Genomic DNA, 72,089 nt, shown 5'->3' on the forward strand with positions numbered 1-72,089 from the left:
GATTACACGTCCATTAATGAACCTGAGTGGATGCTCTCAGACTGAGAGCTTTACTTCCATTTGCACTACTAAAAAAGTTTCACCGAGTTGTAAGTTTTTTTTTTTTTTTTTTTTTTTTTTTGGAGTTGGAGTTGGAGAACAGGCTTGATATAGCATTGTTGAGTTGGTGAGTGATGGTGACTGGCACTCCTGTGAACCTCTTTGGCAGCGGTAGACTCATTTACGGCTGCTCCTTCTCTTTTTCTCTCTCTTTGATACTATTCTGCTGAATAGATGTGTGCAGTTGTGAGGAATTCATCACTGTCCTGTTCACGCTCACAAATGTGAGTCGCACACACAATGAAACAAACATACTTGTTTTCTCGAGCTTAGTAATGCTTTTAACACACTTTGTTCCATATTCTCCATCAAAATGTTTTAAATAACCACAGATCCATTAAACCAATGCAAATCATTGCAAATGAGCATTACAAACCGCTGTAATAAATATAATTCACACTTTCAATGCTGTTAAGAACCACATCCGTTATTTGAAAGTGAGAAATGTTAGATTTGTCTGATAAACCTATAAGGAAAGTAATAAAAAATAAAATGTTCTTATATTTCCACTTACGTATTTGGTATTTATACTTAGATATATTATTATTTATTCTACTTTTAACTTCTAGATAACAAGGTCAATTTTGACTGATTTTAAACTGTTTAGACTAGAATTTAATTGAAAAATAAATCAAAACAGCTGATTTTTACATTTGACTTCCTGAGGTTTATGATCAGCATTTTTTGAATGTGCAGCAATACTGACCATGTGTTGTAAATAAAACAGAAACAACTTTGTGTAACTTACTGTGAAAAGTGGCTCTTCCTTACATAAGTTTTACCATGACAAGTCACACCCAATCAATTAATTTTTCAATAAAATTAAATATTCAGCCATACAAGCCATATCAGGACATCATGGTCCTCTACATATAACTGGTTATCTTAAATTTCAACGATTTTATGTAGTCTTATGAAAGTGCCAGTTTTTTTCTTCCACTAATGCTTTTTAAATATAGACTCCATTTACACTTGACAAGTGGGCTGCCATTAAATCATTTTAAGCAAAGTTTCAGATGTAAAAGTTCTCTGTTTTATTCACTCACTCTGACAAATTGTCTTTTAAGGGGACTGAAAATAAATGCTGCAGTGGAGTGGTCTGTGGGGATGATTGATATATGTTTTTGGTACATTACTGAAGTAGTCGTCCACACCCACCATCAACAATTAATTGTGCTGCTGGGAGGTTGCACCATTGCATTAAAACAGAACCAAAAATCCTGACCTGTGTATTCAGTCAGACTATTGAGCCAGACTGGATTGTATTCCCATTTGGTCTGCTATGTCATTGTGTCTGGCTTCTGTACAATGTTAGCTCATTAAGAGGGTCAGAGGTGAATAAGTGATGAATAGATTGTTCATCAATCCAGTCAACAAGAGTGACCTCCAGTTCTTCTGGCTTACAATGCTCTTTAATATACATTTTAATATTTTATACAGTACAAGCTGCATTTTTATTGCTCTAAACCAACCCTAAAATAATATAAAAACAATAAATAAAATAATATATTGGTTTAGAGCAATAACACATGCAGCTTGTACTGTATAAAAACTATTATGCCTATGGAATATCCTCATGAAATGTGTGTGTGTGTGTGTGTGTGTGTGTGTGTGAGAGAGAGAGAGAGAGAGAGAGAGAGAGAGAGAGAGAGAGAGAGAGATACCCTACGTTATGGGGACAGAATGTCCCCATAAAGATAGCTATCTTTTTGCAATCCTTGTCCTTGTGGGGATTTTTTTTTTTTTTTTTTTGTCCCCTTGACAAAATCATACTAAATTAGGGTAATGGGATAATACAGTTTGTACAGTATAAAAATCATGTGTGTGTGTACAATTTAAGCATCAATATAAAACATAAAAAGTGCATTTCATGGTGCCATTTTAATTGGTACTTTTCACTTTTTGAGCGAATGTCCTATTTATTTATAAGCTTACACATAATCCCACTTGTGTTTTTTTTTTTTTTTTTTTTTTTTTAAGAAGCCATAATTTCTGAGCAGAGACTGCTGACTATATTTAGACCAGATAATTTACTAGCTGTACTTCTATAACTTCTAAGTTCAGTTTACTTTTGACTTTATGTGAAGGACGTTCTTCAGCTTGACTTTGTCTTGATGAGGTCGTCGGTGCTTTAGTATGATGAAGTTGTCGGTGCTGACTTTGTTAAGGTTTTACCAAAAAAAAAAAAAAAAAAAGAAAACGCTGTGTACTGAGGCAGCAAACCATATGAGATTTTTATTTTTTATTTTTTGTCCCTCATCAGGGTTATTTTTTTTTTTCTCTTTTTTTTTTTCTCTCCTTGACCCTACAATGCTGGAGTGGACATAGAATAAAGGCAAGAGGAAATGATCTTGCATGCTAACCTATGTATATGTGAATGGAAAACAAGTTATGCTATTTTTGGTCGTTGAGTGTTGATGAACGCCAGCAAGCTCTTTACATACTGTGAAAATGGTTTGCTTGCTCCATCTATGACTGGGAACAGCAGTTTCAGTAGCAAGCTATGATTGTGAGCCAGAGTGGCAGGTGTCTAGGGGTTGGAAGACACATATATACACACACACACACACACACACACACACACACATAGGAACACAAGTTCCCTACTGGCTGTTGTTATGCGCTGGTAAGAGCTCAGGTAATGGTGTGGCATTGCTGATGTAATTTGCTGTAACAGATGCCAAACAGAGTTGCTGGTGTGAGCTGTCGCGTTGACGCTGTTATTGTTATGACTGCAGCCATTTTGACTCTCAGGTGTGTTTTAAAGCTGGCAACAGTTGATGAGAGGAGGCAAGATGAATCAAAGCACACAAATATTTTTTGTGTGTGTGTTTGTGTGAACTCAACCCAGTCCTGTCGAAACATATAGACTCTTGTGCAAACATGCTTCCGCACACAAGTATACTGGGATGAGGACATCCCGACACAACATATTAAACTCACGCTGCGCTTTTGACCTTAAATAAAACCACATCTCCGCCTTCACAAATGTCCAGCCTGTCTTTTTATAAAAAAAACAAAAAAAAAAACCTACAACCCACACCCTCTGCTCTATAAAACCTGATTAGTCAAGTTTACGTAAATAACTCATGAAAATGGTTTGCAGTGACCCATTTAGAATGACATTGTGTTGCATTTTATTTGCGTGGGCTGGGCTTATTTACTCAAGTAAATTACGTCAGGAGTGGCCGTTGACAGCACTGTCTGCAAAACAAGTTCTTGGCTGAACTTGGGTGATGGGCTCAAAGTAGTAGGAAGATGCTTTCTCTTTTGCTGTTTCTCACTCACTACAGCTTGCTTTCATCAAACTGTGAGATGTTCTCACCCAGCCTGAATGTAACTAGACTAAAACTTCTGTTCATTTCGGACAGACTGGCTCCATAGTCTTTGGTGTTTGAAGACTTGTTGTGTAAGTGCAATGAAAAACATGGTGGGAAACGTGTGGGCCAATTATCATCCAACCCTGAGTCAGATGTTCCAACTTAATGTCAGACTTACAGAATCACAGAGTGGTGATCTATCACGTCTTAGCATACGCACATACGCTCCCTCTGTCAAGAAGTATGGCAGTGATGCTAATTTTGATAGTCTTAATCACTGTATCACTACAGAATTTCTTCTGGTTTTTCACATTTTTAAGTAAATCATTCACATTGTTTTTCAATATTTGCACACACACACACACACACACACACACATATTGACGTATGTAAGTCATTTAGAAGTCTATATACTATTTGGTTTATTCCAACATTGTTGAACATAAGATACTCACTTTCCTACAGTCCAGTTATTGAAGTCTAATTAATAATAATAATAATAATAATAATAATAATAATAATAATAATAATAATAAAGAAAGAAAGAAAGAAAATGCTGGCTCTAGCATTTTTTTTCTGAGTCATTGGAGAATGTGGATGCAAAATATGAAATTTGTCCGGCACAATGTCCAGCAGATGTGCTGATTTCCTAGAGGAACATCCCAGAGATACTGTAGAGATCTTTTAGCCTGGCAAATCTTTGCTGCTCTAGAGAGGGTTTCCTGGAAGTTACTAGGCTGCTGGTTTAGGTGGTGCTGTCTTAATGATGTCCTTAGGGAAATCCTCTACCTGATACCCACCCAACGCCATGTGACCTACTGTTCATAATGCAAGATACTGCCAGCTGATCCCTCTCTACACTTACACACACACGCTGATGCAACAAATCGCAAGCATTTACTTCAGCCGCACAAGCATGATTATGCACCAATCTGGTCATTCAGTAATGTATATACACACAAACATACGTGCATAAATACATATTTGTATCTATAATGATGCTGATCAAGTGTGACAATATTCTGATTTGATGTTTTAAATTGTACATCATTCTAGGCATCATTAAATATTTAAAGGTCTAATATTAACTCATATGTTAATTCTTTACGCTCAATCTATAGGTCTCTCTCAGTTAACAAATTAGCAAATCTGCAAAATTGATGATGCCCCCGGGCGGTGTCAACCAGTGGCGCATGACTTTGAGCCAATGAGCTGAACCTGCAGCACACACAGCAAAATCAGCCAATCGATCCGCTCATCACAAATGAGGAACATAATCTACAATGACCAGACTTCTGAAATTGAATCCAGGGACATTACTTACGCTAGAGAGAACAAATGTTTTAGTTGTTGTGTTTGGATATCCTTATCCCTGTGTGAAAGTATCTACATAATGGTAAATGAAATCACACTCATAACATATATATATATATATATATATATATATATATATATATATATATATTGAATATTATTTTTCAAGACCATACTGATATCTTCTCAATCATTTTGACATTTTGAACTGCTAGAATGCTGAGGAAGAACAGTTTAAAAATTCTACTTTCATAACTTTTGTCATCCTAAGAACAAACAGAGAAGTGCAACAATAATATATACTGTAAGTGATGATAATATGATGTGAGGTTTGCCTAAAGAAGCCTGTGCTATATAGATAGCATTATGTTTCATATAAAACAAACATGTAATTGCAAGATCAGCCCCAGTTGGGCAAAAGCCAAAAAAGAAAAAAAGAAAAATTGTGGACTAACACCAGAAAACAGGTCTGGTCACCCCTAATGACTTTGTATTTGGTTAATTGCTGCCAGGCATTTCATCAGTTTGCATAGTTGATATACATGTGGCACTAAATTTACATTTCACCTTTAAAAATTGAATAGGACATTCCCCCAACCTCAAATTATATGTGGTCAATCTAAATTTGGCCAGATTTACCCACAGACACACACACACACACACCAATTCACATCGCATGTAGACCCTAGTCTGCTTTCTAACTTGCTGTCTGTTACATCACACTGTTAAAAGAGTGGGCAGAGACAGGCTTTAAGTGTGATTACAGCAAGTATGAGATTGAACCTGTTGACTAATTAGAGCTATAAAAGGTTACAGACAGAGAGAGAGAAAGAGAAAAAAAAAAAGGTCAGGCAATTAAAACTCCCCATCAGGCGACCGCAACTCTTTCTGCTCAACTTCACTCTCAGCTACTCCTTAATCCTCAGTTTGGCACAGCCGCACGTTTGCAGAGATGCAGAGATCTTTCTCAAATAAACTGTAAGTATAATCTGCAGCAAACATCCAAGTACTCCAATTTGCTCAAAGACGCAAAGGGCGTTGCGTTCAGGAAACTTCTGAACCCTCTGACTGCAATGACCTGCAGAAATGTCAGCTTTGCAGTTATGAAGATCAGACACTGTTACCTAAGTTTCCTGCTTCTCAAATGTTTCTCCTGAGAGAGAGAAAGAGAGAGAGAGAGAGAGAGAGAGAAAGAGAGAAATCTTTCTGGAGTTTAGATCCCTGAAATATAACAAGCTGTGCTAATATTTGCGACATGCATTCAATATGAACTCATTACTCTTACTATGTGTCAATAATGTCATTTAAAAAAAAAAAAAAAGAAAAAAAAGCAATTTAAGGAGAAAGATCCGTGATATAGTAGATATTTTCAACCGAGATATCCATTACTTTTTCAAAGCTTTTAAAGTGCAGTCTTTGGACAAAACTGTTTGTTCTTCAAAGTGTATCTGTGTGGGGACGAGGTAAACTGGAAGCCACACCTGCGAGGAGCTCTGTGTGTTGTGTCGTTAGCTGTGTAATTAGCATCTTGTCTGCATGTGAACGCTGCGTGAGATTGTGGTCCTGTGTCTATTTTCTGAGTGATTGAGTTACTGGCATTTGAAAGTAAATGCATTTCACCTTGAATGATAAATGCATGTGAGCTAGTAGCTCTAAATTACTGATTTGTCCTATTACACCCCAGTACTGCAAAATGCAGTTAGGAAATGTTGCAATGTTTGATTCTATATTGTTTAAAAAGATAAAAGTTCTTAAAATTAAAGTGACAAGTGAAGTTTTTTTTTTTTTTTTTTTAATATAATTTCCAAATAATGACACTGAAAATAGAGCCCAACTTTGCATTGCACAACATTCTTTATGGCCAAGATTCTTTAAAATGAGTCAAAACAAACATTAAAATAAGTTAAACACAACCAATACCTCCATTACATCTTTTTTTATGTGATGAATGTGGTAAACTGGTTTTATTGAAGTCAAAAATATTTTTTTTTTAAATTAATATTAAAATGAATACGGTTGTTGGAGTTCTGTTTGACTCTAATATCATACTCTTATCAGCCAATCAGATTTGATTTAGTTGTATATTATTTTTCATTCCTATAGAGTCATCCTTGATATTAATGCATAGGTGAGCTACTGGGGATCTCAAGACTGCTCTCTAGACATACCCTGAGGCTGTATGTTTTTGGAGTTATGGGGGCAAATAAATGCCCAGTTATCTGAGCTATCTGCGATGGGTAAAACCCCCAAATGACCTCAGGGCTGATCCAGAGATGGATGGAAGGTTCTAGAAAGCATTAGTTATTCTACACCGGTTGAAGGTGCCAGGACCCGACCACTTTACTCACAGAGGTAATGATGCGTGTTGTTTGCCCATGACTCCTGCCTGCCTCCTGCGATAAGAAAGCAGAAATGTCAAAGAGCCCAGCACACCTGAAAAAAAAGAAAGAAAAAAAAAAAAAACAGAGAGGAGAGAGGGAAGAGAGACACGAAATGAAGGAGGGAGTGAGAAAGGTGAGGATGGATGGACGTGCTCGTTTCCGTTTAGCCCAAGATCTGTCAGCGCACCCTCACATGGAGAAACTCCAAAGGCAAAGAAGGAGAGATTTATTAGGTAAGAATGAGTTCAAAACAAAATGATGCGTGACTTTATAGAAAAAGCCTTAAAAATGAGATTTGAAAGGGATAGTTCACCCATAAATGAAAAAGTGCCGTCATTTACTTGTGCTCATGTAATTCCAAAACCATTCATCTTTTCTTTTTTTTTTCTTTTTTATGAAATTTTAGATCTTTGTACCACTGAGGTGAAATTGTGAACCAGATCAGTCTGCTTTGTTAATTAATCATTCAGACCGGATTAGTAAAAATCAACCCAAAAAAAAAAAAAAAAACACCATTTGTTCACAAATCGGGATATGTTGTTACTCTCACAAACTCCTATGAAGAGACCAAAGACAGCTAGTGTCATGGGACGTGGGTTTAGTAAATCACACGATGAGGGCATAAACATGAATAGTATTTTAATTATAACTTCCAAAACAAAGGGCTGGAGAATTCAGCATCAACACACATGTTCCAGTGAAAACAACATCAGTCCGAGACAAAGAAACTCAGGAGAACTCAGGCCAGGGCTTAAATGGAGAGGAGACAAAAGGGATAATGAAACATAACAAGTGAACAGAATAAACGATGATTAACTAATAACGAGAACAGGAACTAAACCAAATAAGGGCAAACAGGAACTAAACTGGATAATACAAGCTAGAGTGGTTGTTGTTTTTTTCAGAGAATATCATTAAAATTTGTCTTTTCTGTTTCTCACACAAAGCTATTTTATAGCTAGTAATAAAGCATTGAAACTCATATGTACTCCTTTAAGAAGCTTATAAAGCTCCAGTCACCATTCACTAAAGATTGTATGAAAATAAAGACCAGTACATTCACTCAAAAAAATGAATTTTTAGTTTTGTTCACTTTACCTGAACAATTCATGTTGAATTAATGCCATTTTGGCTATTTTTCATTTCAACATGATTGTGTCATGTTAAACTGACTTAAACCTGTCTCTCGTTGGTTTAACATAAAGTTTTCATTTTGAAAGAACATGTTTCAATCAAGTCCCTCAAAATAAGTTTTACACTTCCCATCATGCTTTGCACAGGACTGGATATGGGGAGAGAAAATGTTGAAATAAAGTGTTATTTTATGCAGTTTTTAATAAAATGTGATAATAAGGAGACTTTTTCATGTATAATGCTCTATTATGTGGGCATTTTAAAAGACTTTATATTGGTGTATTTTGTGCGAGTTACCATTGTGGTGAAGTGTGGAGCTTGTGGTTGGGTTGAGGACCTGGTTGAAAGAACGTCTAAAATACTTAATTTAAAAAAAAGCAACTTTAATGAGAGTGCTAGTGTATGATGTACACATAGTAACATCCTTAAACTGCAAATAATTAACATCATGTGTAAAGAAAAGTTATATCTTACTTGCTAATGTTTTTATAACACTTTGGCGAAACTTGCATGGACAGTGGTTCTACATGATGTAAACATATTATCTCTACTCAGATATTTCATGTAGGATGAACTAAAGCAAACTGAGTAAACTCAACTAAAGGTAGACAAGTCCTTATAACTTGATTTATTCATGTCCAAATAACATGGTACAAACATGTGGAACCACTGTCCATGATAGAATCATGTTCAGCCAAAGAGTCATTTTTTTGAGTGTTCTTCATAAGGGTTTTTTTTTTTTTTTTTTAGAAGAAATTAAGCCATATAGCCTTTGAAATGAGTTACGACTGAATTTAAATTTTGTGGTGAACTATCCCCTTAAGAAACACATTTAGAGTAAAGGAAGAGTGAAAAAATTGGAGAAATGGATGAGGTGAGAAAACAGACAGGTACATAGAAGGTGGTAAGGTAGATTAATTAATCAGCCTTTTCCCTCTGCAGTTCCGGTTCTAGACTGCCAGCAACCTTCCAACCGGGGGGGCATGTCTCTCTCGGCATGCCCACAAGAGAGGCGTCTGTGTGGGATGCAGCGCTGCCAGACCCCCTGCTCAGCCTCTTCATCATCCACTTCAACCCCTGCACAGCTCTGGCAGGAAAACTATGTAAGAAGAGATGGGAAGGAGAACTGTAGGAGGGGCAGGGAAAACAGAAAAAGAAAAATAATTACTTGAAGTCGAAATAGTGCTCGCTCACGAACTTTCTGCTTGATGATCACTTTTCCATTACAGGGCGGCATAAGCTTATACATCAAAAGCGTAAATGTTTATTCATCTGATAAATGGCTCTAAAAACAGCCTCTGTTTATCCTCAACTTCATCCCCTGAGAACTAATGTCAACATCTTTATTCTTTGCAACTGTGTTGCAGTTAGTGCTTAATAGATTGTTATGATCTGTGATCTATGGATGGACCTTCAAATGAAGCATTGTTCCATGAACAACAGGTTACTCACATCTGAGGTGTGCTGTGAGAAATAACAGGGTGCTAGGTGGGTAGTGCATAAATATACTAAATAAAATGTACACATCCCAAATTTATGGTAAATTGCTCTTATATATAATTTATTTTTGACTTACCTGTACCATTATTACTTTGTATGCTTCTTTTACTTTAAGAACGTCAATAAAAAAAAAAAAAAAAATATATATATATATATATATATATTTATTTATTTAATTATTATTATTATTATTATTATTATTATTATTATTATTATTATTATTATTATTACATTATGATAAAATAAGATAATTCACACTGGTGGAGACTGTGTGGTTGTGTCAGGACTGATACAGCATTCAGCTTATTAAAGATTAACAGAGAGCAGCACTGGAATGCCAAGCCTTGTTAATTCACCTTGAACATAATGAGTTCATGTGAAATTGCAGCCGCAAAACCCACTTTCTTTTCTTAGCCACAGCTTAATTTTTGAACAAACTCTTATTCGTGGAGGAGATAAATGCTTATATGAGCATGTAGCATGTTGTGTTGAGCTCAGTAGAAGAATAAAAACATGAACACTAAAACTCTGTGTATGACAATACTGAGCGGTAGGAGTTTCAAGGTTTGTGGATTTTCAGAGAGCCCATATTTCAAACAACAATGCATGCCCATCACTAACAAAAATGAGTACTACTTTATTATAACACCTCATCATGTAATCACAGCCACTCGGAGTCTGTGAATGACACTGAAAAGACTAAAAATACTGTTGATGATTGAGTTCACCATGTCAAGTTGGTGAAAACCATTGCGAGTATATACATTTTATAAAGAACTGTACCATACTCGCTTTTTAATCAGCTGCTGAAATGTCATATGCTTGACAGATGTATTCATAAACAGGTTTTACCCAAAATGTCCTGTTCAGGCGATAGCTTACATGAGCAACTCAGTGCTGTTAGAATGGGACAATATCATGAACAGCACCTGTAACCATAGTGACAGCGACAATTTAGCATTATCACAATAGTGTTGTCTTTCAGAATCATAAAAGAATCGAGTCTTTGCTGAGTGCAATAGTGAGAGTGGTATAGATTTCATGTGACAATTTAGTAAACAAAAACTTTGATTAAATTTCAGTTTCATTCACAGATGATTTGTGTATTTTTGCTTTGCCAACACAACTAGTTTCAGCCAAAGTAGAATCAACTGTTGCTTATATCTGTGCAACACAGCTGTGGTGTTACATTTCTGAATTGATCAATTTAGGTGAAGTGAATTGGCTCACTCATATGCAGTTACTTTAGTTTCTGAATGAATCAGTGTAGTTGAACAAATCAGTTGAGGGAATGATTCAAAGACTCACCTTTTTGGTTCATTAATGAACACATTTTATTTATTCATCTACTGGTCTAATGATGTGGCTTGAACAAAGTCACACTAACGTCTTATTTTCATATTGAATACAGTCAATTAATGAATGTATCCATATTTAGCATTCTAAACCTGACTGACAGCTGCTGCTATGTGAGCATACACTATATGTATTGTGTTTCACTTGTTTGTATGTTCCTCTCATGAGGGAGGGAGTATGCGACTAAGCTCATTCTTAACTGAAAATAGTTCAAATTAAACATGAAGGTGGATGGATAACGGATGAAACATCACAAGAGTGAGGTAAGCACTAATGTATTTGTGTTGACACTGACAGGGCTAGACAAGCACTTCAGAAATCAATTTCTCTTTACTGTTAGCAAAGAGTTTAAAAGTTTTTAACTTTTTTGATGTCTTCCTTGAATTTGTACAGAACTCGGAGTCCTCCACACTGTCAGTATTCGGTGTGAATGATGACTCATTTGTGCAGACGGTCACTTCACATGTAGGCAGCAATCACTGTCTGATGACCTCAGAATTATGAAGCACCATGAAGCACATGTGAAACCACCAAAAACTCACTGAAAATACAGACATCGACACCCATCTGTTGAGGGTTTAAAAATCACACTCCGACGTACACAACCAAAGCACTCTACTTTGATCTGCAACTAACATCATCTAGAAAATTTTTTGGTTTATTATAATAAGTCCCTGGAAGAAAATGAATGCATGCCAGAATTGCAGGGCAAACCTGAATTATGACTGCAAGAGTTTCCATAGTGGCCAAATGTGGACCTCCTGAAGCAACGGCGAATAATAAGTAGCGGTGACATTGATGGATGGCCACTCCACAAGGATAGACACACCAATTGTTCTTGTGATAATGGTTTCTCCTGAAGTGGATTAATCAGACCATCAGACTATTTTTATGTGAGTGCATACATGTCTCCATAAAAGATGGAGAATGAATATTAGACACCAATCTAACACTCAAGACTTGGCAGACTCTTAATAGAAAGAGTGGTTAAGGAGGTGTTACAGATGTTGTTGCCACTGAAACAATCACGCAAATATTTCTAAATATGTTTGCAGCCGGGCCTACCGAATATACCAGTGCAGTCAATGTTTTATCCTTAATTTATTGCACAAAGTAAAGCCACTACTCTTTCATGTTAAACTAATGGAAATTTAATTATGGATTCAGGACGAGCCTTTTCAGAAAGCATTTCAATAGTTCAGCTAATCAAGACTTCTTTAACAGTTTAAATTAACTTTTTGTTCAGGATGACCTGCTTTGACAAAACCCAGCTCACTGTAGATTATGATGTCTGTCAAGCTCCATTCGTGGTCATTCAGACTGAAGCAAGTCCTCAAGGGCAAAGACAGAATGCAGAAAGGCCCATTCTTTGTGCTATCAATCTGACCTGGCGAATTGCAGATACCAAACTTTCCAAATTTCCCTAGTGGCGTATCGTCTGAGTTTTTGATAGAGATATCAAATACGATTACTGGATCAGTTCTTGCTCCTTGGTTTGTGATCACAAAATATGAGAGCTTTAGTGGGAGCATCAACCAGATTAACTGCGAAAGCTGTGGGAGTGATGTCCAATGAGGTTTTGGGCCCCAAACCAGAATCTCTGTTTCATCTGACTTCAGAGCAGAAGTATTACCTCTGTGTCTGGGAGACACGCTTTCAGCCACAACAGACTGAGTTCTTCATCTGTTCTCACTGATATGTGGATTGATGTTCCTCGAGCGACATGAAAAGCACATGCGCAAATTTCCTACTCAAGATTCCACATTGATACCTCATAAAAAATTAAGTGCCCCGAAATTAAACCCCACACTACACCACTGAGAATCTTCATCTAGCGCGACTGGAGGCGTCACTCTAATTGTTCAAGCTGATATCTATCTGATGGGTGGTCGCTACCATGGGGCTGGCGTGGAGGCTTTTACACATGGGCTTGTGCTCAAACACAAACACACACAGAGGGACTCCAGAGTGTGCCAGTGTGATTCCAATCTCCCTCTTATCTCTGTTTGTTTTCATTTAGATCAGTATCTCAGCCACTGTGGCAGCCACTGTTATCTCCCGGGGGCTACACTGTTCTCTCCTCCTGTTCCACCATTTGGTTCTGTTCAGCTCCATCATATCCTGCTCCAGAAAAGAGTCGGTTCATGTATTCGTCATGATAGGGATGCGCCTTCTGTCAGCTTGATAAGTGGAATTGTTGTCTGTTAAAATCAGATGGCAGAGTTAGACTTTGAAGAGTCAATACAAAAGTCAAATGCTAAAATTAGAGCTCCAAAGACTCAAAGCAATCAGAGTGTTTACACTCAGATGTGTTGGTTTGTCTTCCAGTCGCTTAACTGAATAGTCTCTGTTGCTTTGTTAAAAAGCTTTGGCTTGCTTTTACACTTATGCTGCATTGAGAATGAGGCTGCGATTAATAATAAAAAGAACTAAAGAAGCTGTTTCTTTCACAGGAGACACATGAAGATCTTTTTGTATCGCAAGGAGAGAATCATACACTGAATCACTCATTATTTATTACAACCAAAAGTCAGACAAGATCTTTATGTCAGTCAGAATATTGTCACGTCACGTGGCTGTACTTTCAACTAAAAGGAGTCCAGTTATAAAAGCTTAAAAGCTCTCTCTCTCTCTCTCTCTCTCTCTCTCTCTCTCTCATTATTATTATTATGATTATTTTGTTTTGTATATTGGTTTTAAGCATCTAGTTCAAGAAACTCTTGAAATAGCCTGAAATAGTCTGAAATAGTCTGAAATATGCTTTTAGTTAATTTTCAAAAGTTGTGCATGTGTGTTTATATTATATTATGTTACGTTATGTTATATTATGGTTTTATTACAATATTTGTTGGGAAAAAAAAAAAAAAACAATAGGTCTGTACATAACCTTTTACATTGTTGCTGTTTCAAGATTTGTTTTATATTTGTTTTACAAAATCTAAGGATATATATATATATTTATTTATCTCTATCTCTTCATCTCTTCATCTGTAATAAATACAGTTATTAGAAACATAATTTTTAGTTTCTGTGTGATTAAATTATGATTCACTGTCCTACAGGCCATAGATCATTATTAAACATAATTAAAGAGAACACAATGTTCTCTGACGTTATGAATGACAGAAAAGTTCTAATTGTGTGATTTATACAGCCCTATACTTGGACTCTCCTTATCAGATACAGCCGAATAAAAAACTTGACACAGTTTCACCCTGCTAGACGCTGGCAGAAATATTGCTACCCCTTTTAGTTCGAGGACAAGTACCAGGCTGAAGATGAATGGACGCTCCCTTTGAGATTATGCTGTGAAAGGGATGTGCAGAGATGTCAATAGAGACTATCTTTAACAACTTTTAACGTGCTGCACAAATCAGTATGGCTAATGACCGGGGCAAAGACGGCAGAGCTTGGGACCTTCCATGGCAGATAAAATTTATTAACCTACTAACACAGAAATCAGTACTGCCTGATTTACTTGTTATAACATGTTATACAAAAAAATAACTGTTCACTATTTCAGGCTAAAGAGATTGACAATCGATAACGAATCATTTGTTTAAGCTTATTCCTTTAGATGAACGATGAAGCCGTTGAATCATTTTTTTCAAAATGCACTGAACTCAAAAATGAGCCACGAACAAGAAGTAATTTGATCCTCGAGTGTGCTGTATGGAGCGATTGCTATTTGAGAACTAAATCGGCTGGAAAAAGTGCACGAGGTTTAGCTCATTGTGTGAACTGTTTGAACCCAGCAGAGAAACAACGTCATAATCTTAGTTGCGAAGTCAAGTAACCAAATTTCAATGTCTACTCGACGTCTAATGTCAATGTAAATTTTATGTCAAATACAGACGTCAGGTGACTTTGATATGTTGCTTTTAGGTTGTATAATCAAAATCCAACGTAAAGTCAATGTTAAATTCACATTACATACTGACGTCAACTCCATTTTCAGGCTGCATTGGAAAAGCAGCTGACTTGCTGCCTCGCTGCTTTATCAGGCAATGACTTTGCAGGTGAAATTGATTTCTGACAGTGTTCTGAGGCACGAGTTTTGGTGAAAACTAAATTAATATTTAATTATTACAATACTGATCTCTCCCTAGATGTACTGTAACACCAAAAGTGACAAAAAGTTAGCCAGAAATATACATTTACACACAAACTGGCCACCAAACACAACTTTCAGTCTCCAACTTTATTATATTATTTTTTTTTGGCTAAACCATCAATGGAACACATGATTGTGGGATATCAAAGGCAGGAAAGGGTACATCTATGCTACCTTCAAAATTCAATCAGAAGAAGGTACCTCCGGACACAGAAAGTAAAGCAGAACTTTTTGGATTTGGATATAGCTTGATGCCCTCCCTCCCGCCTTGGAATGCTGCCTCCGAAGGCAGTATTTTAGAGCTTTTGGTTTAGAGCTGAGAACATTATTCTCAACATAAATGCAACTTCCGACGTCATGTCCAACATCAACCTGCCTTTATATTGACATAATGTGCCTGCTGGGAATGCTGAAAACTAGCTGACGATTAACAATAATTTATAATAATGTCAGCATGAGCTCAAACTTACAGCAATATCCCAAATCTGTCTCTAGGACTTTATTCCCAAAATAGATATTTTGTGCAATATAGGTTCATATGAAATTACAAGCCGTAATTTATTAAATCAATGCATAAACCATGGTCTCTTAATCTGTAGATAATGTAATTATGTAAGTACATTAAACAGGTACTTTTTTTTTTTACTTTTACTCAAGTCAAATAAAAAGTGCATTAAGTTATTTATACATTAACTCAAGTAAACACCACTAGTAAAATCAAATGGACCAAATTAATGTAGACTCCATTGCTGTCTTTCCAGGAAAGTTTGCTTGAGGTAATGTTACACCACGACAGGCACCAGGAGCAGATGGTTAAGCAAATTTGAGTATGTGTGTGTTCTCTCTTTCCCACAAATGGCCCAAATGTGACCCAGAAATGACTTGCACTTGTCAAGAGCTGAGGGTATGTGAAAGGTATCTTTTAGATGGGACTTTGTTACCGCATTTCACAGTGGGGAGGGACAACATTTCAGAAGCTGACAAACAAATAGACCCACCAACATTTGGCTGGCATCTGCTGATTTGACACGCTCCTGAAAGTGGTTGAACGAGGGCTTTCTCTCTAAAGTCTTTAGCTCAAACATTTCCACCATGTCTTCGCTGTGCTGGGGTCAGTTTTCACCACCTGTAAAAAGAAATCCAACCACTTTAATCCTTGACTGCTAGCCCCAGCCCAGCTTTCCTTTTTTTGAGGACACACCCCTTCTTTTGTTAGCGTTCTGAATGTGTTTGAGATCAGGCTACACTGGCATGAATAGAGCTGGCACTTAGTAAATTACAGAGTTTACTTTCATCATTCTCCTGAAGTATTTACTCTTCTTATCTGTGATTTTTAAACGCTTCTATCTGAGAAGGTCATGCAATTTTATGGCATAGGCCAGAATGTGTAGAAAGAGTACTGCTATGAAGAAGGAAGCAGCTGAGGTTTTTATTTCACTTACTTTTCTCTTTCTTCTCTTCTTGGTCTTGGCAAGTTTAGCTCCCAACTGGTGCAGCATATGGTGGCTGGGGTCCTAAGGAGCGAGGTGTGGCTGTTTGTGCATGTGCCAGAGCCTAATTACTCACTCATTAGTACCCAGGTGGCACCTACAGTCCACTCAAACACACACATATACAGGCTATAGACACAACTTCCTTATTTTACCAGTTAAACCCAGGGCAAGCAAATAAAACAATTTACATGGGTTTAATTGCAATATCCATCTATCTGCTACTAATAACAAGAGAAGACTATTGTTTGTATGTTTGAACATAGAAATTAAATGCTTGATGAACTTTTTTGAGCACTCATAAACATTTATATTTCATGTTTGTCACTGTGGGATACAACAGCTATATGAATAGGCAGGACATGATTGGTTTGTTTAATCTGCGGACAACATATTTGTACTATTATAAAGGTTACAAGATGAAGTGTAAGGCTGAATGTCTGAAAGAGAGAGAAGGAAAGAGAGGTGTCATCATAAACACTCCTTTCACAAATGCTCTCTGCAGTTGTGAAAAAGTGTCAACACCCCGTATATATATAAAAAAAAAAAAAAAAAGAAAAAAAAAGAAATACACAATCTGAGCTCTCAGTGAGAAAAAAAGAGCACTTTCCACCAACTTCAAAAAACATTTAGGAAGGTAACAAAAAAATAAAAATTAAAATTAAAAAAAAAATACATTGTTTGGGTGCTTCTCTATGTCAATGTGTTTCTGAAAGATAGGATGCCAATGTTGACTTCAGGTTATTTTTTTTTGCCTTCAATTCCTGGAGTGTAAAATATAGGAGAATAGACTGGACACTGTCTGTCTTTTTAGGTAATCTTTCTCCAGGCTATTGCTTCATTTTTTAATTTTTTTTTTGCCACCGCAACAAAAAATAGCAACTTATATTTTATTTTCCATTTTCTTTTTTTCTTTATTTTTCACAAAGACATGATGTCCTGGGTACATGGCCTATATTGACAACAACAAACACATAAGCCCTTTCACACTGCACGTTGGACCCGGAAAATTGCCGGAACATTGCCGGGTCACCTTCTGTGTGAACGCAAACATGTCCCGGGACTAACATTGCTGGGTTCAGTCCCGGAACGAGCACTGTGTGAACAAAAGCCAGAACTAATGGCATTAGTTGTGTCATAATGATGACTCGCGATATCGCGCAACTCTTTTACCAGGTGTTTTGATGGCTGATCAACGTTTGCGATTAAAAAAATATATGCAAACTGAAATGAAGATCAGTTAGCTACTCACTGTCTTCGCTGATGCTGAGATCCTTAGCCAGCTTACGTGAAAGTGTGCATAGCACTTTCAACTCATACATTACACGACACATCATGATGTCAAGTGTCTTTAGGGGACCTTTACGGGTTGTGTGTGAACACATGCACATATTCCGGGTAATCACTGGCAGTGTGAAAGGGGCAAAATCTAGCGACCGAGAACAATTGCCGGGACACATTACCCGTGTATTTTCCAGAATCGCAGTGTGAAAGGGGCTATAGCCTGGGCCTAAATGACTGGCCTAAGATTTACACACTTGCTTTGATGTTTATGTAAACTGCGCAGACAGTACAGTAAAGAAATAGGCCAAAGGCACTAAAGACAGATTAACGTTCATTCACTGAACTAAATAGGCTTACTGTCAAGTGGACTTACACCTCTTCACTCAGATGCTCAATGAAAGTAAAAAAAAAAAAAGTTCACTCAGAGGTTAGGACCTTATGTTTAATCGAGTCACAATTTCACTTATATTCAAATCTATAAGCCATTGTCCATAGTTAGAGAAAAGGTGTTCAAATCCATTGCCTACGAATGCACATTTGTCATTCAAAAGCCTTTTCAGAGCCTTTTTGTCATGAAGTCTCAGCGGGGCCGTGTCACTAACAGGTCTGATAGCGAGACTACAGCAGTTGAAAGGTCTAAATGTCAGAAAAGCTGTGTACACAGAGCTCAGCTCATGGGGGCTCTCTAGCCCTCATTTTCTTCCCCTTTCTCGCTTGGTCCCCCCCTCCCATCGCACTCCCGACTCTGTCGTTCTTTTGTCATCTTATCTGCTGTCCGACTCTCCTCCCGCTCCTGCGTAACAGAAAGCACACCTGGGATTTGTGGCCTCCCTGCTCTCACATTCCTGTCCTGCTCCGCTTATCTCTTTTTCGGCGCCTTGTCGCTTCAGACGCTTAGGCAGGGGCCCCAGAGGCCCCTCAGTGAACTGCCAGGGGTCCGATGAGCCTCCACCACATCTCACTGTCACCTCAGACATCAGACATCTGGCAGTGCCACACGCACACACAGCAGAGATCTTCAAAACATTCCCTACAGAGAAGCATTTTGAAGTGAGAACAGACGCGGAACACCTTGACAAACCAGCACCGAAGATGCTCTTATTTCTCTCTCTCTCTCTTCGGAGAAGAACAAAAGTTGCCCTCATAGATGTCATCAGTCAGAAAGAACAAATGGAGCGCTGACCTGTCAGAAGAGATGAGGTGTGTGCAGGAGGAAGGAAAAGAGGGGTGAGATGAAGGGAGGAAAGGTGTGAGGGAGGTGAGAGAAAAGAGTCTGACAGGGGCTGGGGCTGTTAGCATATTTATGAGGACAGATATTCTGTTCAACTTCAATCTATCTGTCAGCGGTGGCCTCTGCTTAAAGCGTCACCCAACACCCACCTTCACATCATCATTTGATGCCCACCTTCTTACATTTTACGTTTGAAACAAATAAGATCCTGTTAGAAGAAGCTATTTGTATTCAGTAAAGCTTGAAAAAGTTAACCGAACATCTTTGAGTGACTTTAAAAGTTGCTCCAAAGCACGTCTCCGGGAAATGTATGACTTGTTTGGGGAATTGTAAGTCATTTATTAGATTTCTTTAATTATTCTTATTATAACCCAGTGATTTCTGTATTTGGGTCCCTCTGTCAGCTTTCCCGTTCAGATATTAAAGCCTGCGGTTTGTGAAAGAGATTAATGTGAGTGGAGGTCAAACATAATGGAGTCAATTTTAAGGAAAATGAGATATGATCACATTGCTTTTGTCCTTTGTTTCGTGCTGCATTAAGTTTAGTTCTGTGCGACTGGCTTTAAATTGAACTTTGCTGAAATATATATATATATTACATTTTGTTCTCTCTGCAGATGATAAGTGAACCAAATGTCTTTGTCCATGTTTCCCTCCATTTTTGTGCATAACTGTTTTTGAACTGTCATTCTTAATAAAACTTAAATAGCACTTGTTTTTGAACAAATCAGTTGCACTAAATGCTCATTTGAGTGGTTGCATCCATGTGTGCAAAAATAGACTTCCAGTTGTCCTTAGCTACAAAACGAAACCAGACTGCTCTATCTTGGTTTCCCATTACATATTTCATTAGAAAATAATGTTTTGTGTATAATTAGATTAAGGCATGTGGCTTAATTGTTAAAATGTCTATTCGTATTAGTTCTGCTAAAGTTGTCTTAAAATAAAACACAGGAGTCTAAGACATAAGTATACATTTTTCCATTTATTTGTCACCTCCTGGTATTAAGGTGTTTGTGTTTATATGCTTAAGTGTGTAAATATCAATATCAGTGTGTGTGTGTGTTTGTGTGTGCATGTGTGTTTGATTTGCACTATGTGCCCCTTTCGTATTTGGTTTCAAATTTCCAAATGGATCTATTTGGCTACAGTAATACACAACCGCCATGTATTCAAATCTAGAATATTACGACCCTTTTTATTTATAGACATGAATCTCAATATCCAAAAGTAAAAGTAAAAAAAAAAAGAAAAATGTTTGGAGATAAGGCTTTTTGTCATGATAAGAACCCTGTAAAGTGGATTAGCGATGCTAATGGCTCCCTTGAGGAGCCTTAAACACTACACTGAAAAAAAAAAAAAAAAAAATTGGCGCAAATGAAGACCGCACTTTCAGAAAAAGTATATATAGATAGAATTATAGATATAGATTTATATTTATTTTGAAGTTTAAAAGAGTACAGTTAAGACTTCTCACACGTGATATACCCTACATATTGTCTGAGAGAGTAAGATTTAGGCCACAGCTGTTCTGCTCACAACGTTAAACACTTAACCCTGACAGAAAAAAAAAATAAAGAAAGAAAAAAAAAAACCTCTGTGGAATCTGACCTGGAATCTGTAGCTTTTTTTTTTTTTTTTTTTTTTCTTTTGACAAAGAGTTGGAATAGATTTCGGCAAAACACCTTATCACATACACACAGCCGCACACAGAATATAAAAACAGTCATGTCTAAAAGAACAATATTGCATTTGTAATGCACAAATGAACTTCCTGTACAATTGGCTTTTCAGTGGTGTGTGTGTGTACATAAACAACTAAAGGGCTCAGTGAATATATCTCCATTTTTGTAGTTTTTGTTGGTGGTTTTCGTCATAGTTCTCATTGTCTTTTTTTGTCTTGTTTTTTAACGATATACAGTAGTGCTGTAAACAGGCACACACAGAAGCCAAGAGGAATAGCTGTCCTCTTGTTTCTCTCCTTGTCTTCCTATCCTCCATGTATTTTAACGGTTTAGTTTTGTCCTCCGTCTCAGTCCTGCTGAGAAGCGCGTTATGTCCAGCCGCTCGGCGTTGCATCTAGCTCTGCGAGTCTGACTCTTTCATCAAGTTTGTTGAGGTCCTAGAGGCTCTGGAAGCCTTCGGGAACACACAATCATCTGACGTCTCTGGAAATAGAGTCTCAATACTTTGATGCGCTTTGCTTTTCCATCAGTTTTACTGATTGTGCAAAATCACGCCGTCTCTGGTATGTCCACTCGGAAAGAGCTAGCAAATCCTTTTCCGCGCTAAAAAGGGAAAAAGAAAGGAAGCTTATTAAAGGTGTATTTCTTTAGGCGGCAAACTACATAAAGTGTTGTGCTAAGCCATTAAAAGACCCTTGGCTGGTCCGTTCAGAAGCGGAGCTTTGATGTGGAACTATAGGCCTTAAATCATAAACTATTACTATTAAAGTTAAACGCACCACCCACACAGCCTCGGAGCGCTCTTTCTGAGACAGACGTCTGAAGGTTTCAACCAAACAAGAGAAGTCGATAATATTTCAATCAATCCCACTACCACCTTCATCCCCTCTAACACAACAAACAGTAGTAGGCAGTCTAAACCTTATAAACTTTGGCCTTTTGAGAGCGTCTGTTTCAAGCTTTTGAGCTGATGTTTGGTATGACTAGTCAAACATTGCCTCAATACGTCTACCGCCTGTGTACAAAACAATAGGGAGTTTCAGCCTTTCTTTTATCTTTGTGTGTTTTACTAGTTCATTTTAGGCTTCAATCTCTGTCATTCTCTGGTGGGTTTTTGCCTATGGTCAGATATCTGAGAATGTTTTAATGTTTGATCTAAGATGGTATTGCATTAAGATCCCCCAACTACACACAAGGGCTGTTGTAATTCCCTGCATTTATAAACAACTGAACGAATGCAGAGACCAATTTCATGTTTCACGTGCAATATTTGAAGTAATGAAATTATCAGGGTTGTGGGAAGTCTGAATTCAACTGAGAATTTTATTTTAAATGTTGGCTTGAAGGTGTATTTATCTATAGATAGATTGACAATTTAAATGCCAATTCCAATTACCAAAAATTGTGTGTTCAGAAAATTTGATTCAAATACACCCTCATGTATTAAAAGTGGGTCACTTCTTAAATTCAGATTTTTTTTTTTTACAACCCTGATAACATTGTTTGGATTTGAGTAAACGTATGAAGAAAAAGCTAATCATACACTCTTAAGAATAAAGGTCCTTCAATTCTTCAATAAAAACTATTTTGTTTACTTGGAAGGTTCTTTTGTATTTGGTTCATTGAAGATGAAAATAGTTCTTGATGCTACATTAGAAGTTCTTAAGACCAGCGTATTGATTCCTCCATTTAAAATGTGCAGGCCTCCAGGGGGCTTTAAAGCACCAATAGATGGTTTTCTAAAGAACTAGAGGATAAAAATACTTGAGGAAGTAAAAAGGGTACTTTTAAGTTCTCTCCTATATGTTTTGCTTCTGTCAGAGCATTTATTTTTAAGAGTGTACACCAGGAAACAAAAAAATGTAGAGCAAATGAAGGATAGACAGATGTTGATGGGTAGCAAAGCAGAAGTGTGAGGGCTTCGGATTTTTAGAGGAGAATTCAGCAGCACTTCACGCTAGAGGCCTTGAATTTGGAAAGTTTTTTTGGGTCAGATCAAGAGAGAGGAAAGAGCTCTCTCTTTTGAGATACTCACACAGACAGGCGGCTTTGTAAGGCATGCGAGAGTTACACAGAAGTGCATCGAACTCTTTCCTCTCTAGCGTGGAAGCATTGAGGTGGTGTTGATGGTGTTGATGTTGGTGTTGGTGCATCTGGTTGGGGTGGTGTGGCGTCTCTTTGCCAAAGGTTGAGAATGACTGATCGCCCGCCAACGTCTCGCCCTCAAATACCTCAGAGTCAGGCACAGAGTCCATGCCTGGCACGTGCAGGTTGCTGCGGTAATCTGCGCCCTGCCGTGCCTCGGTGGGCACGAAACTTGGCATCCAGCAGCGATCTGAGTGGCCGAGGGCTTTGCACTCCTCTGTGCAGTTGGAGAAGAGGTCTGCTCCTATGAGAAAGAACAGAGAGATGGGTTAGCTTGTGTTAAATTGTCCATGTGGGAGGATGACAGCGAGAATCTGCTCCCAGTTGCACTTTAAGCCTGTAAGTGCATTAAAACAAGCCAAACAAACATAAATACAATAAACCATGTGTATGCAGTGCATGTACAATATAACTCACTCTCAACATCTCCTCTCGTAGATAAAAGACCGAAACCGCCACATTCCACATTAATTCAACCAATTCAATGAGCTATCCAGCATCTTTTTTAGACTTAATCAAGCTTTATAAATATGTAAATCCAAATGAAATGTAATACATGGCATTCACTTTGAAAACATTAGAAGCTCTATGCATGAAATGTATTTGGCACTTGACGTGCTAATCATGAAAAGATTGCGTTGTGCTCTTTTTTTTTTTTTTTTTGCGACTTTTAAATTACAAATTACCCTGATCAAAGCATGTGCGGAGAACATACACAGTGAGTGGATGGAGTCAATGCTGTAATCTCTTGGTGAGGTCTCTCTTTCCCTCTCTCTTCCTATTTGACATCAAAGGTAAACTCTCTCAGACACCAAGCTTGCAGATAAACCCGATCCTCTGTTCTGTTTCCGCCTCTTCTGCCTAGCTACAGGATGAAGGGATATATTATAAAGGTCATAACCCCCTTTACTCTTTTGTTTTTTTCTCACAGTCTCAATTAAAGGAAAAAAAAAAGAATAAGGGACACAATGAAAAAAAAAATAATTAAATAAAACAGAAATTGTAATGTTTTTATGAGCTTCAAAGGAATATAAAAGAAACAAACTTTAAACTTCTAAACAGTTTAAATTACTATAAATAAAAATGTAATTTCCCATGCATTATTTGAAACAGGCTTTAAGAACCTAGCTCCGCCCCTTAAGGCCTACTCTTTCTCATAGGTTTAGCTTATGCCTGCAAAAAAACAAAAAACAAAAAAAAAAACAAAAACTTTACTCTTTTGTCTTTCTCACCTCATATAAAGAACCTAAAAATAAAAAAAAATAGTAAAAAATAAGGAAAACACAAAAAGACTACATAACACCACAAGATTCATGAAGGTTTTTTTTTTTTTTTTTTTTTTTTTTTTTTGAAAGCTAACACTATACTGAACTCTGAACTGAAAACAACCTACAACTGCAATACATCCTTGAGACACAAGAACCATTTATGTGAAATAACATGAACACTTTATTTACGTTTATTATGGGGTTTGTTTGTAATATGTATTTTTAACTATTAATAACTGTATACGTTGGCAAGTAGTGTATAGTAAGTATACAGAGGATGTTTGATGTCTAGAATGTGAGTGCGGGTGAACAGATAAAACGTATTTATGTTTTTTTTTTTTTTTTTTTTTTTTCATATATTGAGTCTTGATGTATTTTTGTACAGTGACAATAAAGTATCTAATCTAATTAATTATTTTTCAGTTTTCCAGACCTTAGGAGCTAAGCTTCAGCACCACTGGTTGGGCTTACCACATCAGGTTTAGCACAAGCCTCTTTGAAAATGCATTATAATTAGCAGCATGCAATTCAAGCAGCCCACTGCTAATATCCAATGACGTCACAAATCACAAAGCGGAGAAGCTAGCGCTACAAGAGTGTTACAGCTAAAACCATTGTGAGGGAAAATATCCTGTTAGTTTGTGCGTGACAGTTGCACGATGCCTTTTAGGCCTGCCATCTCCCCAGCAGGTGCAAGCCGTGCCATTTTGACTATGCGCATCTGAGAAGAAGAGAGAGGTGAGCATTTTTAAATCCCTTTCGGCTCCCGTGTCTAAAAACCCCATGTCTAAAACAGTCAGTAATTACAGCTGGAGGATTAATGAAGTGCCATTTTCAAAGCAGCGCTAAGCAGAGATGTTGAAGGTATGGAGCGGAGTCAGTGCTGTGTGTGGGGGGGTGGGGTGTGTTCTTTGCTAATCCTCAGACTAGCCCTTCAGACAGAAGACAGGTCAGCATACACAGACTTTGGGTTTCTGCTTTAAAAGAGGATTAGAATCCTTCTGAGCTACATGCAAACAACCTACTTAGGCCTGGGCTTGGTAAGACTCTCCTAATTACAGACCCAAGTATAACATCGACAAGTAGTTCAGACATTAAACAAACCTGAAAGCTATCTATGACCATATTCAAAGGTCTCATTTTTATAAGAGCCAGTGAGCAAAGGTTCTTTGTGTATATTTCTGACATACAAAGAAGGTGAGAGAGCGAGCAAGAGAGAGAGTTTGATATTTAGAGAGTGTGAGATAAGACACTTCCTCATTGTGTAATCGCACAGAGACATCTTGATATTTCCTGACATTTTCTGGAATTAATTGCTCTCTGTACTCATCCAGTGTGCCTTTTTTTTTAGTGGAAAAACTGGAAAAGTAATTATATTGTTGACTTGCGGTTCAATATTGCAAGAAAGATTCAAACCTGATGAAAATGTGATTCTCTGGTTGAAAAAAAGATGTGCTATTTTTACACCTTGTATTAATTTCAGTTTCAGGTAAGCCGATGCTGAATACAAATTTAAATGGGGTCCCTAATGTTTTGATATTTATTGACTTATTGTAAGAAAAGGGGTTTTAATATTTGCCAATTAAAGCAGGCACTATGCTAAATTATTCTAGAATTCAGCTCAAAACATTTTATATTTCAAACATTATATATAAGATTAAAATGAAAATGATATTTGAAAGTAATTTATAACACTACATACAATTAAAAAGTCTGCGGTTTGATTTTTAATGTTTTTGTAATAAATCTATTATGCTTATCAAAGCTTAATTTATTTGATAAAAATACACTAATATTATTATTTACAACCTAAAACAAATGTTTTATATTTTAATGTATTTAATTCTATTTCTATTCATCAGTAATCTTTGATAAACAAAAAAGGTTAAAAAGAAGAGCATTTATTTGAAATACTTATAATTATTTTCATTTATTTATTGTTTTGTAACAATGTAAAAGTATTTCTTTGTCACTTCGGATCAGTTCTGCTTAATACGACTATTCTTTTTTTATTTTTTTATTTTTTTTAGAAAAAAACAAAGAACGGTATAATAAGTGCTCAGTGAATCCACATTTGAGATGCATGTAAGCATCAGATGAAAAAGGCATTGACCACATCACCCAGAGACGGATCACAATACGATGACTAAAAAAGGGTTTCTATGCAACAAAAAGGCCAGAGGAACACAAGCAATTTCACCAAAAATGAAAAACACTTAAAATATGTCATTTTGCTCAAGTTGTTTGAAACTCTCCATAAATTTTTCATGATGCTCTACACTGTGCATGACAAAATGAGAGAAAGAGAGAGAGATAAAAACAATGATATATTAAAGAAGCTATAGCAATGGACTGTAAATGAAATGATCCACTGAAACACCCCCTTTCTTTCTATATCTGCTCTGCTGCTTTCTGAGCAGAAGCCGTGCAAAGCTTTAGATCTGATAATAACCTTCATTTGCTAATTGGTATGCATCAGGCTGAAAATAAATTACTGATCAGTGAGCTGTTTCTGAATTCTGAACATGACCCGCAACCCAAATGAGGGATTCTGTTGCAACGTGGCAGATCCTCGGGATAAAAGAAATGAAACCGGAATGAAATGATTCAGGTGTGTCATTTCATCAGAGAAGCTCTGAAATTCTCCACTATGTATTACAGATGCATCTTTATGCATTAGAGATAAATTGAGCGATGCTTAAGTTGGCCTGTTTTTAATCTAGCAGAGATGACTAGACACTGTAAGCATTTGGGTGACTAAAATTTCCTGTTTCAAAAAGCCCATAAAAACAGCAGCTGGTTAAGAAACAAAATGTCTGAAACAAATTTGAAAGGATGAAGGCAGTTTCCAGCGAATTCTCATTAGAATGAACAATGCACACTTCTGAACGCTCTCCAAGCGACGTTTCAGTTATCTTAATTAAAGAAGATAGCATGCAGCAAAACAATTCATTTTAGTGGGGACAACATGCTCCCAAATGGGGGAAAAAAGCACAACATTATAGTATTATTGTTATTATTATCATTACATTATAGAGCTGTATCTTAAAGGCAAGTGTTCTTTGATGGCCTGTGACAACAAAGGCAGATGGGCTGAGCTGACCTTATATGAGAAAAAATCTTGATTTTAATCTAATGTTTAACTGAGCAAAAATAGGCTAAATGAGAGCTGAAGCAGTCCAGCCACAGCATATGGTGCTCTGGAATAACAGCAGAGGACATATGCTCAAGCAAAGAGAAATTAATGATAATAAGATGCAACTTTTTAGTTGTATTCATTTGTGTCCAACTATGTCATAATTACATTACACAGTCAACTTCGCAATGCACTTCAAGCGAAGTGTCGTTTAGCAGCAAAGCATCGTGTCCATCGCAGCATACAGCCAAATCTCATTTCCAAAGCGCCACATGTGGTCTTATGAGGGTGTGGACAAGTAGTGTCCTCCATCAGTGGAATGTGTGCAGAGGGATTAGGGTGGAAGGGGAGTTTGGGGAGGGGGTTGCATGCAGTCAATTAATCGCTAGCTTGTCGCTCAACCTATTCGGTCTCATTCCCACAGAGTCGATGACAGACCGCCTGGACTGATCTAAATTCCATCATGTCTTTGGAGACGTGGGTGAAAGGACGATAGTGCCACTGAAGTAAATCCCTATTATGAGGAAGCATTCATAAACAATTGGATTATATTCTCCGCTAAGGCTGTAGTTCCCAAAACGTGCTCCCGGATCCACAACCAGAGGCTCGCCAGCCTAAAATATATCTTCTAGGATTCTGACAGATCTGAAAAGCCATGACATGCCTTGATCAGAACTTTTGTTCCCGGATGTGTGAGGATGAAACCCCATCAAACTATTTCAAATCTGCCATCTTTCATCCAGCATGTCTATCTCGACAGTTTATCCACATCGCTGCAAGCTCAGCCTGACTATAGCAGCTCTTCTGTTAATCAATACAAAACAAGAGAAAAATAGAAGTGGACTTGCTTAAACTTACCAGAGGAATGTCCGCGATGCATGGCATCATGGTCACTGTCTCCCTGCTCGCTGTCTCCATGGCCGCTGTCTTTAGAGCTCACGATATCTGCCTCCTGGAACGCAGAGCTGGGGGAGGAGAGAGGGTTTGAGTCAAGCAGTATACCACATGACTCTTATATAAACACAGATTTACTGCTAAGCGTTGAATACGTCTCTCAGGTTGCTTTAATCCAGATGTTCATAAACTAAAAAAAAAAGAAAAAAAAAAAAAACTTCTGAAAACTTTATGGGGGGAAATAAGTTTGTTAAGTGCTTACCTGTTAACACGCCTTGGTCGGTCTACCAAATAACTGAGCTCTGCTCTCTGGTGTTTCGTCTGCAAGAGAGGTATCGATATGAAACAGGCCCAACATCAATGTATGATAGTAATTCAATGATATTTATTAAAAAAAAAATAAAAAATACAAATAAATAACACAGGGTTAGAATTCAGGATTTGCTCACTGGGGGCATTGCAGGAACTTTATGGGCAGGCAAAATCATTAGGCTCTGCTGCTATTCAGCAGAATTCAACTATAGACGGATCTTTGTTCTTGTGAGGCTCTGCAACACCGTGACTGGCATATTTAATGACTTATAACCCAGGGAGCTTTTCACAAACATGCAAATCTAACATTTCAGTGACTCAATATGTTTAAACTCTAAAGTGGGTAATTTCACAGAATAGGCCATATAAAACAAAATAATAATTAAAAAAATATATATAATAATGTAGAACAGATTAATGTTGCTTATGTCGGTCTGCGAGCAACCAGTTTTCAACCTGTTTGTTTTCAGAGCTCACTATTCTTGAGAGGAAGATTATTTTGTGTTATTCACACTGATTGCATATTTAATTCAAAATATAAAACTGATAAATAAAATGTAAATTAACAAACTATTTCAAAATCATGACTATTCCACATAATGACGAATTATTGAAGACTATACTTTAGAGATACAGTATAGCTAAATAAAAGAGCTAGATTTGCTTTCCGATTGCCATTAATCAAAATCAAACAAAAAGTAAATAAATAAATAAATAAATAAAACGGAATCTTTAAAATTATTATTATTATTATTGTGATTTATTTATTTTTTAATTATTTGGCAAGTAATTATTTTATTTGAGTAAGTGCCCATACCTCACTGGAGAGCAGGCTGCCGTTAGAAATGATGTCCGGTTGCTGCTGGTCCGTGTAGCCGGTCACTATTGCTCCACACGGGTTGTGTTCGGTGTCGTTGCTGCGCGACGGGCTGCAGGCCTTCAGGAACATGAGGTCCGTTTTGGCGGATTCCGGGGTCAGACAGACCTGGTAGCAGTAGTTCTGACTTTGATGGAGCGAGCCGAAGCTCCCTGACTCCTCCACGGGCACCTGCGCTGCGCTCGCCACGCTCACGTTGGCTGTGTTGGTGCTCTGGACCAGCATTATGTCTGACTTGCTCAGCTTCTTCTTTTTCCGGGCGGCCCGGGCCTGACGACCGCAGCAGCCGCCTGACCCGCACGACCCGCAGCCTACCAGGCAGCAGCAGTCGCTCGCCAGGCAGGTGCTGTAAATGTTCAGCTTTTTGTCTTTTTGACAGCGCACGGCCAGCACAATCATAGCCAGAAGGAAGATGAAAGAAACGGAACCGAGAGCAATGATGAGAATGAGCGTCAAGTCCAGAGACGCGTCTTTGGCCCTGGCCGTGCCGCGTTCTCCACTGTGGCCCTCCACAAGACTGTCCACGAGCGTCACCTGCACCACCGCGCTGCACGACATAGGAGGCTGTCCGTGATCTCTTACCTCAATCAGCAGCTCATACAGCTGTTGCGGGTCTCGTTTGACTGACACCCGGCGGGCCGTGCGCAATTCCCCGGTGCGCCAGTCCATTCGGAACATCCCATTCTCGTTGCCTCTCTGTATACTGTAGGACAAGCGTGCGTTCTCCCCATCATCTGCATCCATGGCGACAATACGAGTAACTAGGTAGCCTGGCTCGGCAGAGCGCGGCAAAGGCTCCCGCGCAGTGCCATTTTTTCCAAGAGGCGCAATCACAGACGGCGCGTTATCGTTTTGATCCACTATAATGACGTTCACCGTGGCGTTGGACCACAGCTCGGGGCTGCCTGAGTCTCTGGCTTGAACCATGAAGCTGAAGTCTTTTAGTTGCTCATAATCAAAGGATCTGAGGGCGTACAGATACCCATTCTCCGAGTTGATGGACACATAGGTGACCACAGACATACCCTGGATTTCACACTCCACTATGGAGTAAGTTATATAAGCATTCTGTCCGACATCAGGATCGACTGCACTGACAGCGTATATGTAAGCACCGGGGACGTTGTTTTCAGTCACATACACATCATAAATGGGCTGCGTAAACGTTGGCGCGTTGTCGTTCTCGTCAGACACGTGCACTTTGATTGATTTGCTAGTAGCCAGAGATGGAATACCTTTATCTCTCGCAACAACGGTGACTGTGTATGCCTCTACAGTCTCTCGGTTTAGAGGACCGTCAGTCACAATAGTGTAATAATTTCTGAAAGAGGTTTTGAGTTTGAAAGGAACATCTCCGAGAATCTCCACATGCGTCTGCCCGTTGTCTTCGGAGTCTTTATCGGTGACGCTGAGCAGCGCGATGACGGTGCCAGTGGCTGCGTTCTCGCTCACCGACTCCGTGACGGTGCTGAAGATGATCTCCGGTGCGTTGTCGTTTACGTCCGTCACTTTGACCAAAACTTTACAGTGCGCAGGCACGGCATTAGGTCCCATGTCTTTCGCTTGCACGTAAATCTGATACAGGCTGCTCTCCTCAAAGTCTACCTCACCTCTGACCTCTATACGGCCAGTTCGGGCGTCGATATCGAACAGTTCCTTGACATTGCCTGAGATGTGGTTGCTGAATGAGTAAATGACCTCTCCGTTCGGGCCCTCGTCTGAGTCAGTCGCGTTCAGCTGGATGACGAGCGAGCCCACGGGCGCGTTCTCGGCCAGGTTGACCGAGTAAACTGGCTGATCAAACACGGGGACGTTATCGTTGGAGTCGAGCACTCTGACCACAAGCAGAGCTGTACCTGTCCGAGGAGGCTGGCCGCCGTCCACGGCCGTGAGGACGTAACGGTGCATCGCCTGCTGTTCCCGATCAAGTGGCTTTTCCAAAACCAGCTCTGAGAATTTGTTTCCGTCGGTCTGTGTTTGCACATCTAGGTAGAAATAGTTGTTGCTGGTAATGTCGTAAGTGCGCAATGCGTTACTACCGACATCCGGATCAAAGGCGCTCTCCAACGGGAAGCGCGTACCCGGGGTCGCGCTCTCGGATATTTCCACGGTGATGTCTGTCTCCGGGAAGCTCGGCGGGTTGTCGTTGATGTCCACCACCTCGATCTCCACGCGAAAGAGCTCGAGTGGGTTCTCCAGGAACACCTCCAGATGAAGCAAACAGCTGGCGCTCTGCTTACAGATGCGCTCCCGGTCGATTTTGTCGTTCACGAAAAGCACCCCGTTCTCCAAGTTTACTTCCAGGTACGGTGTCCGCGAGCTGGGCACAACCTGAAAGCGGCGGGATGAAAGTTTCGTGAGGTCCAGTCCCAGATCCTCTGCGATATTCCCCACAAATGTGCCATGCTCCGCTTCCTCGGGCACAGAGTAACGTATCTGCGAAACTACCCCATCCGCGAGACACAGCAGGAGCAAAAACACAAACATCTCCACTCCGGAAAGGACACTTGGAATATTTTATCTCCGCGGAGCACGCAGCAAAACCATCACCCTCTTCTCCAAGGCCAGGCGCGCAGGCGTGCGTAAGGCTTTGGTTGTAGGGCGATATTTTTCCTTAAACGGTGGCTGTCAGCCAAAAACCATTCTGTCTGCGTGATGGTTTACACAGGACCGATTTCCCAAGGCGATTCCCCCCACGAACAAGCTTTAGAGTCGCAGCGGATTTCTGGCACAAGTGAACATTACAGCATTAGACTGTCACTGACACTAAGATATATCAGCTGGCGTGTAATAAAACACAATATCATAATCCACAGAGTTAATTCAACATATGCATTTTGTATTAGAGCTGCAGTGTCTGATATCTAAAAAGTCCCGGTATATCTGGTGCGCTCCTGCGGGGTCCGCTGGCACAGTACTGAAGCGTCAACGCTTAGCTGTTCGGTTTTCCCGCAGCACCCTCCCCTCGCCAACCAATGGGAGAACCCGGCACTAGCAGAGCTGAAACTTTATTGGATTTGCAATACGTCAGTCAAGCCTCTTAGTAGCAGATGGACACGCCCCTGGTCAGAGCTGCGGGATTTCTGGTCACAATGATTGAATGGCTGATGAGTTCGTATGAGAATGAGTAAGAGACAAGAACGATCAAGTTTGATCAAGGGGGGGGTTGGGTGACATTTCATATGTTGAAATATGGGTACCTATACATAATTTCATTCATTATTATTTGTATAAGTAGGGAATTTTGTATTCTTTACCTGCACATCACTTTATTTGATGTGACAATAAAATGTATTTGATTTCATTTGAAATGTAGAATTTAAAAAAAGAGAAAAAAGTGGAAAACCACTATATTTGCATTTCACTTCGCAACAAGTGCACAACAAATGTCTCTCTGTCCCTTTAGACAAGGCATTTTTTCTTCTCTGTAAATATTTTACAATTATTATTGTACAATTTATATTGGTATGTGATGCATTTCATATTTTGACTGCACATAAACCAGGCAGACTCTCTTCTACCGTCTTCATCTTGCAATGTGTGGTGTCTTTGGAGCTTTCTCCGGTTTGGTTCCCAAGCGCGAGCCACATGCGCCTCCTAGCTGCCAACACGAATCTGTTGCGCTGCTGTCAGTCACGCGCCTGGGATTCCTCATGGCAACTCCACAGAAATGTCCAGCAGTTGCATAGTATCCCTCTTTATCAAATAAGGTACAGTTGAGCACAACTAAAATGTTGGATTAAGTAGAAAAAAAAAATAGACTGAATATTGCTCAGTCAGTATATGGGGGCGTTATATTAATGATTTGTGTGTTTGTTTTTGACGAAAACATAAACTAGTTAAGGATAAATAGTAATGGGCAGTGGGTAAGGATAGAGAGAGCGAGAGAGAGACAGAGAGAGAGAGAATTGAGCTAGGCTATATGACCAAGTAACTGCCTCTTACAAATTTACCCTTAGCAATAATCGAGTTATAATATCTTTATTTTCAGACAATGTCTGACAGAACCTATTAAATTATCATTTTGTATTCAAAGCCTTTCGCCTGTCACAACAACAGAAAGAGGTTATTGCTTTGCATCGGCATTCAACTTACTGTTTGAAAACAAATTGTAGGTGGTGAAACATCAAAACCATATGTAACCTATAAAATTATAAATGAAAATTACAAATATGTTACAAATAAAACGTTGTCATAACAGATTTTGACTGATTATCATTGATTTCTGCATTTTGAGTAGAAATGCAGCACAGTAATGTCTTTGTTTTGATGGCATGTAAATCGTTTCTAGATAGTTTAGAGTCTAATCCCTTGTCTCAAATCATTTCAGCCTGCTTTAGTGCATTACATCCTTGCGTTTACCTCTACACTGATGAAAACGACAGTCTATCCAACTGTTGGAGTTAACCTGCTCCCCATCTCCCAGCAACCAAATGTCACGGTTTTCATCAGGGCGGAATAACACCGGATCCACGGTGGCAAACACAAGAAACAGTCGGAGCGCCCCCTTGCGTATCGCAGCGGCACTAGCCATGGAGGACTTATGGCTGAGTTCAATGTCCCCTCAAGAAAGCACATTTGAAGGAGTGTCTGAAACGGTGCTGTGCCAGAAAGAATCTTAACACCAGTGGAGTATAAACATGAATCGCTTCCAAAAAGAGATTTTCTAAATCAAGTTCTGGCGAGCCACTGGCGCACTCACTCGACTTTATGCTTTAATTCCCACAAGGGTGCCAGAGGGATTTAATAGACTTGAGTTTTCATGAATATTTAAAGATTTATGGACAAACAGTGATTTGAATATGAGAATCAGATTATCTCCCCTCCTGTTTTATAATGTGAGCATACCTCAACATCACGAGGAGAACTGCCATTATGACTGGCACCCGAGCGCTCTCTTTCTTGCTTTCTCTTGTTGTCACTCCTGCAAAGCTGATTTAGGGAAAGGTGATGTTTTGAGATTCTGAATAAGTAATTTATTCCATTACCTGTGTGAAAATGCTCAGTTAAAGATTTGTGGAGAAAATATAAACATGCGGTGGGTCTTGCACAGCGGGATAAACCCCAAATTTGCCAAGCACAAACTCGTTTTTTTGGCAAAGTAATTCATGCGACTTGTGTTAATTCGGCTTGTTTACTCACAATCATCATCTGTTCACAAAAGTTGCGCAGCATACTGTAGTTCTTTGTTTATGTCAAGTTATCGATTTGATGGCACCGACGACGTCAAATGAGAACAAAACCTGAACTGAATTAAGCTGAATGATGAAATTTTGTTTTCTATCAAGCTTATTTACAGCTAGATCACATATGTATCATAATGCACACATTTTGCAACAACAACACTGTTATCCAGATTAATTTAATCAACACCAAAAAAAAACTTGAGGCTGAATAATGATTGTCTGTTGTCTGTTTGGAGCTGCTTAACTTGTCTCATGTTTGAAGACGTTTCCATAATTGATTCTGTTATTTTCCTATCTATTAATCTGAATATTGCACTGTAAAAATAAAGGTGACTTCAGTTTTGTTAGCTTACCAATTTGTAACTGTAAGAGTGTTGCTGCCATTTATAACAACATTCCAGTTAACAAAACAGATGAAGACTTCAGGAACTAGGAACTTTTTGATCATTAAACTCAACTCTTTCTATGGCAGGTGGAAGAATATAGTTTTTATAAGGGTGTTGATCCAGGAATCAGTCCGATGCTGTGCTCGTGTGATTTTATACAGCTGTATTGCTTATTTTGATCAGTTAACATGATTATTGGCTTGGGTTTTTTACAGTTCAGGATGCCATATTTAGATCTGCCATGGTAAGTCTGGCAAACAACGGGTATCAGATTCTCTCATTAGGTGCGTGATGGACAAGGAACAGTGACAGAGCCTTTAAACCAAATCATCTTCTGAGTTCTAACTAAGTTTCACCATGTCAGAATCTCAAATCTGGAACATCAGAGGAAAATAGCCTCAGTTCTCCAATCCCGCTTCCCTTTCCCCCCACAGAAAACAGACAGAAAACGAACGAAAATTGAGTTTTCAGAGATAACAAAAGATGTCTGTTCTCACATCTTAATATCTGATGGCCATATGTGGCGTCGGTCTGTCGATCAGCCCCGCGTGTGGTTATGTGTGTGTCTGGACGTCTGGCTGCTTTCAGAGCAACTCTCTGGTGTGTGTCTGTGGCCCGGAAGACCTTTTCATCTGCAGCCTGTGCATGGATGTGTGTGCAGGACTGACACTGCAGTGACAGGATGAGATGGGACAGAGAGTGCTGGTTGACAGGAGGATTGTTTTCACTCCAAAAGCCTTATTAAAAATTTAGCTGACCCTCAGAGACTGGGTGAGGGCGAGTGTGTGTCTGAATCTGTGCTCGTGGTCAGTCATGAGGAAAATGTAATGTGGTTTTTGGTATTTGAGTTGTGGTAGAGGGTTTTATGAAGTCTTCTCCTCTGCGACTCGAGTTTCATGTGAAACTTCAAACCCAGATATCTGCATGTCAGCGTATATGACCCAAATAAGTCAGAGTTTGATATGCTTTCACAAAGGATGCTGCAATAATTCAATAGCAGTGAGGGTCAACAAAAATGCTCAGTTTTGTTGTATATCTCATCTATAAATATAATTTCCCAAGTTCAGAGAGTTTAGTTGAGGCTGTTGCTCATGTCCCTTTATGCATACTTTTAAAGATCAATCTTATGCTCAATAATGCTGCATATATTTGATCAAAATGCAGTAAAACAGTAATATTTTGAAATACAATTTCAATTTAAAACTATTTTAATATATTTAAAACAAAATGTATTACTGTGAATGCAAAGCAAAACTTGTCTTTAGAGTCACATAATCTTTCAGGAATTATTATTATTATTATTTTTTTTAATTAATTTGATGATTTTGTGTAAAAAAAATAAATAAATAAAATAAATAAAACTTTCTTATAATTATGAATGTTGAAAACGGTTGTGCTGCTTAATATATTGATATTTTTGTGAATCCAGTATAACATTTATTATTATTATTATGTTTTTTTTTTTCAGGAATTTCTTATCAAATACCATAAACAATATTTAATCTAAATAGAAATAATTTGTAGGATACATTTTTACTTATTTATTTTTGCTGTATAATAATAATAATAATAATAATAATAATAATAATAATAATAATAATAATAATAATAGTTAGATAAATAGATAACGTTTAAACTATTAAAGCCACAATTATGAGAAATATAGTTACAACTGTGAGATATAAAATCATATTTAATGAAATTACATCAGTCATCTTTTCAGCTTCCATACAAAATTGTTCTGCAGATAATCATCCAGTTGTATATTTAGGTCAGTGTATTCACTGTGCTTTATGGGAAAGTTTATGAAAAATATAATTCCAGTTCAATAAATTCCCCAGAACACAAATGGTATTCGGAAATAGCTTTGGACTTCAAATATTCAATGAAAGAATCTTCTCATAAAGTCTGTAAATGTGTGAGGAGATCTTTGAAGGTGCCTTATTTAACCCAACCTCTCCTTATTGCTTTGATCACACACTCACAACCACACACTTTATTCCATCTATTGATTCTAGTACGCCATAGTAATCAATATGAAACATGTATCAGAGCTGTAAGGATGATAGCAGATCTACATTCGTTCCATCTAGGTCTCCTCTTTGACATGCAAATTACATCCATTGCCAAAATGAAACACCCGCACATGTGCGCACGCACACACACACACATTACAAGCAGGTTGTGATGAGAAACATGATCCATGCAGGATCAAAAGGCATACGTACAGCAGGATAAATAAATGGAAATGTGTGCTGATTTCATGTAGGTCAAGAAGTCTTTACACACGCACGCACACACACACACACACACACACAATCCATTAAGAAGCTCAATGCAAAACACTTCAGCAATACACAGATGACAATGGTATGATTACCTGTAATAAAGTTCTGCCCTTTCCATCACACAGAGGTAGAATTAACATTAATACATCGACATGCTTCAAGTAAGCATTCAGTGTGTGTTACTCTGTGAGATTACTTGAATTAAAGGTATGAATCTTTAAATAATTTGTGAAATCAGTTTGTGTGACACGTTTATGCAGCAGTTGTCAGATTGCTGTAAATGACTGATTATTCTCTCTCTTTTTTTAAAAGTATTCATAATTAATAGAGTGTTTAGACATGGTAAGAGAGCGAAAAAGAGAAGCGGATATGGGTATCAGTATCAGCAGAGGAAAATAAGGGGTATTCAATTATTATTATTTTTTTTCTCAGTATTATTTCACCCCCCCAAAAAAAAAAAAAAAAATGTCATGTCATGTTTTAATGTGACATGTTAAAGTGTCACATAACATTATATAGTCTAGAGCAGATTTCAAATTAGCTTTCACCTAGGCAAATTATATCATAAGTGCATTGTATTCATTATTTATTTTTTGCTTTAATTAGTGATGTCAAATAATTAATCGTGCTTAATCGCAATCCAAATTAAGTTTTTGTTTGCATAATATTAGTGTGTGTACTGTGTATACACACACATACAGTATATATTTTGAAAATATTTGCATGTGTTTACATGTCTATATTTATATATAATTATATAAACAACCTATTTTTATATTTATATATACATAAAAAATATACAAAGCACACATACATATATTATGTAAACAAAAATGTTTATTTTGTATCCTTATAATCGTTTGACAGCATTAGTTTTAATTAAAAACAAATTTAGTGAACAATATGCATTAAAGACACTGATTGGAATCTTATTGAAAGTTTAGTCTTTACAGTTCCGTATCTACACATAAACAAGACATTCTGAACTGAACAGTGCAACTAAAAGTGCAAAAAGCCAACAGATAAAAGTTAGCTAGTAGTAGCTGCCCTCTCCTGATCCTTCCTGATCCTTCCCACGCTGTCAAGATAGCGTTCATGCTCTGACACCACATCCATGGTGTTTCATATCCATTTTTCATGATATGTTTCCCATTTTCATCTGCAATTTTTAAAATTGCCAACTGTATGCAAAATGTATGCAAATGCAATAAATACTGTGGCTATTCATTTAGTAAGATGGTAAAATACATAACAAATTTATAGTCGCTTATGGATTTTCAATACGTTAAGGAAATTATGTTCTCCTAAAAATAGGATGATTCTGTATTAAATGGGATTATTGGTAACCCTAGAAGCAGAAAAAAGAAAAAAAAGAAAAAAGACAACAACATTTGCAAATGTGATGAATTGTATTTGGAGAAGGTCTGAGACACAATGAGAGCATTGATGATTACAGTTTGCCTGTTACTTCATTTTTGAGAAGTGATTATATGAAAGCCAATCTGACTGTCCTGTAACATGATCTATGGCAGTATAACAAACTCACAACATCTAGTGACTGGTGAAAACTCTGCCACCTACTCAGCTGCACAGAATTCGCATACAGCTCCCTGCTTTCTTCCTCTCGGTGTCCTTTTGCACACTTGTGAAATGGCAGAGACCGAAAAAATATACGGATCCTGTGGGATGTCCAATCTAACCACAAACGGAGCACATTTCAAACTCAATTAGCCATAACACAGAGGAGTCACAGCCGAGCAATCTTGCTCCGATCATCAGTATAAAGGCTAAAGCACTTAAATCTTATAGACTAGAAAAAGGCTAACATATCCACCCTATGAGAGCAGCAGGTAGGATCTATTTCTCCAGCCCCCGGATATAAACACTCGAATCAGCAAAGAAAGCCACAATGAATCACCTTAATGTGTGGTCAATTACATAACTGAAGAGCGAAATTCTTAAGCCTGCAATAGGACGGATATCCACCCCCCTTTCTACCCCATGAGGCCCATTTTAGACTTATACGTTTTCTTTCGTACAGAGTGGTCCAACGTAATTCACATATAATTGTACCCCAGTGGGTTACAACAGTCTCATCTTTTAAGTAAAACTGCCTTTTTAATTTAAATTCTTTTGTTCATAAAGTTTGTGGCCTCATGCATTATTAGAGGTTATGTAACTTGGATACTTGATTCTGATTGGTCAATCGCAGAACTGGATGGGCAAATAATTTTGTATAATGACTACTAACTACTGACTACAGCATAATTGTCATTTTTTTTTTTTTTTTCTTTATGCACAAAAAATATTATCTCAGCTTTGTGAAAAAAAAAAACAATGTTTTTACAATGTTTCTACATCTGGGAACATTGCAATTGTGTTACTGTCTATGCAGGGTCAGAAAGCTCTTGGATTTCATCAAAAATATCTTAATTTGTGTTCCGAAGATGAACGAAGGTCTTACGGGTTTGGAACGACACAAGGTTGAGTATAATGACAGAATATTTATTTTTGGGGTGAACTATCTCTTTAAGGGTCACGTGACACTGAAGACTAGTATAATGGCTGCTGATAATTCAGTTTTGGCATCACAGGAATAAATAGCATTTTACATATATATATTGAAATAGACAACAGTTATTTTAAATTGAATTAAATTAAACTGTAACACAAGTTAAAATGTTTACGTTTTTTTTTATTTTTAATCTGCAGTTTTATCAAATGTAGCCTTGATGAGGATTGAAATGCATATTGCTGAAAACAATGATATCAACAATCTTTTCACTTGAGAAGTTGGAGACTGATATTACAATTTTTTGTGTGTGTGTTTTGTTAGTCCAGGTTTTTGGAAGAAACTTTTATTGGGCATCAGCGCAACCTTCAGCTTTTGTCATTTTTTTTATGTCAACTTTTGTCATTACGTGTCAAAGCTTGTATTAAACTGTGTAGAGCTTTGTACCATACAAGCATGTTTTTTATTATTCTTTCAGTACTGTTTATTGACCATGAGACATCTATGGCAGCAGACAGCCGATAAGGTCATTTAGCTGACAGAAACCACTATTTGTCAGTCTTTAACAAATAAAACCACTCAAAGTTGCTAAAAGTCCTGCCTTCATCTTGGAGTCATTTTCTATGGCAGGTGGACTACTAGAAGCTAATGTCTCCAGCAGCTATGTGAAAAAGTAAGGGACTATGTGCAGGCTTGACACTGGCTGGCACTGTGTCATTTACGATGTCTCCTCTACATTCACTTTTTCATTTAGACATATGCGTTTGCTTCAGCGGGTAGGCGCTTTTCAGGTCTGAAAATGCTAAGGACAGCGTGTGAGTAAGACCAAAATTATAGTGGTGTTTTTCACAGCCAAATTGTGACAGGGATGAATGAAGACAAAAAAAGCCTGGATAGGGAGAAAGAAAGATTATGTAGCAGCTGTTACAGGGCATGGGATGCTGCTGGATGGATCCTCTTATCTGTCAGTCGCTCTTTCCCATGTAGACCCAAAATACTCTCGCTGTGTCATTTGTCATCCAAAGCAGCCATTAGATGAGTTCGCGTTTGGTGTGTTTTGAGGGCAGAACGAGGTGCAGATTGTATTGGGTAATTGAGTTAACTCTCTTTCTATATATATATGTGTGTGTGTGTGTGTGTTTTGCTCTTTCATTACTCCACACCCCCCCCCCCCCCCACACCATTGTTCATTCTGCTCATAGTGTTGTTTGTCATCACAGCCGAGGATATTCTGCGTCATACTGTCAGTATGTACCTCTGCCCACACACACACAGAGTTCCTCTGTGTCGAGTCTGTCTTTCTCACACTGCATATAGCTTAATTATCCCTCTTCTTAATTAATTCAATCAATAATTAATTCAAATATACTTTTAGAATTAATTATTGTTGTATTCATGATAATTAACTCTTTTAATTAACCTAAAATTCTAATTCCTCTGCGCTAATGAGGAGCACGGAGAGAGCTGTGGACTATTGTTTACTACAAACCATCATTAGACCCCCAATGTCACGAAGGAACTGCATTTATGTGTGTGCGTAATCGACTCAGTGAATAATTTCATGGTATAGATAGCATATGATTAAATTATTCTGCATAAAATTAAGATTTGCATTAATACTTCTGCAGTTTCCACTAATGAATCTTTATATATATATATATATATATATATATATATATATATATATATATATATATATATATATATATATATATATATATATATATATATATATATATATATATATATATAAACCTATACTGAGGTTTTATTTTCCAAACACCAATATTTATAGTTAAAGTGTAATGTCAGCATCAAATAGTGACTGTTTTTGAACAGGTTTCCCTAAACAACCCCTCATTGGTCAGAGAGATGTATAGCCCCGCCTCAAACTCGCCTTATTGGTTGAGCGATTGTTGCTGTTGTCAGCCAGCTTAAACAAACAGCATAAATGTTTTGAAAGCACCATGATTGGACAATTACACTTTTGGAGAATTCAATCCACATATGGCTTTTAATGTTTGTCTCTGCACATTAAATTGGAATATAATGAAGCATTTTACCTTGAAAAAAAAAAAATAATAATAATAAATAATAATAATAATTACACAGTTCATCTTTTAAAATAAAGCTCCTTTTATCTCATTTAATACAAATGTAGACATGCATGAGCGATACATTATAAATAATGAGCTTTTGTTTAAGCCACTTTTCATTAATGTTAAATATAAACATCAGATACAGTGTTTTTATCAAAACACCATAAATGCTTTCATCTTTGACCTTGTTTCTTTTTCCTTGACCAGTTGAGTTGTGTGTGTAATGAGGATAAAACACAGAGGTTTGACAGATAAACATGCAACCAAATACAGAGCAAAGAGCCACATTAATGAGGAAAATCATTTCTATTAACTTGCCAATTGTCTAAATACACAAGCTGTCCTTCAATATGTGCAGAGTTTGTGTGTGCGTGTGAGTGCAAGTATCCGTGAAGCGTAGCAAAACCAGGCTGAATTTAATGACATGTATGACAATTAATGTGCCGTCCAAGGAAAGAGACACAAATTTAATAAGCCAGTGAGTTTAGCGTGTGTGTATGTGTGTTCGTTACACTCGTCTCATCACCGTGCCTGTCTCCAGGGCTGCCTTTGTAATCTCCATTTTTTTAAGCCTTATGCCATAATAGGAAACATGCGTTTAATTAATTTAATAAGGTCAGAAATTATTACCTCCATACAAGGGATTCCGTCTTGCCAAGCTGCTCCCATCATATATTTTATTTTTTAATTGTGAAAGTATTTTAAAGGTATTTCTCTGTAGATGGCTCCGGAGCTCCAGTGGGATGGTTTTTAAATGAAGGTTGGGTCCAGGTGGGGCCCAAGTTAAACTGCTTGGTGGTTCTGCTCCAATTACACATCCACACTTGTTCACACACACATCTGTTAACACACATGGGATGATGGCCCTGTGAGACTCTAAGCTACTTTACTCTGAGAGGAGAACATTATTTTTGGATGCAGAAGTCCGTGGTCTAAATGAAGGCCTTCACTCAAAGCCTCTACAGAGAGCAGAGACCCTCTGGACTGTAACTTCTGGAAGGGCATTTAAAACTCTGCTCCATGACAAGGTGGAAAAACTCAACCAGGAAGTCAATATTTGCCTCTCACTCTGCACCAGTCCAAAAAATCCTTTCAGCCATGGTGACAGGGAGTACATTTTAATTAAAAGGTGATGCAGTGTGTCTGTCTTTGTGTTTTCTCTGTAAAAGAGGAAGTGATGTCTGAATAGTGCATGTGACATTTGATGAATCGTCCACATAGCGGGGCCATGGAAGGTTAGGAATGTGCTTGTGTGTGTGTGTGTGTGTGTGTGTCTCTCTGTGTGTGTGTTTGTGTGGGTAGGTTTTTAACTTTTCATAAAGTGAATATACTAGTGGTAAGTATTTTGGAGATCTACAGAACTCATTAGGGCCACCAAGTCCACAGTTCTCTACCTTTGCTCTCTCTCTCTGTCTCTCTCACACACACACACACACACAGACACATCCTTTAGTTTAGACCTTTGATATCTGCTGTGTTTGCTCAGTCATTTGTGTAAAGTGTGAAAAGCAATTCACAAACCATTTTGTTTCTGTAATTGGAAACATTTCTAAATGAAACAGGATATTCAATTAAATAATAATAATTTAAAAAAAAAATAGCATGGGGCATAACTTCTAAGTAAATAAATACATACATGCAATGATGATGATAATAATAATACGTTTTATTAACATAACAATATTAATAAAAACTGAAAGCGAACATACTTTATATTATTATTATTATTATTATTATTATTATTATTATTATTATTATTATTATTATTATTAATTTTATTTTTTGCACAAGAATACAAAATACAGTTTCACTCTGACCAAATTTCCATTCCATCAGGAAATGAATAGAGTGTGAAAGTGCAAGGATTTTTATTTACCAGAATAAAGCCAGGTAGTTTCTAGGGGAAGCTCATTATTTCAATTCATTGAGAGATTATAAAAACCAACATAAAAAAATAAATATAAAACATGGATTAATAATCCAAATTAAGACCATGAATGCACATTTATACATTCAAACAGGGTCAATTTTGATTTCATTCAAAAAAAAAAAACAAAAAAAAAAACAGAGAGAGAGAGAAAAAAAAAAACACCTCAGGATGACCATGCTAAATGCATTCACTTTGTCAAATTCCCATTCCCAACATCATTCCATGGATGTGCTCATGGCAGTTTCATGACAGGCGAGAGCCGGACAGTGGGGAGGCGTGTGACAGCCATTAGAGTGACTGACAGGTGTTGAGGAGGAGAGGGAGGCGCAGCGGCAGGGAGACTCTGTCACTCACTGACTCACCTCTGTCTGCATGAGGAGCGTGTGAACTGACTCACAGCACGGGTGTTGTATATGGATGAAGTGTGTGCCAGTGAAGCTTCTTCTCTCCTCACCTTGTTTATCACCATCTCAGTACTGACAACAAAACAACAGCAACAAACAAATAAACAAACAAAAAGACAATAGGTGACAATACGTTGCTCGGTTTGACTGACTAACAATCCCTTTGTCATTTTCCTCCTTCTCTTCCTCCTCACGTTTCTTCTCACCTATCATTTAAAAGTATGAAGCACTAGTACCTGGCTTTGAACACTACTTGTTCAAAGGGCTGTGAAACCCATGACCACATCATTAGGATATGGTTCAGTCATGCGTTTGAATGTCAAATACACATGCAAAGTCACTGGACACCTCTGGCCGACTGCAGCCTACCTCTAATTTCAATAACATTCGTGTTTGACCTTGGTCTCTATTTAGGGGAGGCAACCGTTGAGCACTGTTGGCAAGTCATGAGTGGGAGTGGATATTCATACCCCCTGTTAGGCTCAAATATGGAAAGGGTACACGAATATGCTCTCCAAAAATATACCATTAATTATCACAGTGAACTGCTGAAAAAAAAAAAAAAAAAAAAAAAGAAACAATAGTGCATGTTTATAGTTATATGCATAGTAGCCCCAAAATGATAATTTTGTGATTTTTACTCAGGGAAAGAAAACAAAAAGGTAAAGATAAAGTTTCACAAGAATATAAAAGATATAATGAGTAACATGTTAAATTAAATGTGAAATGTTGAAGTAGAAAAACCTGTTTACTCTTGTAGCCCAAGCCTTTCTGATGTTTGTATAATTAGATTTTTTTATTTATTTTATTATTGTTATTTTTTACCAGTGTACTTTGACAAGATGGCTCTCAACTAAACTTAAATCTATTTCGGCATAAAAAGTTGATAATTAATTTAATAGGACAAGCTGATAACAGCAAAACCATCACAAAATCAACTTGATGAGTGACAAATTTCCTTTCATGCCAAGTTTGCTAAAAATACATTTACATATTTATGTATTTAATATAAAAAAATATAAAAATTGTACTTAGTGTACTTAACTGATAAATATAAAGTCTGTTAAATTTGAACAAATCATTTAGTACTTAATACACTATAGCTGTGCGTAAGTAGAGCTGAAGTCCAACTAAAGATATACTGAAGTATATTTTATTGTGCTAAAGACCAGTATTATTCAAATACATACAGTCGTCAACAATAGTAACATTAAAACACATTTTAGGCTTAAAAGGAACACTCCAAATATTTTTTTTTTGAAAATAGGCTACTCCCCTAGAGTTAAACAGTTGAGTTTTGCAGTTTTTGATTCTTTTCAAGCTTAACTTAGCATAGATCATTGAATCTGATTAGACCGTAAGCATCTCATTCAAAAATGACCAAAGAGTTTCGCTATGTTTCCTATTTAAAACTTGACTCTTCTGTGTTACATTGTGTGCTAAGACCGACAGGAAATGAAAAGTTGTGATTTTCTATGCTGATGTGGCTAGGAACTATACTTTCATTCAGGCGTAATAATCAAGGTACTTTGCCTCCGTATCACGGGTGCAGCAGGCACAGTGATATTATGCAGCGCCTGGAAATAGTCCCAGTTAGTTTGTGTAGTTGCAACAATATCAGAGTTGCTGGTGACTAATTTCAGGCATAGACTTAGAGAATTAGAGTATAGTTCATAGTCATATCAGACTCGAAAATTGCAACTCTTCGGTCTTTGTCTTTGTACACAGTGTAACTACAGAAGAGTCAAGTTTTAAATAGGAAAAATATAGAAACTCTTCGGTAATTTTTGAGTAAAATGCTAATGGTCTAATCAGATCCAATGATTAAAATGTAGTGTTTTTCTCCTAGAATCGACTAGAAATATTTAGCTGTTTAGAGTCCATCCACTAATACCAGCTGCATCTAACTAGCATTAACAAGCAGCAAATCACAGTTGACGCTAAACTAAAGTTGTTTGCTGTTTGAACTTCCTGTTTCACAAGGAAATTCACCACTAGAAGAAAGTAAAGTCTGCTTGTCAAGCAAGTCTTTAAAAAAATAAACTGATATATACTAGGTCATGTTTATTACCAACAAATTCATCACACTGTCACTTTTAATTTCTTCTAGCTTTAATACAGCTTCCTGTTGCCTGCAGTGGACATCTGATCAACTAACCTCGGCAGCTTCAACCTCGGCTTCTCCACAGCTTCTCTCACACTTCTCATCAGCCTCTGGACACGATAATGTCAGAGTGTCCATGCGGCATGCATCTTCATCGCCTCAGATGAGGACTGATCGGACAAGCAGAATTAATGTGTGCTTTTGAGACTTTATGAAGTAACGTCTGTGAAATCTAAGACGAAATATTTACTTTTCCGTAAGAGGTGGCGCTCCAACACATTGCGGTTCATGACAGGTGACACAATCCTTTTGAGTGTTTGACAGCAGCTTAGTGAAATCTCAGGTGACAGTGTCTGTGCCGAGGCAGTCAATAAGCTCTCACAGGTTTGAATGGGAACGTCTGTTAAGCTTTAGAGTGTGGGCTGTAGATTTCCATCAAGGCTCAGTCACTGGGTTCTCATGCTCACAATTTACACGTGAAATGTGTGTGTGTTTGTGTGTGAGCACGGTGCTCAAATTCAAAGTGCAGGATGAAAATTTCATTTAGAAATGTGGGTGTTTTTTCCCTGGGCTGTGTTTGTGTGACTGTGCGAGAGTGTCTCTCTCCGTGTGTCGGGAAATGGGTCTCTTATTGCTGCTCGGATGAAGAAAAGCAGTGTTTTAATCGGAGGCTCATTCCCATTACAGAGTTGACGGGATTCATAACAGTTAAGTGGAGAGAGCCCGGGGGCCGGCCGAGGCCTGATGGCTCCTAAATTGGCTCTTTTGTTGGACATGCATTAAGGAGGACGGCTGACCTTGCCAGTGCCTGCTGGAAATAGCGGTGAGAGACACGGCCTTTGTGTTCTGAGTGAGCCCTAAGGTGCAGCACAAATCACACTGTCAACTTCAGCGCATGTCAAGAGAAAAGTGGCACACAGAAACAGACATACTTGACATGCACTAACGTAGCATTTTAGAACTGTATACACCTTTATAGACGAGCCACTGAAATGTCATGGAGCCTATATGAATTATAGATATTAACAGAGGAGGACTGGACACAGCCTCTCTTCCTTGTTTCCTCAAACTAAGTATGCCTTTGGGAAGCCATAGTTGATGACATTGTATGAATTATAATATATGAAATGAATAATAAACACAGTAATAGTGAATGCTTTTTATTTAAATATATTTTGAAATGTAATTTATCCCCAAGATGGCAAAGCTGAATTTTCAGTTTCTCTTAGTTCTTCAGTGTCACATGATCCTACAGAAATCATTCTAATGCTCAAGAAACATTTCTCATTATTATCATGCTGTAAACAGTTCTCTGTTATAATGCTGCGCATTATTTTTTTGCAAACATGATCTTTTTTGCTCAATTGGACGTCCTTTCAAAACAAACAAACAATCAAACGAGCGTTTAATCATCCTTATAGCTCATTTTAGTTTCAAAATCATATACTTTTATGGAGAAAAAAAGAGCTGCAAACAAGCAACCTGACGTGACAAATCGAAACATCTCTTATTGTAATCAACAAAGCTGTCTATATTTCAAGTGTACAACAATAGTTTTGTCAAAACATTGCTGGCAATGTCAGCATGATTAAAAAACATAATGAAGCTGTTGTTAGGCTTTTATATTATAGCCTTGAATATTAATAGCAGTAAACTGCAAACATACAACAAAACTGTATTAAAGTTAAACAGCTTTTTATAGAACCTAGCAGATGAAGAAGCGGATGAGGTCAGAGTGGAAACAGCAGTACGAGAAAGGCAGTACAAGAAGAAAATATGAGAGAAGAAAAAGATAAAGGAAACAAATCTGTTATTGGAGAGGATGGATGTTTGAGAGGAAAGAGGATATGGAGCAATTTGTCATTAAGATGTTCAACAACACAAAGAGTAGAGTACTGTTCTTAATATAGTTGATTTATAGCAATGGCTCGCAACTGGTTTTTATTTTTCCCTCAACTCAAGACTCAACTAAAGTACTGTGCATAATTTTGACAAAGAAAGATCTGGGACATGTTTTGTTCTCAGCTGTTTTAAAGTTGATAAGTGAATCTATTCAACATGTTCCAGTGAAAGGCTCAAATATCGGTAATTTGACCAGTGCAAACGTTAGTAAATAATTATTGCATGATTCATTTTAATACTCTCCTCTCATAAATTTTGATATTCAAAGATTCAAGTTCAGTACACATCATTGCTGTATAATATATATGGACACAGATGCATCCAGAATATGAATGCAGCACGTTAACTTGCTGAAAACTATTACAAACAAAATGCTCAATATTGCTAAATGGATTGAGACAGTGAATGTGGAAGACTAATATGAGTATACACCTTATTTATAAAGGAAAGCAAATGAACCCAGTTGTGTTCATGTTTTAGATGCATCAGCTAGTATGCTTTACCAATAAGGTTTACCTTATGTAAACCAATGTATTACCAATGTGTTACCAATGTATTTTTCATCATTTTTATATCTCTGTCTTAGAACATTAGGGCACATTCAATATTTTATTCCATGTGAAGTGTCTTAGAATGTCCTACTCTAATACTGAGACAGGTGTTGGTTCGTAAATGAAACATATGGAAAATTGACATGTGGTGCAGTTATGTGGATGTGTCCCCTTTAGGTCTCTGTGTTAGTCATATGACTGAAAACTATGAAATTAAGTGCAATTACTTTAGCAAAAATAAAAGAAGTAGCTCTACTTTACCCAAGCCCATAACGTCAAGTAGATTTATTTATCTTTGTAAATAAATATATATATAGCTGATAAACAGCTGATAAATATGGGCCAAAATATGAGTCCATATTCCTTAATGTCCACCAACATATTTGTTAAAAACTACTTTCTACTGTTTCTGCTTAAACAGTGCTTGATATGTACATTTTTATCTCTTAAATCAGAAGAGATAACTTTTTTTATTTTCTTTTTTTTTTTTTTTACTGAAGAAAATACTGTTATAGATAAACTTCTCTGAGCAATAAACATCTCATTGTTTTAAATTCCATTCCCCCCTCCCTTGTCACCAGCATGTTCAAGTTAACACAGAGTTGTTTAGTTTGATTAATGTTAGTTTCATAGGTTCACCACACAGTCATGTTATAATTATTAAATTATTTTGACTTTCAGAAAGTTGTAGCACACAAAATATGTTTATAGCAGAAACCTGACAAGCAAGTTTTTCATGAATAACAATTTCATTTTTCAGTCTCTTTCTTAGACAAATCTATCACTACCATTCAGTTGTGCATCAGTAAGATTTTTTTTTTTTTAAATAACTTTTATACTTTTATTCAGCAATATATTCAAAATTAAATTAATCAAAAGTGACAGTAAACAAACTTTTACATTGTTCTTTTCAATTCTCTATTCATCAAAGAAAAAACAATGTTGTCACAGAAAAAAAAAAAAAAAATACACAATTCCTTTTGACATTGATTTGAATTTGTATTGCTTTATATATTTTTTTGCACAGAACATCAGCAAAATAAAATCATTCATGAAATATAATGTGACTGAATTAATGGCTGATTAAAAATTACAATTTTACAATAGAACATAGTTATTTTAAATTGTAATGATATTTGCCTTAGTGAGCATAAAACATGTATTAAATAAATACATACATAAAAAATAGTAGTAGTAGTAGTAGTAGTAGTAATAATAATAATAATAACAATAATTATAATAATAATAATAATACTCATCATCATCTTACCATCCCCTAACTTTGAATTGCAGTGTATGGCTTCCAAAAACTTGAAATATAGTGCATATGTTTAAAGTGTTTGCTTAACAACATTCTTCAAAATATCTGTATTGTATTGTTGTGAAATAAAGTTAGTCAAACAGGTTTGGAATGACGTGGGAGTGTGTAAATTATTCATTTATTAACCATCCCTTTCTACAAAAAAAATAAAATAAAAAAAAATGTCTTGAAAAATATTGTATACAGTGCCAGCATGGAACACACACAGAGTGTTTCGCAATAAGACACTCTGTCACCATGAGGTGAACTCATCTCCACCACCACAAACAACGGGTCATTAACGTCCACAGAAAAATGCTCCAATCTCCCATTACCCACCCAATCATCACTCTCTCTCTCCCTCTCTGACTCTGTTGTGAGGAAGGGAGTCAGTGCTTGATGATGTGTATGAACAGGCATTGTGTTACTGTCAGACTAACTGCAGCTTTCTGTCAGGCAAAGAGACTTTCATTCCCAAGCAAAGGGTAAAAAAACAAAAAAAACCTGCTAGTCCCATCTTATACGCTGGACTGAAAGAGGGAGGACTTGAGGTTGAGCAAAATAATAAAAATGAGGAAGAGACCGAGGTTTAGATTACACGAGGCTCGAGTGAAATGGTAATTTGCTTTTCTTCTTATAGCTGCATTAGAGTCAGTGTTGGCCAAATAACATTCTACCCCAGCTAATTGTTTGGATATATCAGTACCTCATTGACTAGAGTTTCACAGAGATAAACAAAGAGAGATAGATGGAGAAAGAGAGAGAGAGCAGATAGATGCATTTGGGAGGTGAAGTAAGAGATAAACAAGATAGATTGTGAAACAATAAAAGGTACCAGGGGACAAGATGGCAGAGGAAAGTGTGTTGGGGACAAAATTAGCTTCTCCATTTCCATTGGTAGAAAATTTCTACTTTTGTGCATGTGATCACAAGACTCAGCACAAATAAGTCATCAATTATGTGTACAAAAGCAGAACAGAGAGAGAGAGAGAGAGAGAGAATAAATAGCATAAGCATGCTAATAGCCAAAACATCTATTCAGATTCAAACTTTAGCTTGTAGTCTTTAGATCAACTACTAGATTTCACATTTCCACTGCTTCAAATTGTTTCCACAGAGCGAAGTCTTGAATCTGTGATGTCTCGCAGGACAATGGTGTCATTTCTCCATAGTGTGTCTATGTTACGAGGGGTCCTATGTGTGAAAAAAGAAAAAGAAAATTGTTATTAACTCAGTGGTTCTTTATGAAACAAAGAGCACTGTTCATTAACAAAGGCTGGGTGAGATAATCTTGCACTTGAGAATTTCAAATGGCAATAAGCACATGTTTAAAGCAGCTTTAAAAAAAAAAAAAAAAAAAAAAAAAACTTGTAAAAATCCAACAAAAAAAAACAAGAAGCAATGCACTCACGCTTTGTCAGATATGTCAGTCGTAAGACCTCCCAGTTTGTCATGAACAATGCCTTTTCAAGGATTTGTGTGTGCATTTGATTGAGAGTTGTCCTCCTGGGACAACGAAGGAAAGAAAGATAAATAATACAGGGCTGAGAATGGTTATGCTTGATTTTCTTCTGATAGTTCCGAAAAATTCCATTGTTGTGACAAATGAGATGTATATGAACTCGACTCTGTGCAAAGAGTAAGAATTTATTGACTTTGTTCGCCACTCAGACAAATCACACACACAAAGAATAATGTTTGAATCAAGATCGCTCGCTCTCTTTGCTGGGGGCATATTAGTAGCACTGCTTTAGATGTGCTCTTATGTGCACTCAGCGTAGATATCGATTGTATATGCCGCTCTTCACATGATTAGTGAGATCAGTGAGGATGAGTGATCCTGTGTAATGTGAAGAATATAGATAAATATAAGGCTCTGTGGGGAATAATGATGAAGTAGACATGCAACTACAACTCATAAAACAAATGAATGAAACAAAGTCAATGTAAGGAATGAGTGACATTAAGCTAGCTGTGAAAAACAGACAATGTAAAAACGTGCACTTCTGATCAAAGTTTGGTAAGATTTTTAAATGCTGTTAAATCTCTTACAATCACCGAAACTGCATTTATTTCATTAAAATGCATTAAAAACAGTGATATTGTAAAATGTTTCTGAATCCCTGTGAAGGCAAAGCTGAATTTTCAGCAGCCATTACCCAAGCGATCATGCTAATATGCTGAAAAAATAAAATAAATATGTACACATATTATGCCGCACAATTGTTTTCAACGGTGAATATTTCAATATTTCTTCAGCATATTAGCATGATTGCTATATGTGTGTATATATTTATAAAAAAATAAAAATAAAAATAAAACTGTCACGATTATTTGATTGATACGAAAGAACAGCATTTATCTAAAATAAACTAGAAATATATTTAGCAACATTACAAATGGCTTTACTGTAACTTGATCAATTTGAGTGCATTTTTGCTGATTGAAACTATTAATTCGTTTTAAAAATATATTGAAGAGGAAAAAAAAAGTTAATAGAGAATTTTATTTCTTGTAATTGCAACTATATCTCAAAATTACCATTTTATTGACTTTATGGCTTCAACACATATGGAGGGCTTTTTATTTTCTGTATAAATCCTGGGACAGGCTCTCTGAAACACACACACACACACACATACACCTCTGCTCTGTATCTTTTTTCTTGATTAAACTGAAATCAGTGAAGCTCACAGTTGAATATTTCATCACCTGTCTCTCTCACCGCCCTCTAAAAACATGCAGCCTGCTGCTTCAGTTTTAGACTGAGAGTCTTCTGTAAAGGCAATGGAGATTTTCTGTGTGAAGGTATACATTTGTGTGTGTGTGTTTATGTGTCAGTTGTTATGAGAGGGTCAGTGACGGAACGTTAACCGTGGTCACTATGTTAAATAGTTGTCAAGCGGCATTCAGGAGCTGTTAACCCTTGCTGATCACAGCCAACTGCATGTTATAGAGAAAGTGAGAACACAAGAACGGCTAATAGGGAGAAAGCCTGTAGTGTGAAGGTGATCCCCAGACTGATGGGGCTGATTTGATGGGGTATTTGCCTGCTTCAAAGCCTAGGTTACGTTAATCACATTTGTGATGTCATCTGTGTGTGCCACACAACTGAGTTAACCTGATGCAAACTGTTACTGTGAACATAAGCGGCTGCCGTACACACAAACACACAACCCATTCATAAAGGACACACCTTGTGTGTTTGCCTCAATGCTTTTGGACATCAGCTCTAAACATAGGTACAGGCATGCTTATGTACCAAGGGGTCAAGGTTTGACTGGCTAGCATAGCTTGGTAAGCCCCTGGTGGTAGATATTATAATTACACCATCATGGCTCCAAAAATATGTTTGTTCTGTATCTAGAAAATGTTTAATGATTTTATTTGTAGACCAAACATGAGGAATGAAGCCCTGTTGAATGAGTAACAGCTTGGCAGGTAAAGTGATATGCCTTGTTTGTGTATTATTCAAAAGGCTCTTGCCACAATTTGTTCAAGTGTGGTTTCTTTTCAAACTAATCAAATGGTTTAGTAGGAGATATAGAGAGAAGGAGAGGGCGAAAGGGGAAAAACAGAGGGAGGGATGAGAGGGTCTACGAGAGAAGAGTCATTATGTGTATCCTGCTCTTGATCTTAAGTAGGAAATTGTAATTCATCATGTCTGACCTTTGATCTTCAGGTGGTGTGGATGAGGGCTTAAAAAGGATGACAGATTGCATTTGCTCAATTTGTGGTTGATTATAACTGACATTAAACAAGATTACAGACATCATTAAACCATGAAACTAAATGTAGAAGAAACAGAGCAGGGTGCTTTTTTCTCAACCCATAAATATAGCTACGCATTATAGTTTGTCCTTGTTATTAATGGAAAATGCTATTTGCACCGGATGTTAATAATACTGTGCTGCTGGTCTAGATGCTATAATACCCAGTATAGATGCTATAGACACTGATCTACTAGATTTTAACATAAACTTTTCACCCTGAAGCTTCATGACATCGTGTACAGATGTGATTTGAACACGGTGACATAAAATGCTTCAACACGTTTCTAGCACACCATTAGTCGCAAACACCAAATTATGACTCTTGCATTGTTATTTGTCAAGGAAAGACATATTAACGCAGTCAGAAGCAATGCTGGATATTCACTGGTGACAGCAGAGTTGGTGTATAATAACAAATACAACACAAATGCATACTAATAATAAATATACATTAGTAAAATACATCGTAACAAATAGAAAATAGTACAAATAAATTTACTAAGATGTACAGAGAATGTACAGTGTGCACACAATGCACACACATTTATATATATATATATATATATATATATATATATATATATATATATATATATATATATATATATATATAAATCTGTTGTTATTTTTAAACTTTATTTACATTACATTACATCAATTCATTTAGCAGATGCTTTTATCCAAAGACATTTACAAATGAGAATAACACAGGCAGAAGCTTTCTGAAGTGTGATGGAAGCAGAAGATGAATAGGAGAGTGTTGTGAAGAAGAATAAAAGTGTGTGAAAGATGAAGAGCACTGCTGCAAAAATCTACCGCTGTCCAGTGTCTTTTATACATGTATTTATGGAAAAAAAACATATAAATAAATAAAAGAACATACTGTTTTATTTCCATAAAAATGAATTGAATACATTAACTAAAAATGTTTTCATCATTATTATTTTTTTTAAGCATCTGACAACCTTAGTTATAATATTTGTAGTAGAGGACAAACACACACACAAATAAACATAGCCTACAAAAACATATGACTGTAACTGTCACAACCAGTCTGTAAACACTTGAGAGCGAGTTGACAGTGCATCTTTAACCGTAGTTATACGCATGTATGGATATTTATATCTGCAGTTGGCTTCAGCAGATGATTTAGCTAAACTAACACAATAAAACGAGATGAAGCCATTGGCTAACTCTACATTAAAAAGTTACCAAGGAAGCCATTATATATTTCTGTTTCAGAAATGCCACCTACGGACAAAAAAAAATAAATAAAAATAAATTATAATTCACATTTACAATAACAAAAGTTTTTGTTCAGAAAATTGCAAGAAGCAACCCATATTTGTACGCAGCAAGATTTTATAAAACATTTGGATTTTGTGAAAACCTGTAACCAAATTGTAAATCATGTATTATAAGTCATTTCATATTTTCATAATCAACTTGTGATTGTCCAGCAACACAATTGTGTCCAGTGGCAAGTAATATTGGAAAACCACTAGCCACAGTTGCTGGTGAGCAAAAAAGTTAATGTCAAACCCTCATTGTAAGATGTATAACATTGTAGCATTTGAACTTTTTGCCATTTTATTCAGACAGTGGGAGTGGAGGGAGGAACCAACACGAAGAGGAGTGGGAGGGGTTGAGATCAGAAAATGTCACAAGCCGGATTGGAAGCCGGGTCGCCTGCACATAAGTGTCACCGCACAAAACATTGGAACACAAGCGCTATACCCTCCAGGCTATGTCTCAGATGTCGAATATGCATTTTGTCTGTCTCCACCTGACTTCTGTTGTGCAAACATCTGCCAGTTGCTAGTCGTGTGTGTGTGTGTGTGTGTGTGTGTGTGTGTCTATATATATATATATATATATATATATATATATATATATATATGCATCAGTGCAAACAGTCACACCAATAATTTATCCATAACAACATAAGTGCATTCAGTAACATACACGTAAGTTAACAGCTATGGGTTGCATTTGGAGACAAATATATATATATATATATATATATATATATATATATATATATATATATATATATATATATATATATATATATTCATACTATTAAATTTGTCATTATCACCATTTTCTTTTTTTTAACATCTTTTCATCCACATTGCAGTCAGGATAATGCTGAAATCTTAAAAATAAACAAAGCAAATCACCAAGTACCAGTGTCATCATGAGCTTTCTTGACACCGCTGTGCACAATCTCTAGTGACCTTTCCATGACCTTTCTCTAGAGAAAAACAATTTGGCCAAATTAAGAGGCAGCAAATTCTCAAACTGCAGGGCACCCAGACATGATTTTTCCTGCAGTCTTCTGTTTGGTAAGCACAGAGTGTAGTGACACTGCTGTGAAATGGCATTATCACTGTTTATTTGCCTATATACTTGTTTATAGAGAGATAGTTCCACAGTCTCAGGGGATTTTCAACAGACACATCAAGCTTCAAGCAGCAAAATATTATCTTAGTCACTGAGATGAAATACTCCAAGGATAGGATCACGTCATATGCACGTGATCTGTTCCAAAACCCTATCTATCTATCTATCTATCTATCTATCTATCTATCTATCTATCTATCTATCTATCTATCTATCTATCTATCTATCTATCTATCTATCTATCTATCTATCTATCTATCTATCTATCTATCTATCTATCTATCTTAATTATTTTCACATTAAAACAGTAATTCTGTTTGCTGTTTGTGACCTCAATTCAAACCAAATTCAAATTCAGGAATTGGAATTTCTGTAAGTTCAGTATGACACACACCTCTGATTGTATTCCATTAGAGTAGCAATATGCTAAATGCTAATAACACAAAACACAATTAAACATCATATATGCACTAGTATTGGTTTTGCAGAAACCAGAAAGAACCATTCCATAGCTCAGTGAGTTAGGAACAAAGATTTATGAGGAGGACTGAAAAGTTCCTGTCTGCTGATCGTAGTTCTTCATATCTGCCTATTATCTTAGAAAGAAGAATTGTTCTCACAGCAGATGCTGAATCACATTTGATGAGCTTAACAAATAACATTCATCAGATGTGTTTATGAGAGATGATTCACACAATGATACTCCGCAGTCGAATGTTCATCTCTCTCTGAGTCATAATTACACAGATCTTTTAGGGTATCTCATTGTTTGCTCCGTTTCCAGTAAATCTTTCATTCAAAGTTTTACTTCTCCCACCGTCACTTGTTCAATAATGCAGTATTCTGGTCCACAGGGACGTAGCTTTTTCTTTAAGAGGTGACGGGCTGGCAGAGAATGAAGACATGCACACGGAACTCTTTTTAAACAGCAGCAGCTATATGCACATTGACATAACGCATGCCACATCTGAAAGAGAGAGAGAGAGAGAGAAAACAGGAGGGAAGGATGGAACAAAGAAGAGAGAGTGGGCAGATGGCATTTCAGATCGAGTTATACGTGGCATTGTGGAAAGTCCCTGTTGTTGGCCAAGCTCGGTTTGAAAGGCTAGACAGGTCACTCAGGGAGACGACAGTAAACGGCTTTTTAAGAGGAATGATGCAGATTTGTGCTGACACACAAACGGAAACAAGAGTTGTTGTGTGTTTGGAAATAGGACATTGCCTTGTGGAACTCCTAAGAGAGGTTTTAATTATGAAGAAAACGACATGACATTTTTTTTTCTCTCTCTCTCTCTCATTTTCATGTAAGACTGGATTTTGTCAAGCAGGATGCTTTGTTATTTAAAACCATATTCATATTTAAAGGCCAATTGAACCCCAGCTGCTCATCACCATTACTTCAGATGTTCTTCACAACAGATCCCAGTCCAGAGCTGTTGCATTATGCAGGGAAAACAACAACAACAAACTCTAAAATGACCAATCTAGAAAATTCTTGGGGTTATATAAATACAAGCTTGTTTCTCAAAAAAAAAAAAATGATAGTGTATTGTTGTGTATAGTGATTATTTATTTACGATTTGCATTAGTTTTTACCTGCTGTCAGCAAACTTATCTGGAGGCACCTGCGATCCATTTTGGGGTTTGTGACCTATAGATCCAAGAGGGATTCCTGAGCTTTGTTCTCAGGAGTACAATGTGACTTGAATAGGGTCTCGATAGACTCTCAGTTTAGTCTCATTACTATCTAGGACAAACAATTGAGATCTCATTTGTGATTTGCCTTTCCTCTGGGGATCTGTTTTGTTCTGCCAACGCTTGCATTCATACAGTCAATGTATAGCCAGAAAGTGGAAGGAATATTTTCATCTCCATATTTTCCAGGCCACAGAAATGTGAAGATAAACATATGGTGCATGGTTATTTCATAAGTTGCTAATAAGGATTTATGTACCACAGTCAGGTGTAGTAACACCAGGCGGAACGCTCATACATCACAAAGTGATTAAGTGTGTCATCTCTGATCCGTCGACCTTGATGTGGGGAAACTATCAGGCACATGAAGGGGCTACAGTTCGGGTTTGAATGAAATATTTAAAAACGCCTCCATGGACACAGCCTCACAAAAACAACCGTACATTTGTGTCTGCTCTCTGTTGCCTGTGTGTGTTTACTCACAAGTTTGTGTGTGAACCTTCTCGTTCAGACGTTAGCGGCACAGTTGGTGTGTGTTCTCCACTGTGAATGTTGGAAAGAGTTTGTGTTTCTTGTTTGTATCAGTTGCTGCTTAACTGGGAAACTTTTGAGTATGTGTGTGCGTATGTGTGTGTTCCCATACGGGAGGAGCAGTGGAAGGGAGACAGATGGTCTATCTCAGGACCATCCAAATGTAGATTAAATATTAAAGATTTATTTGAAATCTTCATGATGATATAAAAATAGATAGAGGTTGGAATGAGCAAACACCTGTTTATGGCCTGCTTTACATTTTCTTCACAGGAAAGTGTGTGAGTTTATTTATGTGTGTATATAATAAACTTAACATGAAAAACTGGTAGTAAGTTGTGATACAATTCAGTTTGTTAACATTAGTTAATGCATTAAGTGTCATTGACAAACAATGACCAATTTGTTGAGTTGAACCACAATTCTAAATTATTCTGACATAATTATTGGAAATATCTGCATTGAGAAAGCAAAAACAGACTAAAATATTATGTCTAAAATATTAGTCAATATCAATAATTTGAATAATTAGTAAAACATTACAAAAAAATCATGTCATTTTCAAGGAAACAGAATAAATATTAGACATTCTCTTCAACCAGAAGGGATTTATTGCTCATAATAGTCATCTCGAATTCTGCAGTCAAACTGAAATTTGTCAGAAAAATACATTTTCTGAATATTTTTTCTGATTTTTTTTTTTTTTTTTTGATCTTTAGAAATGTGCAATTGTTACATTAACAAGCTATTTTTACTTAATAAAAGCCTTAAAAATGATCAGTTTGTGTAGTCTGATGTGGTCAGGTGGATTCATCCATATTGAATAATATGTCTGACATAGAAATGACATATCCATTTAATTTGAATGTAACTTTTTCACTCACCAGCCAGTGTGGCTACTTCATTTTTAAGTTTTAAATTATAGGATAATTTACACTCACTATGTTATTACTGCATAGTTTATTATTATTATTATTATTATTATTATTATTATTATTATTATTATTATTATTATTATTATTATTATTATTGTTATTATTGTTATTATTACTATTATTATTAACGAAAATGTTGCTATTTTTACAATCGTTATTTGCACTTAGTGTAAATATATTGCTAATAAAATGTGACCAGTGCTGGCAAAATAAGTCAGAATTAGTGTTGTTTTTGGCTGCCTGTTTAAATTTTTTTTTAGTCTAGTCTTTGTGTGAAGTTGTCATTTTAGTTTTTTATTAGTTTTTGTCACGTTCATACCCTTTTAAGTCTAGTCAAGTTTCAATCAACTAAAAGTCTGAGCATTTTAGTCTTATTTTAGTCAGAATTATCCATGACTATTTTTGTCTAGTTTTAGTAAATGAAAATTTCTATTTTAGTCTCTTTTTAGTAATGCAATTCTATTTAAGACAGTCAATATAGTATAAGTACCTAGAAGTATAGACGAAACCAAAATTTTCTTTAGCCAAACCCATTTCAAAAAAGGTTATCTTATTATATTATTGTTACCTTACAGACTCAAGAATATATGCTTTCCTGACACAAAAGATGCTCTGATTTGAATTTACAACATTTATTTCAGAAGTTTAGAAGTACACACATCGGCCCCTTTCTCTGTGTCAGACTTAGCTTTGTTTGATGTTGTCTTCTAAATAATGCCACAAGTGGGGCTTGAGGAAGTGACTCCGCCTGCATCTGCTCTTGAGACACAGGAAACAGAAATACTGCAAAATAATAATAATAACATGAATAAATGAGATGAAATAACATTATAACATTTTGTTGCGTCTCATTTTGGTCAATGAAAACGAAGAGACATTTTAGCATGGTTTTTATTTTGTAAACCACATTTAGTCTTTATTTTTTATTAGTCAACATTATTGCATTATACATTTAATTATAGTCATCGTCACATGACCAGCATTTACGTCGTGTCTCGTCTCATTTTTGTCACGTGATAAAGGTTCGTTGACGACGATATTTACGATGACGATAATTTTTATCGTCACTAGTCAGAATGCACAGTGGCTAATTTTGAACTAGAGACAAAGAAAGGTTAAAAGAAAAGGTCAAATTTCAGGTTTTCACAAAAATGTGTTCATTAAGCCTTCGTCTAGCAGTCCCGTGCTCCAAATAATAATTAAACATCTAAACTGATCTTTTTTTGTACGTTTTCTGAGAGGAGTAGCCTACCTTTTTCTCTTCTCGCTTCTTGCATTGCCACTGACTGAAATATGAATTGCGCATAAAAGGTGCTTCCGGCAGCGTGCAAAACTGATTAATGTACACAGACTCTATACACATAATTACAGTATTTAAGTAGGCTAGGCACTGAAACATATTCTGTTATGTCTCAAGTGAACGTTTGGGAAATTGTTGGAGAAAACATCTGACACGTAAACATTATATTAGATCCGTGCAGTACAGTAGGACTTATCATATACTGTATAGGCTGCATTTCTTATTAATGTTAATCAATTTTTTTTTTTTTTTTTTTTGCACCGCTGTTAAATTGTTGGCTGCACATGGGATGTAGACCTTAATTAGCACATATATAACATATATCTCACTCACAAACATAATGAGTGATATGCACATATGAGCACACACACTGTCTCAAATGTGGACGTGACTCTTTGCATGCACACACCCAAACTTGGATGTGTTTAAATGAGATTAAACGCACAAGATTTATGCATGGGAAATAATCTGTTTGGTTGATCATCATAAGATCCTGTCCACAGTCCTCTGGGACGGATTCCGACATACAAAGTTGTGATTGACAAGACAACGCATCCATCTTCATGAACATGCAAACCTCCCTTAGCTCTAGTTCCAGCGCCAGCATCAGGAGCTTGTGTGTGTATATGTGTGTGTTTTTCACAAGGGACCACATTGTTCCGTCACCTTGGGGATGCTGTTTTCCCAAAGGAGAGTAGTTCTCAGATTCTTTGGGATGAAAAACCACACGTCTTATTAAAATCTAGGACACCCACCCCCCCATCACTGCAACCTTGCTCGGGTTCAACTTTTGTTGCATAGGCTGGAGATGCTCATACGAGATGGTAAAACACTGTCAGCTGCAGGTAGGCTACATCTCACCACCCACCCACCCACACACACACCACAACTTCTGTATGTCCTCGAGCGAACAGAAAGGTAATATGTGGTGACAATAGCGCCCAGCAGGCCTGCTCGCAGACTTGTCTTAGTGTGAAATCTGAACTAAGGGCGATTAAGAAAAGAGCTACATGCAAACAGCTGGGTGCAGATCACACTTAAAATATAGTTGGGATACAATTATTTTGCGAGGGAGGGATGGATCGGGAGTATGTTGCTCTAAAGGAGAGAGATGGCTTGTTATCATGACCTTAACAGACAAACACACACACACTCAATTCTCTACAGCCTCTAATGCGTTTTTTCCAAGTCCACAGGGAAGCTGGAGCTTGTAGCCCACTCACTCCCACTCTCTGGTTCTTGCTTTCTGAGTGTCAATGGTCAGTGGTCATCCGTGACCTTCAAAGCCGGACCCAGAGGCCCTCACAGCTGGCCGAGAACTGGACAGGAACAAGCGTGGGGGCGTAAAAGGGGCTGTCACTCAAACTAGTCAAACGAGAGACTCTCAGCAAAAGACAATCAAGCGCAAACACTCAAGTGACACTAACGTTAGTTTGTGACACATTTATGATTAATAATGCAGTTATCCCTCGCTCGCTTACTTTTGAAGTCTCTAAATATTGACAAGACAGCAGGACAGATACAAAGGTAATCTGCCTTACTTTGTAAGGCTGAATAATTGATGTTGAGGAGTTGGATATGGTCGGGTAGCTGGAGAAGGTCTGATACAAGCGCTGCCGTGTTAGTATTCGCCGCAGGGCTTGTATTAAGTATGCAGATTTGGTGAATCGCTCCTGGCCAGAAAAACACTGATTTTTAATTGATATATTAAACAGATAAACAGATTGCACAACCCCAGGACATGAACAAAATAGTTGCAGAAAACTCTCCTGCGAGGTACTGGCATCTCTCTCTCTCTCTCTCTCTCTCTCTCTCTCTCTCTCTCTCTCTCTCTCTCTCTCTCTCTCTTTCTATGTTGTATAAGTTCATTTGTATAACTTCCTGTTTAAAAAGGACAAATGGATTGGTGTTTGTCATATATATATATATATATATTGGTATAAAATAATATTTTATTATTTTGTTATTATTAACATTGCACTTATAATCAATACCAGTAGGCCACAAAAGGGTGATCAGTGATAATATTTATTGAACAAAAAGTTGCCTATTGCTGTCCTGGCACACGAATGAATTGATTGGAATGTAAAAAAAAAAAAATTCTATTGTGTTTGCCAACAATGAAGGTTTTCGTTAAGTTGAACACCTGCTTGACTTTGTGCAATAGGTAAAGACAATTTAGAATCAAAAGAGTATATGAAAGCATCATCTTTTTTTTCTCTCTCTCTCTTTCTTTTGAACCTGTTAATACCAAGGTGCATGAATGATAATTAAATTTGTGATCTTTTATTTTTTTCAGGATTTAATGGACATCATTTATTTCATATAGAACACTTCTGTAACATTACAAATGTATTTTCTTTCCACCATCTCTGGAGTTGTTTATGGTTTATGTGCACATTATAACACTGTTTACAGTATGTTTATTTCTATGTATGCATATGCCTACTTATCTCTGTTTATGAATTTGTAGCATGCCTATCTTTCAGGTCTTGAACAAGTAAAAATGCATTAGCTACAGTATTTAAGAAAATTAATATGTTTACAGTTTACACGTTTTATAGTATATGATGTAAAATAAGGTTTTAAGTTATATAACAAACTCACTTTAATAAAAACCTTCAAAACTGTCACTATGTAGTCTTCCGCCTGCTGAAGTACATATGTAGATATTTAGATGAAGCTAATTTGTACTAAGCATATTACAGATGAAGGATGTTCTGTGTACCTGAGGCTTTTATTTTTAGACTTCGGGCACTTTAAGCGAGTGTGTTAGCTGTAAACATACCATATTTTATTAAATATGAAATCACTTGTCAATTGGCATGGCTCATTAAAGTGATTTATAGTGCCTGGGCTTAAAATCAGAGTCAGGCAACATGGATGCAAGCAGATAAAAATGCTACACTAATCTGTCTTTCTCACAGCATAAATAGCTGCCAATCAGTATGAATAATTAAAATATGGGTCAACGGATCGTGCTTGAGTGGCTTTCCCTAACAGGATGACAAGAGTTTATCCGCCTCCAAGTGGAGGATATCCCATTGCAAAATTCTTCATTATAAAACAACATAACAGCAGGCACATATACAATATGCTGGGCTTTTATATCCAGCGATGCTTTGAATGGTTGGTGTGCACATTTTATCTCCCAGAAATACAGCGACACAAATTATTTCTTTGGTTCACCTTCAGATGGATCATAGGCCTTTTTTAAGGTTACAGAGAGGAGGAAAGACAAAGATTGAGAGATTGAGAAGAAAGAAAGAAAGGAACCAAAAAGCAAGAAGATAAAATAACCCTACTGTCTCTGTATTTTGTTTTAATGACGGGGTTTATTCTGTGTTTTCACACTTTGGCTACAATGTGGAAATTACGCATTGAAAATCTCATTAACTACCTTTGCTGTGTGTTGACATTTCATTTGCATCAGGCAAGCCACACCACATTGCAGATTTCACACTCCATCCATCTCATTTCCTCCTCTGATATGTCTGTTGGCTCAAAAGGAAATAATGTATAACATTCATTTCCCCAGTCCTTTATTAATGCACAGACAAAACCGCCAATTATAACATGTTTTTTTCGTGGTTTTTTTTTTTTTTTGCATGTTTTTTTTTTTTCTTCTTTCCCTTCCCTTTTCATTCCTCATTCCATTGGATTTTGTCAGCACACTTCAGAAAATTAATTATTAGGTTCTGATGTTGTCGTCTACACATTTGACATACAATTCTTGATTAACACCCTAGTTGTGAACACGGCAGAATTCAGCTCAGTAGGGGACAAGCCAGCCAAAACAGCGATGTGATTTGTATTTTATTTATTTATTTATTTTGGTGCGTGTGCGAGAAAAAGATCCGGATGCCTGTGATTAGTGTATAGAATGCTGCAAGAGTGACACCCAACCTGACATGAGGTGCACTTGTTTATGCCCTGGCTTTCGCTGACGGTGCCCTAGATGACTTGTAAACAAGCTACGCCGTGGATTCAAATCAGTGGCGCAGACGACGTGCTCATCTGACAATGCAGGTGATGTGTGCGTTTGCTGTTCATGCCTGTTCATTTGATATAGGACAATTACTCACCTCCTCACCTCTCCTGTAGCCCCACTGTGCACTGTGACACATACTCACGCCTATGAGTAATACACATGCCAATTTTGTTTTGTTTTTTACAAAAATAATAACAATAATAATAATAATAATAATAATAATAATAAACATATAAATCACCCGATTCAGTTCTGTCATTTAATGGCTATCATGTCATTACAAACCTGTACAACTTACTGTACTCTATTTGTAATACCTAAAGAAGATTTGTCAGATTCAGCTCACAAAAGCAGTCCGACTTAATCATTTAAAAGTCAGATCGATCTGGTTCTCAAGTTCAACTCACTTATTCATCTATGATCTGACTGAAGATTATTAGTAAATAACTGCTTACGTTTGCTTAAAGGCAGCACTATTTGCTCTAAGTGTAATTAGCCATAGAGGCTATTTAACCTAAGTGCAAATAGTAATGGATTCTATTTACACTAAGTGAAAATAGCAGTATTTTTTTCAGTGTTATATTATTTACATTGCGTTCAAATAGCCATAGATTTTCTGCTATTTAAACTATTTATTGCAAATAGTGGTAATTATCTACACCTCAGTATTGTTGAACATTATAAAAAAGTATACAATAATAACGTATTGCATGTTAATTCAAATTATTAAATGGATGCCACCTTATTGGGACCATAAATCCTCCCCTTTACCTGACCTAACCCTACCCAATACTTTCTTTTCAACTTTTCGATTATTTCCTTGTTTTGTATTGAAAATTACTGCCTTTCCAATGTTATATAATATTTGCAAAGGGAGTAAAAACACGTTCTTTATCATCTACAACACAGGAACTGATGTTTGACAATTGTCTTTTGTAGTGTTGACTACCCAATCACACATTGGTGGGCGGAGTTATTTTAAATAGCCATCTATAGTCCAGCCAACAAGACGCACTATTTGCAATTGGTGTATTTAGATACTCTGTCGCATACGACATACTCTGTCGCATAGACATACGAGTCACAGGGACCATTTTTATGATACTTTATGGTGATTTTGCATCATAATAAAAGTCATACAGTTTTTGAATGATATTGGGTGGGGGGGTAAAAATGACAGAATACTTATTTAATACTTACTTCACGCTTCACACCTGACTATTTTATATTTCCCATCAAGCCCTGAATTAATCATGAAAATAACACTAATATATCTGGTCATTAAAGCAGGAAACAATTTGAACAAACATTAAAACTTTGGCAGGTCCAGTTCCCAAAATCAGTCTGACTCACTCATTTAAGAATCAGATTGATCTGGTTATTGAGTTCAACTCACTTATAATCTGGTCCCATTTTATTAGTAAATAACAGCTTACATTTGAGCCCGTTTCTTACACAAGCAATTGTAGAGATTCAGAAGACATATAGCCTCACAAAGACATCTTTTAAGGATACTTTATGGTGCTTTTGCATCATATTTGGAATGAAATCAGGGCGAGGAAAACATTCACTTAAAGTGTCCTGACACCTTTGCATTTGACGTCAAGCACTGAATTAGTCATGAAAATAAGACTAATAGCCTATATCCGGTCATTAAATCAGGAAGCAGTTTGAACAAACATTAAAACTAGATAATACTTTTTAAAAAATGGGTAAGAAAGAAAGAGGGGTAGAGGAAGAGAAAGAGAGTGTTTGAAGGCTCAATTAAAGTGACAAAAGAAAGCTCATGTTGAAAAGAGACAGAGAGACAGCGAGGGAGTCAGTGGCCTAAATTAAAATGGAGAAAGTAAGATAACGTTAAAGAGAGAGGAAACGCAGGATGAGTATTCTGTTCTTGCTATATTCTGCCCTCTTTTTAGAGGTGGTACTGCACATATCTGCTACCACCATCTGGGAGTCACTGATCCAGAATTCCGTTTTTCTCTTTCGGCACGTAACCAAATCTCTCTCACACTCTCTCTCAAAGCATGCGGATCCCATTCGGAGTGGAACGAATGGGATTTCAGTAGTCTTTGATCTTTATTTTCAGATGATGCCATCTGTGTGCGCGGGCACTGCATGGTGAGTGTGCATGTCAACAAGCACCAGGCATTAAACCTGAAATGAGAGTAATTACTCGCCGATACAACATACACACGTGCCTTCTGCAACTGTGGCCATGAAGGTTATATTTAAATACTATTAAGTAGATGGGAATTGGACACTAAGAAGGCTGATGGCAAGATGTGCCATTATTATATGGGTGCTCTACTTACATTTAGTGATGTTTTTAACATCCCTCTTTGCAATAAATATGCCTGTGTATGTAATATTATAAATGTACATGTAATTAAATATATGCATTCATTTGTATATGTTATAAAAATAAAAAAAAGTATATATATATATATATATATATATATATATATATATATATATATATATATATATATATATATATATATATATATATATATGAATTTATATATAGCCATTCATTTTGCATAAGCACTTGAACCAGTGCAAAATGTATATATTTTTGACAAGAAGTCAAAAATATATTGGAAGCACATCATAAGTATGTTAAGGAAAGAATGCTTATAATTTCCTTTGGTGATCATTTGCATGCTTTCTGATGTATTTCATTTATTTTTTCTTATCGCAAGTGTCTTTTAGGATGCCCTCCTTTTCTCTGCACCCTCTCCTACTCCCACCCATTCTCTCACTCCCCAGTTGGGCCGCTCTGTTTCCTGCGTCCCACTTAATCAATCGCCATAGCGATTTGCGTCCTTCTACTCAGTAAGGGTATCTTGAGGGTTCAGATACAAATCAAGAGACAAATAAGTTTAAATCTAATAACAATAAGTTACAGTTCTCTCTCTCTCTCTCTCTCTCTCTCTCTCTCTCTCTCTCTCTCTCTCTCTCTCTGTGTATGTGTGTGTGTACTGTATGAAACTTTTTTTGAGGGGAAAGGCTCATCTTCTCAGTCACTCTATTATGTGTCACAAATGTTTTGCTAATGATGTGTATAAAGATGTAAGAATAATGAAGATGTGACATGATGGCCAAAAATGTGTTTGTATGTGTTACAGTCTTAATAAACAACCTTCCTGTAACTCAAACAGTAAAGCATGTCTCTAGCAGCACTAAGGTTATAGGTTTTGATTTCCATGAAATGCATGAATTAGAAAAAAATGTATAGCTTGAATGCAGTCTAGGCTGCTTAGGATAAAAGTGTCTGTCAAATGCTTAAATGTAATAACACATTTTATTTAGCACAAGCTATGAATATATTTAGTCGAAAAGATACAAAGGTGCTAAAGACATTCAATGCTTTAAAAACCTGCAAAAAGAACCTTAACATCAATCCTATATTTTAAGGCAACCAATGCAAATGAGCTAAAACCGGTGTAATGTGTTTTCATTTCCTGGATCTGGTAAGTATTCAAGTTGCAGCATTTTGCACGTTGTAGTTAATCCAAACAATTCTTAGGCATTACAAAAGTGCATAACAGTAGTCAAGGTAAGAAAGGTGTCATGTTCCTTAAACAACAATAAAATAATTAAGATTTTGACTTATTTAGACACTTTTTTTTCTATCCATGTCTATTCTGTGATTTATCTGCTACAATGATAAATATATATTTGAATGATCTTAATATGGGTCTTTTCCGAGCAAATGTTTATATATGTGATTAATTATGGTTCATTAGTTTGATTAACTAACTATTTAATAGGCTAACAGTCATAATCAGCAAACAACACATAAAAACAATTTTTTTTTTTTTTTTTTTTTTTTTTTTCATTAAATCAAGATATCAGTAACTGACAGTTTCATGTGCAGAACTGATAAAGCAATCATTAGCCCAGTCCTGTGCTGTAATAGCTAATCTATGTGTACTTGTCAGATAGATTAGCTTGTTCGTTAAACTCCTAAAGGACGTCCTGAGAAAGAGACAGGATGATGATGGTGACCAACAGGAAACAATAGTTAAAGTGGTGCATCCCTGCTCATCAGGTTGAAATCCCTGAAATTTTGTTGGAGTGGGGGCTGATCTGGAGTGGCTGTGATTTGCCCAGAGTGGAGTTTTGGATGGCTGGTGTTAAATTCACTAGAGTGGTGCTTAGATCAGGAGAGCCAGGGGAGAGAATGTGTGCAAAAGAGAGAGGGCGCAGAAATTCAGACCACCCCCATGCTTAATTGGGCCTGCCTTCATCTGACACACATCAAGTATTAGGTTAAGTACATTTTATGGATAATTGGAAAGTGTAAATTGACTGTAATTGTGGCTGCCTTGGCTATTATGCCCATTTGTAACCTCACTTAAGCAAATTAATTCAAAAAGACTTCTGATTGTTCTTTTTTCCTTTCTCTTCATTCAACCTGAAACAAAATAAATAAAATAATAATAAAATAAAGAGAGACTTTATTTACAGATATGTAACATATAGGTTGAGGAAGAGTGGGTGAGTATATATATGTGTGTACGTGAGTGTATATGTGTGTGTGTTAAGAGCACTCTCTGAAATTAACCAGAAAGTGCCATGGCCTAAGTGATTCTAGGTAACAGTTATCAGGTGAATTAACTTTTATCTGTCAGACCTTTAGAAAAGTGCTCATCATTTCACTGAACTAAAGTGGAAGTAAATTGGTCCATTCGGACACAACCACAAGAAATGTGTGCCTTTCCTCTTAAATAATAGTCCTCATGGGGCACAAATAAGTATGACACATTAAATTCAACAACATTTTAAAGTTTTATGTCTTTTCAGTCATTGTAAGTTAAAAATGTCTGATTCATGCATCAGATCAATGATTCATTGAAAAAATCTGAAGTGTCTCTCTTAGTAGGTACTTCTTTTGAAATAACTCCTTCCCAATCATTAAAAACAAAAATAAAAATTATTATATAAATGTGTAGTGTGAATGAAAGTGTGAAACTCATGTATTAAATCAATTCAGTGCACACAGACTGAAGTAGTTTAAGTCTTCGGTTCTTTTAATTGTGATGATTTTGGCTCACATTCGCACCAATTCACTATCTCAACCAATTAGAATACTACATAAGACCAATAAAAAAATAATTTTAGTTAATTGTTGGCCTTCTGAAAAGTATGTTCGTTTACTGTACATGTACTCAATACTTGATAGGGGCTCCATTTGCTTTAATTACTGCCTCAATTCGGTGTGAGTTTCACAATTTGAGTTGAATTACTGAAATAAATTAACTTTTCCATGACATTCTAATTTATTGAGATGTACCTGTAAGGGAACTAACAATTTAATAGGCTTTAATTGTAGCATTTTAAGTATTCTATTGTTAAAATCGCTCCCTTTTATTTATTAACGTATTTTTTTTGCCTACTATATAGTATGGAAGTATGCCATTTCAGACATTCAGATCTTTTAATTCATCTTTATGATTCAGGTCTTTTAATGACTCATTGATTTAAATCTAGCTTGAATGATTTGTTTGCTATCATTCAGCATCAAACAACATGAGGGTGAGTAAATGACAACAGCATTTAATTTTTTGCGTGAACTATCCCTTTAAAGACTACATTATAAAATACAACACGTCTCTGAGATTAAAGAAGGCGGGAGCACTGATAAGCAATATCCAACTGAAATTGTTTGCATAAAGACTGAGACATATTTATGTGTTATGGGTAATGACTCTTCTGTCCACTGTGGAATTAGCCATGATGTTTTTCCACAGGCGGGTTTTTGACCTTGCTCTCCATTTTCCCACATCTCCATGCCCAGCTCAGTATAAATAAAATAATAATAAAACAACTCAATAATAAAACTTTCAGCTTCGTGCAGATCCAAATCAACAGGAGATTAAAAAATCATCAGAGAGGGGAGTTATTATTGTGTACCCATCAGCGTTTTTGAGGGCCGCATCAGCCTCTTGCTTCAAAGGAGTCTGCAACCGCAATTAAGCTAGGTCACAAAACACACAACAAACAACAACCATCCAGTGCCTGGCGTGTCTGCTCATGAAGGACGTTGAGAAACATGCCGTCCACCTTTCCTAGGTGTAATATTAAATTTGACCTCAGTTTCACTGCAACTAATGCATTTGTTGTTTTCTACAACCTGTGAACAGTGTCCTCTTCACATCGAAACTTCTTGTTTGAAGGTTAAACCCACACTCACAGTCTGAACGGAGTGCCGAAACTGAGATATCAGGAAGCTGATGGCTGATCCTTAAAGAGGTACTGAGGGGCTTTTAAATGGGACACACAAAAGCGGCTCACTACAGGCGCACAGAGAGAAGTGAGAAATTCTTACTTATCTTTGAACACCATCACACAGACACACATGCACGCATACACACATAATCTCACACTCATTCACACACAAAATGAGGTGGATTTGAAGAATCTAGATTTCCAGAAGCAAAGTCCCCACACATTTTGATATGGTGACACACACACACACACACACACACACACACACAGACATCATCACACATTAACCATTTATTTCCAAACACCTGATACTCGAAGATACTGCCTTGCTTTCAGGACAATTTGAGATAAATACACAAATATAAAGAGTAAAGCTTTGATTCTTTGGCTAAGATGACCCCAAATCAGCAATGCCCACAGCGCTACAGCTGGAAGTGTGTGTGTAGGTTAATGTATTTATATTGATTGCAATCATGCTGCCAGAATCAGCCATTATTGAGATTTGGTCCTCTTTCACAAGACATGTGATCATTCACCCGATCTATAATGAGTAAGCATGTATGTAATTCAACCATTATCAGCACATCGGAGCTCTTTCAGTAATACAGTATGCATTGGCAGAAATCAATATTTCAGGTCAGAGTTATCAATGACACATTTTCCTAATAATAATAATTATTATTATTATTATTATTAATAATAATAATAATAAAGTTACTTTTTATTCATTTCTTTTTTTTTTTTTTTTTTTTTTTTTTTGCCATGGCACATAGAAAGATCTAAATATAAATAATTAAAAATAAAGATTTTAAAGAAAAAAATTAAAATAAATTGCACTTACACATAAGGTACTTATTTGCATACACTTTCTGCATTGTTTTAGCCTCCAGTTCATTAAAGGAATTATGTTAATAAGGCAATGGTGCAAAATCTGTTTTGCGCGCAGTTTGCACTGCATATTTCACCTCTTTTTTTTTTTTTTTTTGTACTGTAATCAGCACTCATTTTCTTCTTAAATG

At 36.8% G+C, this 72,089-nt stretch overlaps 1 protein-coding gene and 1 long non-coding RNA gene across 4 annotated transcripts; both read right to left on the reverse strand.

Annotated features, from left to right (window-relative positions):
* Positions 1-15,308: 15,308 nt before the first annotated feature.
* Positions 15,309-16,801, reverse strand: LOC127971845 (uncharacterized). Of its 2 annotated transcripts, XR_008156938.1 has the most exons (3): positions 16,661-16,801; positions 16,217-16,344; positions 15,309-16,116 (listed from the first exon to the last, which is right to left on the reverse strand). It is a non-coding gene; the product is annotated as an uncharacterized LOC127971845 (long non-coding RNA). The 2 variants fall into 2 exon arrangements; XR_008156937.1 differs by lacking the exon at positions 15,309-16,116 and having other exon boundaries at positions 16,124-16,344.
* Positions 16,802-20,625: 3,824 nt separating this feature from the next.
* On the reverse strand, positions 20,626-32,703 carry LOC127971911 (protocadherin-10). 2 transcript variants are annotated; one of them, XM_052575239.1, is made up of 5 exons: positions 29,481-32,703; positions 28,614-28,672; positions 28,316-28,422; positions 23,140-23,297; positions 20,626-21,511 (listed from the first exon to the last, which is right to left on the reverse strand). In XM_052575239.1, the coding sequence occupies exons 1-5, from the start codon at positions 32,025-32,027 to the stop codon at positions 21,458-21,460; spliced, it is 2,925 nt and encodes a 974-aa protein (XP_052431199.1). In that variant the 5' UTR covers positions 32,028-32,703; the 3' UTR covers positions 20,626-21,457. The 2 variants fall into 2 exon arrangements, with proteins under 2 accessions (XP_052431199.1, XP_052431198.1); XM_052575238.1 differs by having other exon boundaries at positions 22,944-23,297; positions 29,481-32,698.
* Positions 32,704-72,089: the final 39,386 nt, after the last annotated feature.

The sequence above is a fragment of the Carassius gibelio genome, chromosome B14 (assembly GCF_023724105.1).
Source record: "Carassius gibelio isolate Cgi1373 ecotype wild population from Czech Republic chromosome B14, carGib1.2-hapl.c, whole genome shotgun sequence".
NCBI classification, from domain to species: domain Eukaryota; kingdom Metazoa; phylum Chordata; class Actinopteri; order Cypriniformes; family Cyprinidae; genus Carassius; species Carassius gibelio.

Bases quoted from the DNA above. Each gene is read 5' to 3' on its own strand.
- LOC127971911 (XM_052575238.1), bottom strand. From the start codon at position 32,027: ATGTTTGTGTTTTTGCTCCTGCTGTGTCTCGCGGATGGGGTAGTTTCG. The intron at 23,298-28,315 runs GTAAGTTTAAGC...TCTTTCTCATAG, and splicing joins GCATCGCGGACATTCCTCTG to GAGCAGACCTCTTCTCCAAC. The intron at 21,512-22,943 runs GTGAGTATCTCA...TTCCCTTTTTAG, and splicing joins TTACAAAGCCGCCTGTCTGT to CGCGGAAAAGGATTTGCTAG.